General features: G+C 36.7%; 1 protein-coding gene across 3 annotated transcripts; it reads left to right on the forward strand.

The window, feature by feature from the left end:
* The first annotated feature begins 26,956 nt into the window (after positions 1–26,956).
* RAP1A (RAP1A, member of RAS oncogene family) lies at positions 26,957–59,417 on the forward strand. Of its 3 annotated transcripts, none has more exons than XM_072425595.1 (9): positions 26,957–27,099; positions 43,071–43,138; positions 47,743–47,833; positions 48,803–48,871; positions 54,448–54,504; positions 55,259–55,399; positions 56,969–57,112; positions 57,760–57,878; positions 58,678–59,417. In XM_072425595.1, exons 3-8 carry the CDS (start codon positions 47,777–47,779, stop codon positions 57,847–57,849), a joined length of 558 nt encoding a protein of 185 aa, XP_072281696.1. In that variant the 5' UTR covers positions 26,957–27,099; positions 43,071–43,138; positions 47,743–47,776; the 3' UTR covers positions 57,850–57,878; positions 58,678–59,417. The 3 variants fall into 3 exon arrangements, with proteins under 3 accessions (XP_072281696.1, XP_072281702.1, XP_072281687.1); XM_072425601.1 differs by having other exon boundaries at positions 26,980–27,085; XM_072425586.1 differs by lacking the exon at positions 26,957–27,099 and adding an exon at positions 30,003–30,161.
* The last annotated feature ends 12,672 nt before the right edge of the window (positions 59,418–72,089 follow it).

Genomic DNA, 72,089 nt, shown 5'->3' on the forward strand with positions numbered 1-72,089 from the left:
AAGGGAAACAGTAACTTCATTCCCTCCATTATTACTCTCTAGACCCCATCACTATTATATTGGAGAAGAACACATGCTTCCTCATACCTGTGAGCATTCTGTGTCAGTTGAGTTAAATAAAAAAGTGCCAGGACATCACTTTACAGGTGAATATGAGTGAGTTAGGAAGGCTTTTTCACAGACAGTTTGACTAATTTTATATATAAACTGCAGTGCTCTACAGACCATTACATAGAACATAGAATACAGAAGTACGTGGTATAGATGTGCACAGTGCAGGGGTCCAGAGTATGTAACCTACAATGCAGTATGCAGAGTACTGTGGTTTAAAATATGTAATGTACATCAAGGCATACGGGGATCTACAGTATGCAATGTTCACCATAACTGCAGACTGTTGTACTCTGTAAAATATATATAATACATTACAATATACCAAGTGACATCAATAGCATTGGAGAACTACCCTCTTATATTTCTGTTTGGTTGGAAAGTTTCCAGATACATTGATGATCAGTTCATTTTTAAAAAATATATACAGTTTATTTTTATAATTCCTCTCTTCCTTTGTTTGGTTGACATCTAGTTTTGGGTTTGAATTTCACCTAATTTAAAAAAACAGTGGGGCAATTATACTGGATTTTTTAAATAGTATTCACTAGAAACTTCAGGTTAGAATGTCTCCAAGAATTTGTCAGTTATGCAGCTTGCTGTTTCTCCTAAGTACATTCAAGACAGGAAATGATTATGATGTATTCAAGTAGATAGAGCAGTTGACACAATTGTAAACAGCCACATCCCTTAAACAGTCACACATTTTAAAAAACAAACTTACTTGAATTCTTTCTGACTATATAACCCTAAAACCATGTTTTTGCTGGCTATTTTATACTATTGTTGGCTGCCAAAAGTGTAGAGTATATTTACTGTGAATGATCAATCATGTAGGTTACCATTCTGGTCTTTTTTTCACACTTTTTGATGAGTCTATAAAGAAAAAAAAATGACTTCATAAATTAAAATATGTATGGTGCAAATAATATTATTATAAAAGTATTATAACCCAGAACAACTAATCAGAATTCACTTTACTATAATCAGACAGGACATGATTGGATTAGGATTGGCTCCTAGGAAAGCAATACTTTGCACTGAAAGTGGGCCTTGCACTAAAAAAGCAAGGTCCACCTATTAACAAAGAACTTCCCCAATCAGTGAAAACTGGTGTATGCAAATTTTTAAAAAAGTTTAAGTGGTATAAAGTTAGTCAATATGCAAGACTAACTTTGGTGTCTAAACAAAGATGAGCATTCCATCCATTCATTGAAATCTTGGAGAATGCTAAGTAGCCCAAGTATTGTGAGAAGATTTTCATTTGTGAGATTTGGGCTATTTAGCATACCCCTCTATTTTGCTGGAAGAATGACGACTTCTCTCACAGTACGTATGGTAAGCTAAATTTTCTAACTTTTTACTTTATATACTATTATTTTATTTAATTGCACCATTTTGCCATAGATGATGGTGGTGGGGTCTCAGTAAATAAACAAATTGTTGCATTTCTGTTGAATAGGAATGTTACTTTCTAATCTGGTTTCCTAAGAGGTTGACTGAAATGCAGTTAAAAAAATATATATGTACACAGACGGGCTAACAGGTATATATATATATATATATATATATATATATATATATATATGTACTGCTATAAAGATGTTATGCTATAAATATTTATATAAAGATGTTTTGCTATTAAATTACCTTGTAGAACTTAGATTTCTTTGCTCTTTTGTTGATTGCAAGCTTTCTTCAAGATTCTTAGACAGTAAATCTGCCCTATACTATTATATTCTAGTCACTGTACTTGTAACTCAGAATGGGGTTTTGATACTTTTTTTTTGTTTGTTTTCTCCAAACAGAAAACTGTGTCTATTTACAAAAAAAGTTTTTTGAAAAGTTTCCATTCCAACCTTTTCCATCATTTTTCCACAGACCACTGTGCTAGAAACATTCACGTGGTGTTCGGCAAGCATAAAGAATATGTAAAGCCAAAACTTTTTTGTTTGGTTTTACATAAAAATTTTAATGCCTTTTTTTTGGTCCAATTAGGTCATTTTCACCTCTTGTCTCACAGCCACTACAGGATATGGGTGATATATATATATATATATATATATGAGGCAAATTATTAATCATAATCTGATCACATTGATCACTTTGCATCTAAAAATTATGATTGGAAGGGCAGAACACAATATACATGAGTAGTATTTGCCACTTTTGACCATTGACCAAAAAATCCATTAGATGGGGTGATCAAGTGCAGGTTTCCTTGTATGTACTAAGTCTATGGCTACATACACTGCACCAGAGAGTGACAGATGAACAAACATAGCCTGTTCCGTTCTATAGAGAGAGGAGGTAGAGGGCCGAGCAAGCAGCACCCCGCTGAGCTCTCCCCCCGTGACTTGTATAGCAGTCATTCCCGATCTGTCAGGATGAATCTAAAAACGTCATTGGCCGGCCACTGTATACATGTCCGATTGTCACCCGAAACAAGCACAACCATTAGTATTGGGTGCTAATCATCTGACATTTGGGTTTGTAAGCTCTTCGGGGCAGGTTCTTCTCCTCCTCCTTTGTAGCTCTCTGTAATTGTCTGTCATTTGCAACCCCTATTTAATGTACAGCGCTGAGTAATATGCTAGGGTTAAAAAAATCCTGTTTATGAATAATAATAATAATAATATTAATGTGTATATAGCCTAATGTCTGTAAGATCTGCAGACCGTTTGTAGAATTGAAAGCTCACTTGAGAGCTGACACAAAAACACTGACAACTGTGACAGGTATCACCAGCATTCATTGTATGTCATCTTTTTGGTTCCACTTGCAGACAACCTCACATGAATTCTTCTAATATTTTTTTGCTTCCTTTTAGATAATAAATCTTCTATGCATATGATTCGAAGGGAGCAGTATCTAAAAGTCCCCCTATAACTAATATGTACTCTGGTAAAATGTTCGCAGTTCGAGTTTTCTTGTTAAGAGAGGGTGACTACAAATGTCTGACTATTTAGACAGCATCACATACCAACACTTAAATACCCTGTTTTGTCATTTTCTTAAGGTTTCTTTTTTACCAAGAACCATTATTGCTCATGATGATTGTATTACAAATAACTATATACCTGTATATTTACATACTTATCATCATACTTTATATACCTGTATATTTGAATAATTATCATCATATTGTATATATCTGTATATTTTATATCACCCTGTAATATTAAATATCAGAAACAAAAAGAAAGAAAGAATAATGCTGAGTAGGATACACATCATGTCAATGTGGTTTATTGGGTTAAAAGATTTTTGTAAACCTAATTCCTGTTTATTTTGAGTAATACAAATCTTTTAAAGTAAATTTTAATGTATGAAATCAGTGACAAGTAGTAGTATAAAAATAGTTAATAATATAATAAAATAATATATATTACCTAATGTAGTATCAATGATTTGCCCCTATATTGTTACATGTATAGTAAAAAACCTAAACTGGTTCTGAATGTTAAATAATGGACAGTTTATTGAACTATGTTCATAGGTATAACTTTCACATCTGGATATATGTAAAATCTTAATAAACTCATTTCCCAAGCTACATCATTCACCACTCCCACATGAGCCTTTCTCTGTGATACCACGTAGCGAATTTACATCCTTACTCAACACAAATGGATGACTCAGGACCAGTCGTCCGTTCACAACCCAAAACCACAGACCAATCTCTATCAAGCAATAGTTATGCTAGCACTTATAGAAGAACACAGAGCACAGCTGGGGCCACATCCCTTTTTTAGCTAGAGATGAAACACAGGAAGGATAGGTGGGGTGGCCAGCTCTGGAGCATTGCCATGGGGCCAGAGTCTTTCCTGGAAAAGCAGAGAATGAGCGTATGGAGACATGGAAAGTGTGCTGTTTAACCTTTTCTGTGCTTTTTCCCATGTACATATTATTTGACATTTTAGATAACTCACTGCTGCTGAAAGAAGAAATTATATGAAATATTTAGTACTGCAGCTAATAATCAGCCAGACAGAAGTGATTTTTTATAATGAATGTCTGCAGGACTTGGCCAGAGTGCATTTTTCTGGGATCATTACACTATAACTGGATTTTAAAAAACAACCACACAATACATAGAGAACAGAAAGTCAGATATGCACTTGGATAGGTTTACATGCAGTTCTAATTTTCCACTTTTAAAAAAGTAAAAAAAACATTGACAAATAACAATAAAAAAAAGATTTGAAGGGCCATATTTTTTTGCTGTAACTCTTCTATGTTTCATCCATTGAAGAATAATTTTATAGTGTCTGCAGTTAGAACTTCTGATAAAGATGTTGTCATGTTCTGATGAAAATCAAATGTGAATTATTCTATTAAGCCTTTAGGTGTCTTTATGGAAGCCAGTAGCCCTAATAAATTAATCAGCGAATAAGAAATTAAACTTAGCACTGGTTGATTTGGATGGATGATTGGTGAAAAAAAAATAAGAAAATAATGTATTTCCAGTTACATAATTACTTTTCTGTGCCCTTAGGTATGCCTGCTAACCATATCGCATATTTTTAGATTCCAGTACTTTCTAATGAAATGAGCACTACACAGCACTACTTATACTACAAGTAGTTATCAGTTTCTACCGACTTTAATGTCCCAAAGCGGTTAAAGAAAGGATTCTAATATACAGAGCTAAAAACTGTATGGGAGGTGTGAACACAGCAGGAAACACATTTATTTGGAATTATAAAATATTTGTACATACAGACTAATTAGAAATTAATTCCTGACTAACACAGAAAAAATGTAGTAAATAAAAGTGCAAAATTATTTTTGTTATGCCGTTTGAAGCATCCTTAATAACATCAGCCATTCTGGTTTTCTTTAGCAAGATGAATGTACGCACTTTACTTCCGGGTGCAGTGAAAACTGTTGACTGAACAGAGTGTATAAATTCTGCATTACACAATGTCCTGGTGTCATGAGATCCCTGATTACAATAGCTCATTCACTGTGCTTAGAGTATTTCAGTATTTATATTGGTTGTCAGTAAAGTGATATTCTGTGTCACAGGAAACAGGTGTTTCATTAATGTAAATACAGAATGTATTCATAAAATAGGAGGTGGTCTATACATTCATACTGGAAAAGAAAAATATGTAGGTGAGTTAGCAACGTCCTTCATCAGCAAAAAAAAAAAATGTTGGTAAGCTAGCAGTAGTCTTTATCAGCAGGATAAACAAATTAATTTAGAGAACCATTCCCTTTGCCTTTTTTTCCCAAGGCTCATTGGCCTCTCCAGTACTACAAAAATAAGATATACTCTTAGGTTGTACCAGGAGCCCTGTTATTCAGTTTACTTGAATATCAAAAGTATCACGGGGTCCGTTGGTTCCTATATTTTTACCAATACCTTGTATAGCTCCTAAATCTTTCTAAATTCTGCAGTTCAGAGTTCTGGGGGAAGGTAGGTAGAGAAAAAGGAATGGTTCTGGAGAGATAGGTTGGCCCCTCCTCTGCTGACCACGGGGATCAGCTTCCCCCTCAGGGACCAGTAGGATGAGTTTCAAACGGGACAGCAGTCTATACCTGGTATGTTTTCTCTGTTTGCCAGACAATGGGATTAGGTTTGACATACTGACCTGGTTATCGTTGGTACTATTAACACTTTCTTGCTGTTTTAATGTCAGCCCCTTCCACCTCCTATATATTTATACATTCATTGATTTGCTTGGTATAAATGTAAACCAAAAACCAATTGATCATACCAACCCACATAGTGATTGGTGCATTTTTAGTACAGATTCTTAGTAATCAAACAGAATGCAAATGTATCACTATATTATTACCCACTCAATTTTCTAATGAATGAAAGGACATGCTCCAAAATGTGATTGAACAGAAATAAATTGAAAAGTCTCAAAAACCCATAATTTTTTTCTGGCTTGTGTCATCATCCACAATTTTACTTCCACTGGGTAAGCATCTTTACTGACACAGGAAGTGTCATATCTTGGTTTTTAAAAGACAATAATAGGATTTACAGAGAGGAAATTGCATAACTTCTACCATGTAAAACTACATACACACGAGCAATTATTGTCATTGGAAAGGATCTTTCACGATCCTTTCCAACGACTAAGGACTGCACAATGCATGAACGAGTCCTGTACATACAGCACCGTACTGCTCTAGGATGGTTCATTGTCCATCGTCTGTGGTTCTGCCAGGACAGTCGCTCGGATGATGGATGAGGGGCGCTGTACACATGCCAGATTCTCGTACGATATCGGCCCTTAGCGGATTATTGGGCGAGAACCATTGGAAGTGTGTACCCAGCTTTAGCCATTAATCAGATTCAATTCATTGATAATGGCAGAAATAAAATATAAATAATTGTAACCCTAACCTACTCTTTAAGAACAGAGATGTCTAGGTTCATTTAGGGCCCATTCAAATGTACACATAAATTAACTATTGTTTTTGATTGTCCTTTACGTATATGCAGTGTAGCAACAGTTCCAAAAAAAACCACATGTCCACTTTTTCATCTGTCAATTCACCGTATAAAGGCTTTTGATAGGAATGGCAACACCATGGTAAATCATCATGAAACACACCTCAAAGATGCATTGTAAAACAAGTGTATAAGTGTAAATCTAGTCTATGTGTAAAACTGGTGTGGACTGTTATAAATGTTCTTTAGGTATATACACAAAACCACTTACATATACAGTTCTTTAAGATACAACATCTCTATGTCAACTGCTGCATCCATTGTGATTTACCCATTTTGGTGAATAAAGACCAGATTACTTATACACAAGATGTACTTGATACACAATTAGCACCATCACTATTTCTATATTATGTTCCAAATCACAATTCAGTATTTACACTTTTATTTGAAATCTGTTTATCATCTGGGTAAGTTTCCATGAAAATTGACTTGACTTGACTCTCCATTTATGAATGCAATTGTCTTTTGATAACTTACAACAGAGGCCTGTGTTTTTCAAGAATGATGAGATGCAGAGATGAGGATCAGCCAGTGACAAAGCGTTTTCTGTTATATTCTCCGCAATGGGTTTATTTTGTGCCGCTGACCTCACTACTTCCATGACTTGTCAGTCACAGCTGGCTCTAACCCTCAAAATCTATCCCTGTCGCCTTCCTCTTCTAAACTCTAAAAAGATCCTTTGCTTTTTACAACAGTGCAGCTCACCAATTTAGAGAATGTCAAAAGTCTGACCTTCTGAGCTCTTGCTCAGAATAACTACAAGACATATGGCCTTTTGCGTTTGTCCCTGCACCCACGGAGGGGATGTAAGTCCCTGAAAAATATTCCAATGGCAGCAATGCTACATGGAAAGAATTTTGGAGTGAAACCCCCATTAATGTAAATTTGCACATAGTCTGCTGAACCCCATGTGAACTCATTAATTAGTCACCAAACATTTTAGAATGACGTTTATGTATTGATGTATTATTTAGGAGAACTTTTTAAAAAATTTGTATTCAGTTCTTTACCATTTTTACATTTTATTGGTGTCTTCAGGTTGTGTGCTCCATGCCAACATCTATTAATACAATATAAATTTAAAAAATTATAAAAATATATAATTTATCAGGGATGTCTATCTACTTCTCTGATTTTAATATCAACATTTTTGTTAGGGTGTTACACTGAAGACTAACAAATCTACTACAGTGACAAAAATTAACCTTAAACATGTTTCACTGGGTCATGTATTAGGTAGTTTTATGCCAGTACAGGCACAGTAATGCAAATTTTAAAGTAGTAAATGTTATCTTAAATGAAAACTCCTACACTTTTGTGAAGAGCAGTAGACCATCTTGCTTGATGCCATACCCTCAATACTTTTCTTCTGCATATCCCTGCCTGCTTTCATACTCTCCACACTTTTCTTGAGCACATCCCTCCTTGCTGTCATGACCTCCACAATCTTCTTGTACACATCCCTGCCTCTTGCCATATCCTCCATACTGTTCTTTAGCACATCCCTACCTACTGCCATACCTCCACATTCTTCTTCTGCACATCCCTGCCTGATGTCTTACCATTTATACTCCTCTCCTGCATGCAGCCTGTAAAGCACCTCGTTTTTTCTAATAATGAAAATGCTAAAACAATCCAACATTCAGTTTTTTCTCAAGGCCACTGAATAACAATGAATGACAGTGGATCTTAAATAAACATGAATATATTGTGTAATATTTAATGTGTTACATCACACTAGTCCCCGTTGAAAGGAGTTGTTATTCTTTTCTCCTAACAGAATGTGTTCTGCTTGTTGGATGAAACATATCTGACACTCACTTCCTTTTATTTTTCCACTCAAAATGAACTTTTATGTTTCCCTTCCCCCGAAACTGACAAACAGATGAACTGTCATTGCTGAAATGTATGTAGGTATGTGGATGAGGTTACATTTACAAGCACCATATTTCTCCTAACAATGATTGGCATTTACAAACAGTAGAAAATATATAAAGCAATTCATGTTAAACTTTAAACTGTTATGTTCTAGGAATAATTGTCATGATACTGGCCTATTGAATATAATAAACAGCTAAGCATTACTTGTATGTGTAATTTAGGCAATGGACCAGATAATGCCACTGCATATCTTTTTTCCTTAATAGAAGAAATTAAAGTGACTTGCATGTTTCTAATCAACAGTGACACATGCAACACTTAAAAGCTGACAGAGGATCTGTCCTTTCTTAAGGGCCCAATTACACCACTATCATTTCTGCAACACACACATTTTCATGCATTAAGGCATATTACAGTAAGCTGCATTAGACAGCACATTCAATAATTGGGTGATGTAATTTAGCTGATCAGTAACAAAAATCAAGGACACTTTCCTAAATAAAGAATACAGGGACTGTCATATCATTCTGTAAACTAAAGTTTTGAAGGATTCAGAACTTGGGCTTCTGGAATTGTGTATGTCTATATCATTGTCATTTACGTTATGTGAGTGTTCAGTAAGGTACTCCTTTATTTAGGAGTATACTTACTGAACACTCACATAACGTAAATGACAATGATTTCCTTTATTTAGGAGTATACTTACTGAACACTCACATAACGTAAATGACAATGATATAGACATACACAATTCCAGAAGCCCAAGTTCTGAATCCTTCAAAACTTTAGTTTACAGAATGATATGACAGTCCCTGTATTCTTTATTTAGGAAAGTGTCCTTGATTTTTGTTACTGATCAGCTAAATTACATCACCCAATTATTGAATGTGCTGTCTAATGCTGAAATGGAGACTCCAACTTAAGTACAAATGCTGAAATGGAGACTCCAACTTAAGTACAAATGCTGAAATGGAGACTCCAACTTAAGTACAAGACAAAGCTGTTTTTTTTGGAGAGCATGTTCTTCAATTAATTTTAATGCTCCACACACTGAAAATAAAAAATGTCAGTATTGGTTTGGACATTTATTACTACTTACAGGATCACATGGTAGGTAGTTCACCCCTGCAAAATCAGTATGGTACATCAATCATTGTTACTTTGAGGCCCCTTCACAGCTTATCATTGTGATGCATTGTGTGAAAAAAATGTATTCTTTTTGCAGGTCTGGTAGACCCTACTTTATTTAGGAGTAAAGGTGCTATTCTGCACCACCTTTTGTATTACAACACTAATGTGACACAAACCTGTAGAAGAATCCAAGTAGTAATCCAAGCAATGCATTTACTCTTATAAGAGGAGAAATCCCTTATTTATGTAAAATTTACCTAAAAAGAGCATAGCCCAATGGCAGAAGGCATACATAAAGAATGTGAGGGGTTTGGGTACATTCCTTCTTAATCTTAACATTTTAATCACAGTATCAGTGGCCAAATAATTTCAAGGAAAGAAGAGAGAGAACTAAGTTTTTTAGTGGCCAAAAATAAAGAGTATAATAATAATGTGTGTGTTTTTTTTCATAGAGTAGAATCAAACCATATAACAATACAATACATACATTGAATGATATAATTGCCTCATCACATAACAGATGATGGGAGCTAGAGGTAATTTTCTAGATAGATGCTTCTCTGACTGATATAAATTGTAAGTATTCGCAATATATCATGCTGCACATATACAATTTGAAAACAAATTTTTCGAAGTAATCAAATGGTACCGTTAGGTAAACTGACACGTTTTGCCCCATGGTCTTCTTTAGGGTTGTTGAGATAACATAGAATAAAACTGATAAAAAATTATTTTAGCATAAGAGTTTTAGGTTTATCTAAATAGACTTGTACTGTACATGTTTGATGTATATAGTGTGGTATTCATACTATAGGGTCAAAACATGAGGGGTTATGTACATACTTTTGGTTATGGTTTTTATTCTTAATTTAGGTTAGTGCTAAATGATGAAAGAGTAGGATACGATAGTTCACACACTATGAGTTAGTAATCTGAGGAATAAATAGATAAATATATAGTGATATGAATTAGGGTATATTCTATACTATATCTACTACTGTTCTCGCTCTATATCTTTGTTATTGAGTGGCCAGATAAGCTTGTAGCTCATACACATGGAAGATCCGCCACCACAGAATGTGTGCTGGATGTCAGATTCACTGCTTTATAAATAGACCCATCATGTATGTCTTCATACTAGTCTCCTGCAAATCTATACATATCTGTATTCAGGCTGGGAGGGGGAAGGTCAGCACTTACCAACACCACAAAGCTTTTTGTTTGCAGTACAGAAAATATGATATTTAAAGCTTAGCTATTATATCTAAAAGAGGTTTTTGGATTACAACACGGCTTAACATAAAACTCACCTCTCATTGTTCCTTGGTTGACATCTGCACCGGGTCCTGCTCTGGGTTTAGGATCTTTACTTAGCAAGATTGTTCAGGCCAGTATGATATAATTCCCACACATAGAAGTTCATTCACTCCCAACAGCCAGGTACGCTGCAAACACACATGTACATTGTGCAGAAGAGACATCGCCTGTCTCTTTGGCTATAAAAGCCTTCCTACTCATATTTATTTAATTTTTAGATGTAGTTTTGCTTTAGCTGTGTACTTAGCTTTTCTATTATACCACACACAAGAAAACAAAATATCATGCAGGCCTATATTTAAGTGGTCAACATTCTGATCTTGAAGTTTTAAAATACTGGGCTTAGTTCTCTTCAAAATGTAGGGTTGGATTGTATGTTCTACTGGGCAGGGTGCTCCCCTCCTCCAGTGTCATTATTTGTGCTTGCAAATTTTGCAGATTTGGAACCCCTATTTAATTTACAGAGTTGTGTAATATGTTGGTGCTTTATAAATAAAGAATAGTAATAATATAGTTAGTACATTCTCCCCATGTTGATGTAGGTTTCACTCTTCATGTAAATACATCATGTTAAGTTAACCTGTTTCTACCCAAAATGGCCTTTTCGTGATTTTTTTTGGTTAAGGCAAAAACTGTAAGTGCATTCAGCAGCAAGGAATCATGTACAGATGTCATTAAGCACTTCTTGTACATTTGGAACAAAACAGTGTATGTTTTTGGAGTATATTAATAATAATCAGGGACTGTTTTTTTTTTTTATTTTACTAACATTTTTTACCATATGGCTACCATATGATTTGGCCTTTGTGCTTTTTGCATTACTTAAACATTCTTTTCACTCACATTTCCTGCCTGCAATGTAGTTGATGCAAATGGTTTAGTTCCTCATTATTTGACACCCTTTGAAACAATTGAATTCTAGAACATAATTATACAAATGTGTGGAATACTGAGGATTCTATAGCTAGTGTAGCACTTCAAGAGCTTCGCACAGGTTGTGGGACAAATCAGTGTTAACCATTTTCTTTGCAGAGTAAACTTTTTTAAAATATATAACAGAGCCATTTAAAGCCACACCTGAACTACAGTGATGTCCACTATACCATCCACATCCCACTACAGTGATTTCATGCATCTTAAGTATTACTTCATGAATGTGTTACAATTGTATCATTGGTTTTGATTTCTGTGTGTTAGGTGGTTACAGTAAACATAAGTGTCAGTAAATGTTTTTCTTTTTCAGGTGTGATATTGCATATTTTATTCCAGAAATCATTCTCTGTGTGAATGTTGAAATATGTACATGACTGGCAAAAATAACATCTATACAAATATATTATTCTGATTAAAGGGGTATTTTACATTATTTAAAGCAGACCTAAAACAAAATTTTTACATTACATAAAAAGGTAGATAACCCTTTTATATAAAGTAAAAATATTATTCTTTTTTTTAACTGGAAACAACCTTTTTTTTTTCAAAAAGAGGGTGAAGCCTTTCCCATTCTCTCTTGACTGGCAATGCGATTAAGAATGAATGGGAGCTCAGAGCTTCCCAGTATACCTACGTCACGCATCCCGGGAGACTCCAGGCTGCTCCTCCTGTGCATGCCTGATCCTGGGTATTTTTCAACACTGAGGGTAAAGAGATGCCAATCTCACGCATGCTTAGTGATCTTTTTTTACCCCTTTAGAGCAGGTTACGTCACCCGATCTCGACCCTGCACAGAGCGGGATTGGGTGACATAGCCAGAAGAAGAAAGAAGAAGGCTTAAGATGCAGAACCCGTTGGAGAACTTCTCCAGCGCAATCGAGGGATCTGCAGAATTAAAGGTAAGTGTGATTTTTTTCATTTTCAGTTTAGTTCCGCTGTTTATTTCTGTTTAGTATCGGTCTTTTGTGGGTGAATGTATCAAACTTTTCATAGGCAAACGTAACATTTTCAAATGTGAACTCAATTGTTCTTGATAGGTATTATCTAATATAAAGTTTGGTCTATCACTCTCATGGTAAAATATTTTTAGATAAGTCTGTGGATTTTACGAGAAGTGAGCAAATGTGCCCATGTTGATTTGTCAAGGGTTAGACAAACATTTTTTGAAGTAGCCTAGTGTTGTCTCTGGGACACTTATTATTCATTAAATATCTCTCAATGTATTAAATCTTAAATATGATATTGCTAAGATGAGGAAACAGTCTAAGAACATTTACTCACAAAAGAAAGTACCCTAAGAACATTCACTCTATTACGTGAAAAATAGGTCTCCTATAGATACAAGTGTGACTTGCTCGTGTTCACTCAAACTTTGTAAAATATTTACCCAATTTTAAAGGAAGTTTGCCAAACCTTTCACAAACTGGACCTAGGCATGTCCATCCATCTCTAATATCCACCTATTGCAAACTTTTTACTTTTGCTACACCTGCCCAACAGCATTGTTCACATTCCACTCAAGAACATTTGATCAACATCATTTATACAACTATGAATACTGTAAAAAGTGCTTGATCATTTGAAAGTTGTTTCATTCAGAAATAATATATCCTATAAAGTTATTCTTGCCAAAAAATGATTAAGCAATAAAACCAATGAACTTAAGCAACAATTTTCAAAGCTAAGGCCAACAGATGTACCCATTATTTTCTAAACAAGGCAACATTTCATTACATCTCTCAAGATCCTCTCAGAATCCTCTTTGCCATTTTCTATTATACCTATGCAAGTTAAAGATTGTGGTTGCCAAATTACAGATGACTAGGAAGTTTGTAACAATATTTTATAGTAATAGGTAAATCTATTACATAAGTCATCCCGTAAAAGCATTTTAAATGACTTATGTTGGGTAGAGAAGCATATTTTGTCAGTGATGAAAAGAAATGTACAGAAATATTCAATCATTACAAATTTAACAGACTAAGAACTATGTATTTCTTTTTATGTTTACGGCATACATGGAAAATTTAGTGGCAAGAGTTACAATAAATGGTTCTCAATATGATCTACAATAGTACTGACAATTTGTAGAGGAAAAAAAAAAAGAAAATGAAAGGAAAGGAAATATTTGTATACAAAAAAAGTTATTTTCGAAATCTACTTAGAGCTGTCTTGAAAGATTTTAGGATTGGTTCATCTGTGCTTCTGTAACCAGGATTCCATAAAGGCAAAGAAGAAAGATGACTTGCTTTTACTGGTAAACACATAAATATGGAGGTCCTAATTTATGTATACATTAACAACCTATGGACAATGATATTAAAGCCTAAGTCAGTATGCTACTTGGTTGGATCAGATGTAAAACGCAATTCAAAAGTAATATTAGTGGTAGGTTTGTAGGTATTACATGATTTTGATTATGGGTTAGCCTTGTAGAATTGGAGTACGAAAGGTCTTTAAAGTTATTTTTTAGCAGCTCAGTGGTTGCTAATGGAGTGAAGAGCTGCTATTTGCTGATTGCCATTAGGGTCAGAAACGCTTCCCCTGTGTAACCCATTGCCCCAAAATGGGTACACCCATATTCTAACTATCCCAACATATGCCACACCTGGGACTCCTCACTATTGAGGCACTACGGTAGAACAAAATAAGGGGGAGGATGCACAAATGACTGATTTTAACACATTAAGTAAGGAAAGTTGGTATAGTTCTGTGCACACATGGTAAATAATGTTCAAGTGTAACATTTGGTATTTATCACTGAAAATGATCATTTATAATAGTCCCCCTAACAATACTTTTATATGCTTTTCTGTTCAGAAGAGAGACATCTTTGTTCAGGCAAAATCTATAGCAAGTATCTGATTTTTAGACTAAGGTTCCAGGTCAAAGATGACACAAGCATGTAAATCATGGTTTGCCATAGATGCTGTAGCCTTTTACTTGAGTGGCCTGGTGATAATATTTTTCCCCTTCAGTGGACTTATTGGGTTTGATTTAATAAAGCTCTCCAAGGCTGGAGAGGATACACTTTCATCAGTGAAGCTCGGTCATCCAGCAAACCTGGAATGGATTTGGTCCTGAATTAAAACATTTGCTAACAAATAGAAAATGACTTTTAGGAAACCCATTGCATGTTTGCTGGATTAATCAGCTTCACTGATGAAAGTGTATCCTCCCCAGCCTTGGAGATCTTTAATAAATCAGCCCCATTATGTAATTCCAGCCTGGTTAAATTCACCAATTTTTAATTTTAAATGGTAGAGCCCATTTATTATCTTTAATAAATCCAACAACAGAAGAACAATTAATGCAACTATAATGGGGGAATAACAAATATAGTTTCCTTGTTTCCTTATAATAAATACAAAGGAGGCTATAAGAGTTTAAGTGCTTTAAATTCCTGCAGTTTGCAGCACTGTACTCTGTATACTGGTGGAAGATATGGCATCAATGGAGTGTTATAGTGTATTATACAGCCTGTAGTTTAATTCAGCTTTTTTGAAGCGACTGTAAGCATGGACAGCCCTACTAAAATTTATCAGTATCTCCCATTCAGTGTATTAACAGCAGCCCATTATGCTTCTCACGCACACTAGTTAGTGACCATGAGCAGGATGCATAGTTTCAAGAAATACACACAATGGGATTGATTTACCAAAGACCTATTTGCATTTCACTTTCTCAGGATTTTGCTGTCAGTTTACTGAATAAGGTGAAGCTCTGCTGACTTCAGCCATTCAATCATGTCCAGCAAAAACCCTGCTTTTTTCTAGCTTTTCTTGCACATGATTGGATATTCTTTGCAACCTGAATTTTCCCCACTTTCATTAGGCTAACCGAAATATCCTCAGCAATGGAACAATTTTCTTTGCTTCATGTAAACAGTCTATATCCCTTTAGTAAATCAACCTCAATGTAAAGAAAAGACTAAAATTAATTTTACTATTAATGTGCTTTTTGTACAAAAAGTGTATTTGCCTATTTCTAATAGGTAGGATTATATTAGGGTAATTTACTAAATGAAATTAGTCCTTTCATTTACCAAGGATAAAAACACTTAGCTTATTGAATACGGTGAAAATGTACTTTGTAACAAATATCCCATCATAGTTACATAGTAGGTTAGCTTGAAAAAAGACATACGTCCATCAAGTTCAACCACTAGGGAAACAAACATATGCCAGATATAAAACCCTATGAATATAGTTGGTCCAGACGGAGGCAAAAAAAAACTCTGGTAAAATTTGCTTCAACAGGGGAAAAAAATTTCTTCCTGATTCCATGAGGCAATCGGATGTTCCCTGGATTAACAGTCACTGTTATTTTTACCCAGTTATATTCTGTGCTTCTAGAAAAACATCCAGCTTTTTCTTAAAGCAATCTATAGTAGTTGCTGAAACTACTTCCTGAGGGAGCCGATTCCACATTTTCACTGACCTTACAGTGAAGAATCCCTTCCTTATCCGGAGATTAAACTTCTTTTCCTCCAGACACAAAGAGTGCCCTCTTCTTCTTTGTAATGATCTCAAAGTGAATAGTTGGGAAGAGAGTTCCCTATATGGACCATTTATATATTTATACAGGGTGATCATATCCCCCCTTAAACGTCTCGTCTCAAGGGAGAATAGATTCAGTTCAGCTAATCTCTCCCCATAGCTGAGCTCCTCCATTCCTTTTATTAATTTAGTTGCCCTTCTCTGCACTCTCTCCATTTCCACAATGTCCTTTTTGTGAACTGGTGCCCAAAACAGGACTGCATATGAAATAGAAAAAAACATGGTTAAAGTCAACAGCTTTTTCTTTCATATATTAGTTAAATTATTAATTTTCCTATGTAAACAGCCTATATTCCTTTAGTAAATTAGCCCAATTGTGACTTCATACAACTTTTAAGCTTCATTTAGGCTTTTTACACACTTCAGATGAATATTTCTCGAGATCAACGGTCGTGCTTGTCTCAGGCAAGAATCTGATTTGGGAACAGTGATTACACAACGCCGTTCGTTAATCCATCAGGACGGATCCACTAATGACCGATAGGGAACGACTACTATCTAAGTCAAAGGAGTAGGGACAGAGAGGTGCCACTTGCTCCTCCTCCCCCCTCCCTTTCCAATGATCATGAAAGTTTGTTTCCAATGACAAAAATGTTATTTGTGTACGTAACCTTACTGCTAATAAATCAGTATTGAAGTAAATTTATCAGAATACAATAGTAAGGGGGTCCCAAACGGACTTGTATAATTTGACCTATGGAGTTTCATATGTGCTTGTTCACATTGTGATTAGAGAGGTGTCTAGGTCCACCTGGTACTAGTAGAATGTGTGCCATGACATTGTGAAAGGTGATCTGATAGGTGAGAAGTTGTCTCTTTAATTCTTCATTAGAGATAATGCATGATAAGTTGTCATGTAGTTAATGTTTGACTTAAAGCAGGAGATTATAATGCCATTGGTTGTGCTCCCCCAAATAATAATAAAGTATCCAGATTGAAGTGAGGTTTTCTGTACCTCTATGCAGAATGAGTAAAAGGGCTGCTGTGGGTGCTACTGTTTATAGATCCAAACTGCTACTTGAGTTGTGAAGTTAAAAGTATCTGATTTTTGTATATTTGAAATAGAATGTCCAGTAGAGTTTTTATTATTCAGTTATGTAGAATTAAAATACTACTTTTGTATCATGATGATGTTTCTGAATGTAACATGGAAAGCTATAAGGGATGGTGCTATAAAAGGCTAACAGCCAATTAAATGAGCATTGTCCGTCCCCAGAGGGATCAGGGAGGGTTGTCATGTGTTATCTGACTCAGAGAGTCATTGGTAGAGTGGTGATAAGATCACACATTAGTGAGGCATTCTGGTTGGAGCACAATGAAGGATGAATGTGGTCATGGAAGGTGTGGTACTCATCTTCTGCTGTTGAGTAGTGCCAATGGAGAGCATGTTGCTTTGCTTATTTTACTGATGAAAGATCCTACTTTGTTGTAGCACTAAAAAAAAATCTCCCTAAACATAGAAATTGCCTTTGCAGGCTTTTTTTTTGAACGTTAGTGTTTTAGGTCTGTTACCCATTATCTATTGTTTTACTTCTTAAGGAGTCACTCATCTAAAATGAGCATGTGTATCAAAAAGACCCCTTGGGTTTACCATGCCATCCAAATACTTATCAGCTTAGCAATAGCAGACTTATTTAGGTAGCATAAAGACTGCTGTATATTATGGGGGAATAACTATTGAAACATTTTTTTTTTTTTTTCATACATGTTGAAACAAGCATTTCAACCTAAAAATGATTAAAACTCACTATTTTTCTGAAAGCAAAGAACCAGTAAAATTAAAATATGGCAGAGGGAAAAAGTTGTTATCTGATATTTGGACAACTGTGTTTTAAGCCTTTATGTCTAGTTAAAAAGTATACAAAAAGCCGTTTATATTTGTGTGTGTTCACAAAACTGCTTTATATTGCTTTAAAAACCACTGCAGCTTATCCTTTTAGAATTTAAACTAAATAAAATCCCCAGAAATGTTTTTTCCTATTCTAGAAAGTGCAATAAAACCAAATATGTGTTGCACAATCCTTGGTAAAATATTTTTTCTTTTATTAAATCACCAACATTTAGTACAGTGCAGTTTAGTACAAACATAGATACTGCAAACAACAAACCTAGGTACATAACAGATACAAATATTTGTGTAGTTTACACACCTCCATATATTTACCATAAAACAAAGAAGAAAATTAACAAAGATTGTTGATTTAAAATTCTACCCCATTAGAGCACCTTCAATGTAATCTAGCCATATCATGTTAACCTGGGGATTGTATTTAAGAGGGAATATATAGTAATATTTTATTTTAATTATTTTTGTTATATATTGTTAAACTTACTTTCTGCTTGCAGAGTATATATCTGATCAGTGACGACCAAATCCAGATTATCTCCAATGCAGCTCTGCAGGAGATGTGACGTCACATGCCTTCCAATGTAAACACAAATTAGGGGCAGCTAAGTCCGCATGCTTTTTTTAAACAGCAGCTGTCCCTGCGCCATTTTAAAACTGCGAACTGGAACTCAAGTGGTTAAATACATCTTTAGGACAATACCACCAAAGGAAAGCTTTCTTTGCCCCCCTCCAAAAAAAATAAAAATAAATTATGTGTGTGTATATCAGAAACATGATTTTAGTGTTTTTTTTTTTTTTTTTATTATGTGTAGATATGGTCCAAAATGTTTTTTTGTTTTACTAAACATTTGTAGTAGTATATGCAACATTAAACGCAATGCAGAGTAAATTATAACTGAAAAAGTAGCTCACCCATTATATTAGCTAAATGCAAAGCCTGTGAAAATGATATTATCATTAAAATTAATGCCTGGGTCAGAAGGACCTGTGGAAACAGCTCCCAAATCTTTTTTTAAAAAGCATGTGGTTTAGTATAAGAGAAAAGGCCACTTACATTGTGAAACACAAATCAATGAAAAAGAAAAATATTTGTTTAAATTCATTGTTTTCCTTAAAGCTGCAACTATCTCCTAAACCAATGTAATACAATATATTTTTTTGAATTTGGATTTGTTAGGGAAATGCAACATGCTAACTAATATTTAAACCTTGTTGTTTAATTAGTGAAAATTAGATCCCTATTTTACGCCCAGCTCGGTATAAAGATGTGCTTTACTGCTACTACTATAAAGAAAAGAAAATACTTTTTGTATTCTTGAATGTGTCCCTATTGGTTCCCCCCAGCCACTTACGCAACATATTTGGTGACAATAGTATGTTAAATTAAAAAAGTAGGTGGTTAGACCAAAAAAAAGAAAGTTGAAATCTTTAAAAAAGTCAACATCAAAAGTTGAAATTGACTTACCTGTTCACATTTTGCATCTCATCCTTTTTATTAGGGAAATATTGTTATATTCTTCATTTTGTACTGTAGCAAAGTTAGGTGCACAGAGCATGTTCGTGTTCAATCTAGCATGGTTCTTTTACAAAGTATTGGTCAGTAAGCAATGTTTACACTTTTAGTAGATCCCATGTTTTTACCACAGACATTGCTCAATAAGCCATAGCATGCAGTTTCCTTCTTTCTTCCTCTCTTTCTATTTTTTTCTCTCTCTCTCTCTGGCCCTGATTTATGAAAGCTCTCCAAGGCTGGAGAGAATACACTTTCAGAAGTGAAGCTGGGTGATCCACAAACATGGAATGGATTTTTAAAAATATTTGCTATTTCCTACAAATGTTTTGAATCCTGGACCCAATCCATTCCAGGTTTGCTGGATCACCCAGCTTCACTGATGAAAGTGTATCCTCTCCAGCCTTGGAGAGCTTTCATAAATCAGGGCCTCTATGTCTGATTTGTAGTATTGTGTGGATTTATTATGTGCTGTAGTACAGAATTGTGTGACTTCAGTAAGGTGAGGTAAGAGTACGAAACCAGGGAATCCTGGGTGATCACAAGGATCAACCTTCCTGGAAATGGCCCATTCGACGTTATGGGCTCTATTTTTAAAACAGGGAATTGGACATTCGCTCAAAAATTCCCTTCTGGGAATGTTCCAGGTTCATGTATTTCAATGGCAGTAACTGATTCCCACCAGGGAATGTGTGAAGGAATGTCAGATACCCTGATTTATTATTAAAGCCCTATGAGTACTGCTACATGTCCTATTTATATTATTACCCAGTGGTATAGTTGCACCTAGGAGATGCAGCAAGGTAGGCCTTAAAGCCATCATTGCCTACAATAAAACGTTTGGCAGTTTTCTTTTTCTGAAAAAAACACACAAGACTTTGAAGAGTTAGCTATCCAGACAGTAATGTTTAAAATTGCATTTACCAGGACTTTCTGCTTGACTTGTAGTGACAGTGTAACTAAGATTTTAGGTATGACTAAATATATGACTATGTGGTGCCAGACTACTACACATTTATTTTTAAAGAACAAAAGGAAAAATTAATAAAAAACAATTAATCAGCAATTTTAAAAAACATGAAATAGAAAAAAAGAAAAGAAATAAATTGCTATACATATTGCCTATACTTTTTTTTTTAGAAAAAACATCCTTGTTTATGTAATGTGGTCTGGTCTGCAGCATATTGCGACTATACTGAAAAATATAAAAATAATTGCAAGTATTGTGTGTCTTCTTCAGAAAGAATGGGGTTAAGAGATCCCTGATGAGTCAGGAAAGTGTCAGTGGTTTTGTGTAACTGCAACTGTAGGTCATGGTAAAATAGCAGCCGCGTCCTAGACATGCTGGAGGAAACTGATACCTTTATCTGGGTGGCAGATGAGGGTAACTAAATAGGGGCATACAAATACACACCCTGAAATAAATACCTAGCTACTTGATTTCTACTACTTTGTTGCTGTTTTAGTAATACACTTTGTGCACTCACCATTCAGACAGTCTAGTTGTTGTTGATACAAATAATATTGTGTGTGCACTAAATGATTTATGAAACAACGTTAAGTATAATCCATAAATAAATAGTAGGTAAATAGAAAGCTGTCAGAAGGGGTTTGCTGCTTGACATGTAATTCTTGTATATGTATTGCTGAGTGAAGAAGGATCAGATATTATCTCCATCATCCAAGTGAACTTAGTCATCACATTCACTGTTGAAACAGAAAACTCTTGCTGAAAAGAACATTTGCCTTTCACATTTCTTAATGACATATATTTCTGTTCTCCATCACATTGATTTTACTGAGTAGTGGCAATAAATTTACTTACATGAGTAGGAAGAGAACTATAAAAATACAACACCAGGTTATTATAAATATTATTATTATTATTATTATTATTAATAAACAGGATTTATATAGCGCCAACATATTACGCAGCGTTGTACAAATAAATAGGGGTTGCAAATGACAAACGAATACAGACAGTGATACTGGAGGGGAGGACCCAGCCCTGAAGAGCTTACAATCTAGTAGGTGGGGGAATTAACACACAATAGGAGGGGAGATAACGTCCCCCACCTACTAGATTGTAAGCTCTTTGGGGCAGGGTCCTCTCCTCCAGTGTCACTGTCTGTATTCGTTCATCAAAAAAAATGCAAATGAAGAATGAAATTATTTATTTAAATACATTTTTTAGGTAGGAGTCACAGCTTTATGTTCCTATCCATAGCATTTTTAATTTAAATAAAAGCCCATGGAAGCAATGTGCTATTCAAATTAGCATAGAAATTAGCAGAGAACGAGCTAAGAAAGGCATATATAAAGTTTGCTTTTATAAAAGGATTTTTTATTGCTGAATCCAAAGACGGGCTTCTTTTGTGGGTCACATTTAAATGTCTAGGGAGGCTTTCTAATAGTGTTGAGATTGGCAGTGTAAGGTGCTAGAACACATCACAGCCAATCTTCACACTGCCTTATAGATTTAAAAGTAACACTGCGATTGACAAGGTAGCTGCTTAAAGTGGAACTAAAATTTTAGGGTGCCCCTGACCATTTCGCATTTTGTAAATATGCATAACATGCATACTCCAGCAAAAGTTTGCGTTCTCTCCAAATATGGAACGCACCACTGCTATCTTTTTCTGGATTTCTTTCACATCCTGAGTTTTTTCTTCATCAAAAGCAAAAACATAAAGATGTTTCATGGCAAAGGAGACGTTTAGGGGCTCCATAAAGCAGTGAATTTTAATATTCCATAGTGGAGAATCAATAACTGCCATTGAAACACATGGACCTGCAAGATTCCCAACAGGGAATGTCAGATTACCTGCTTTATAAATAGACCCCTTAAAGTCTCTTCTACCAAAAAGATCTACCTACTTTCACAGTTTTATTTTTACATGTTTTATACTATTTGTTTAGTCTTATGATACCTTTATCATATTGATTGAATATTATTAAAGAGATCTATGTTTTGGTGCAAAGGTTGTGTCTATCAATCCCTGTAATACTTTAGTCTTTGGAAAAATGTTACAGATTGTATGTAAGAAGATCTCTTACCAGTCAGTGCCCTGTTCCTGCAACAAAAGCTCAAAAAGGTTCAGAAACAAAAAAGACAATGCAAATACATCACAATTACATCACATCCTAACCAACAATATACATTGAGATAGAAAAAAACTTTTGAAGTTGCTAAAGCGGCAGTAATATCCCAGCAAGCTGCTCCAGTTAGTTGACCTTTCATTCCATAGTAACCAATACTTATATGCTAGCTTCCCACACAACATGCAAATAAAGAGAGTGTATTTCATTAGAGTAAAAAATACTTACCTAAGACCCCACTTTTTATTATGTTTGCCAAGGAAACAGTGACATCTTCCTGCTCCCCCACAGCCTAATGGGATAAAATAAGTATCTGAGTTTTGCAGGAATTAGCTTTCACACAGAGCTCAGCATCACAGCCATAGTTTCTTTCCTCTGTCTCTGCAGTCTTTGGGTTTCTTTGCACTCAAGGCTTGCATAGCTTAGATAATGAAAGTACAGTTCTTATACAAGCTGGTATTACAGAAAGGATTGTTGACATTTCAGTAGGATCCTGGTTAGCCTAACAAGCACTTCGCTCTTCAAAAAATGTCAAACTATTCAACACCTTCTTAAAAATGTTTTTGTTCACTTTAGGCTCATCACTGCAAATGCAGGTACACCACTATAGAAGCAAACATAGTTTCCTCCCTCTCATTGGGCCTGATTTATTAAAGCTCTCCAAGGGAGGATACACTTTAATCAGTAAAGCTGGCTGATCCAGCTAACCTGGAAATGAGTTCCCAAAAGTAATTTGCTATGTGTTAGCACATATTTTTAACCAATGACCAAATCCATTCCAGCTCCTCTATTCACTGATGAAAGTGTATCCTCTCCAGCCTTGGAGAAATTTAATAAATCAGGATCATTGTATGAGAACACAACACACATTAAAACTTTCTTGAAACTATTCAGGAATCATTGATCATTGGGACCAAACAGTAAGTATTGCCATGAAACAGACCTGAGTGATTGAAATGTATATAAAGTACTAAGTCAGAATAGAGGGGTCCTATGTAACTAAAACTGTATTTCTCCCATGTTGTGAAGAGTTAAGCAATACATGAAGTTGACTCATGACTTAGATAACAACTCATACCTTAAGCATGGTACTTATCAGAATAAAGAGGAAGTTCAGTCAAACCATTTTTCTATGTTTTTAAAAGCTAGAGGAAAAATTTAGAAACTGTAAAAATTTGTGGTGCTGTCCATGTCTCTGCTGGAAGGATTTCTGTATTTCTTCCCCTTAGGTTACATAATAGTGTAACTGCATATCATTAATAAATTCCAGATAGAGAAAGGTATGGTAGGCCAGCAATGCAGTTAGGACAAACTGGTTAGAATTCTCTATTCATAATGAGTTTATAAATGTTATAAATGCTTGGTTCTTCCTGAGTGATTGAGCTATCCATCTGTATCTGAAACAGGTCAGTATATTGTCCCAACAAATGGGCTCTCATAGGAGAAAAAATGAGAATATTGCTGGATGTGACAAAGTTGGCCCAGAGTTGATCAGAACAAGTTAGGCAGAAAATGGCAGATAACTACCTCCCACTAATAAAATTAAACTAAATCAGAGATGGGCACAGAAGATTCATTTCTAGCTAATAAATATTTTACCAGGTCCTTGGCATCACCAAAATGCAATACATAATATTTAGTGATTCTGTAGGAAGTTGTAAGTTAACATAAATAGTCAGGGACTGCAGACATGCTACAGGATATGGTCAGAGAATATGATGGGGTTGTTAGAGACTGGGGCTATAGACTAGAGAAACAATATGCAAAAAGTACAAACTTAGATCATTTAAATAAAATAAACCAAACCTGTCTGTAAGGGGTACAGGGGCCAATACTAAAAATGTTAAAAGTCCTTATTGTGCCTTTCAGGTCAGTTTAACCGACACAAATGATCTTTTGGCTATCTGTATAAGTGACATTTTTTCCACTGGCTAACAATATCAGAGACATTCTCCCTACTGGCTACCACACTAATGTACTGTTTGCTGTGGATATAGTAATTAGAGCAGTAATTAGAGTTCTCTAAGGTCTGCAAATTATTTGGAAGGGATCTCCATGTTTAAAAGGTCAAGAAAGGCTTCACTAAATTGTCAAATATTGACTGCAGGCTTCTCTGATACTCTGCTGCCAGCCTGCCACCCTAGTGACTCCAAGCACCAGTACTATACTTGCCTGGGCAGTGCCTCCTCGTGTTCTGGTTGATTTGCAATTTAACGTGTTTAGTACCACTAACCCTATAATAAGTGGTGATTACAATCTTACACGTGCTCCTGGATAGTCTAAGTATCAAACACAATGCAGAACTATATCCTATAGCATTAAACTTTTGTATAAAATATGGTTTCCTTAACTATTCTTTCCAAAATATCATTTTACGTGGCACCCCAATACCCTAATACAATTCCCATTGCAGAATGCTTTGTGTATGGTATTGTGGTCCATTGCACAAGAAAAAATGGAATGTGTTCCTTTTGCTTAGGTCATTGTGAATTGGCAGAACATTCAGGTGAAAGGGTTTGTCCTAAAGTTCCACCTCCAGGCTAATATAAGAAACAGCAAAAAATTGTCCCTTTTGACAATATGAGAGCAGAAATAAACAACTGTGATGATATATAGGCAACAAACAAGTAAACTTGAAATATTTAGCAATGAAAGTAACAGTGACAGTAATTACAATAGGAATGAAAATAGTGTGAATGGAGTTTTAGTCCATATTAAAACAATATACATATTTTCTTTAAGCCACCTAGAAAAGAATATAAAGCAAGTAAAATGTTGAAGTAGAACTAAGTTAAGAATGAGTCAAGCTTGCACAGAAACTTTGCATGGGTTTTCGGACTGCTAGTCCGGAAAAAAACATTTTTACCATTATGTCAGCATTTTACTCAACTGTGGAAGTTGTTCAGAGCATCTAAAAAGTTTTTTTGTGTGACCTGAAGGTTAATAGCAAAAGATGTATATATCTTTAGAAATGTTTTGCACACTTTGTTAAGGAGGAACTCATCTAGCACCCTCATATACCTCCTGCTCATTGTTATCAGTAAGCAGTGGATCACAGTGATCTGTTGGTGCAGTGATGGGTAAGCAAAGATGAATTAGCTGCGTGCTGCTCATACATGGCTGCTACACACAGGAAATACTGATGATATTAGGGAATTCCCCTGTACACTGTGTGTTATGTGCTTGAAACCACTTTACTTAGAACCCTGCGTGGTATGTTCTGTACATTTATTTACTCTCCATGTTATGTGATACATATTGCACAACATAAAACCTGGCAACTCTCTGTTGAATATTCCATACTGCTCCACTGCCAATGCTAGACTCAATTTACTTCACACAAACAAAAACATAATAAAAGTATTCAATTTTCCTGATAACACCAAGTTGCAGATGGCATTTGGCAGGGACATGGTTTACCAGTGGGTCCTGTTCCAGTTCTGCATACAAAAACTTTGCTTTATGTTAATCACCATAGTCATTTTTAGCAATGTCAACTCTTCCTGAAATCCAGAGAGTCTTCTGTGCCTTTACCACTCTCATCCTGAATGATGAACAAACCTCACTGGATGGCTCAGTAGAGACCTGACTGTCCATCTTCCTTGCATAGTCAGGTGTAATATTATGTGTAAAATACAGTAAATGTTTTTTTCTGTTTCGATGAAGGTTTGACAACTTTTAAAATTGGGTTTGCCAAGTGTTTATTTGTGTGTCAAATATTCACTGCAGGCTTCTCTGATATATATATATATATATATATATATATATATATATTTATATTTATTTTTTTTACTGATTTGTTTTGTTTCATACAAATATTACACAATGTCACATTTTCACAAAGTCATGCCTGTTATTTAATTTCACTTCCTATCTCCCTTAAAACTATTCTCCCATCATTGGGTTTTATTTGTTGCCACTGCTGAAAGAAAGTAGTTAATATGGGAAATGATGAGCTTAACAGTTTAAATAATAATTAGACCTATTTTTGGAAGAACTTATTCCCTTCATGCTAAGGCACTGCCCTCTATTTCCTCCTTGGTCTTCTAGTACTAGTTTTCTTCCAGGCTCAACTCCCTTCCTGCCAGGCTGTCATTAATACACCCCCTGGGGTGGAAGAGACTTCATTATACAGTCTTAACTCGCTGTACAGTCATCATGAACCTATGTGATGTATGAATGGAGTGGACCCACAAACGATGACCCAGACTTTTTAGGTAACCCTATTAAGGTATGTTTACTTAAATATGTGTTGCGGGAGGGGGTGCTGGTGGAAGATTGGACTGGAGCTCCAACTTAAAATAGGATGTGCCTCATGTATGTTCCACAGGTCACATTCTTGTTTATTATGTTTTGTACTGCACCCCATCCTGTCTACACAATGTACCCCATACCCCCCAGCTTGCCACTCTATACACTGTAATGTGTGTTACTGCACAATTCTATACTCTGCTGTACAGCTGTACCTTCTCTTACTCCACTTTATGCACTTCATGTGTAATATATACCATGCTGGAGATAAAAAGTATTTGGAATCCAAAATTTGAATTATCATCAGAAATCTGTGGAGCATTCAAATCTTCCACTGTGGATACCTGTTCTAGTGACAACTGTCACATGTCGGATGATTGTCACCTTTCTGCTGTGCTTTCCTTCATAGACATGTACAGCAGTCCCCCAACATTTTATATCATTCTTTTTTGGAGGATTGACAGACAACCAATTGGAAATGACAATCCCTCTCCAAAAAAAAACAGAACACCACTGTGTGTACAGCACTTGTTTGTTCAACTTTCATTGGAAATAAAGGAATGTTTCCAGCGACAGTCATTGGATATCTACCTGACGTCTGTATAGGGCGTAAGAAGAGAGTTCATATCACTTCCTATTGCATCTCCAGGACAGGAAGTTTAGGGAAATCATTCCAAATTTGTATGATATAGGAAGCAGGCAGGACCTCATTAGAAGTTGGTATGTATAGTGTTTGACTGCCTGTATTCGTTGGGGACATTTGTTAGGTGGAGTTGTCCTTTTAAAGCTGAACTCCAAGTTCAGGCAAAACATTCGATAGAAGGGCACCTAGCCCAAGCATGAAGGGTTTAAATGTTTGTTCACATCCCGAGGTGATGTAAATGGTACTTTTATTTACCTTGTATTTTGCTCCCCTGGGGACTGGTGTTTGCCTTGTCTTCCTCCATAATCATAGCCCTCCACCTACAATTCCCCAGGTCCTGCAACCACAGCCCAAATCAGCTGCTTGGGACCAATTGTAGGAAGTGGAAACTTGTTGGAAAAGTTGGGATAAGGTAAGAAAACGTACTATTCACATCACCCCCAGACATAAAGGAGCATTTAACCCTTGCAGGGTGCAGCTAACAACGCTGTTACCTCCTTACATATTTAAATATGTAAAGTTAGAATAGAGGGTAAGCAACCCTGTACACTCTTCACAGAAGGCTTAGGCTATGTACACACCTGATATTTCTCGGACGAGAGTCTGACATGTGTACAGAGGTCATATGGCGTTGTTCATGGATCCGTCCACAAACGATGTAAGACGAAGGACCACAATGGAAGTAAAGGCAGGAGAGCGCTGCAGTGTGCCACTTGCTTGTTTTCCCCATTCCCTTTTTATAGGAAAGAACAACGCTGTATGTATAGCTCATTCATCTTTCAGTCTTTTATCCTAGGAAACTATCGTGAAAGATCGTTTTCAAAGACAAAAAACTAATAGTGTACAGTGCTCAACCCAGAATTTTTTTTAAGCCGGGTGGGAAGAAATCGTAGGTGGGTGGCAGCACCTGTATTGTGGGGAAATGCTTCAGTAACCACCCAAAAACAGCTGGGTGGGTGCTAAAAAGTGTCGGGTGGTGCGCCCAGCCAAAAGGGCCTTGGGAGAACCCTGGTGTATAGTGTACACATGCAATTTTCACCACTGGAAATGATCATGATCATTTCCAGCAACAGTGACACATGAATAAATAGTACTGTACACACAGCGTCATCCTGTTCTATAGAGAGAGGAGGCATCTTCCTTACATGTATAGTGGTCATTCTTTAGCATTTGTTCATCGATCTATCAGGGTGGATCCATGAATGACATTGGGTGAGCACTGTGCACATATCTCACCTGAGATAAACATGTTTTGCCTTTGATTTGGGGTGAGAATCATCTGATGTGTGTACATAGCTTTACTCCCTTAATTTATCCTGGTGACTACTGTCACTGGGATGTAAAACGTAAAATTCAGAGTTGTCACTAAAACAGGAACAGAAAGAAAATCTTGTAACCGGACCCATGTTGCAGTGAGCCATCTACAAGATGAGTTTACTTTGCTTTGTAAAACTTTCCACACATTTCCTGTTGTCTACAAGATAAACAGTGAAGGGAATCTCTTGAATGTGACACCTTTTTGTTTTAAAGCGTACCTAAACTCCTTTGGTAGAAACCCCTTTTATGTAGAGTAAAAGTTTTTTTGGTGTAACACCTAATTCTCGGCAGCCTAGGCGGTTGAGAATGAATGGGAGCCGCAAAGCCTTCCTGGATACCTACGTCACTCATCCCTGGAGGCTCTTTGGCGTTCCTTCTGCGCATGCCCCGGCATCTCAGGCATGAGCAGAAGGAGCCTTTTTGCTCCAAGAGATAAATTTGCCGATCTCATGTATGCGCAGTGAGATTGACAATTTTTTTTTGCCACCCTACGTCACCCGATCTCGCGCCCAGAGCGCCAGCTCTGTGGCGGATGCTGAGACGACGTGGGACCCGATGCTGGACACACCGATGCTGGATCGTTTTTTTTTTTTGAGTTTTGAGTATAGTTTCCCTTTAACATTAACAAAAAAAACTGTGGCAGAGTCTATAAATTATACTAGAGGAATTTCTCTGTCTCTGTCCCTTTAAAATGAATGACAGCCGGGAGCTAGGGCCCCCAGCTCATTGATCTGTGACTGGGGACAGACAAGGAAATGGCACATCAGCCATTCCTCTCCAAATGCCAGTGACGTCCATTGACTTCTAACGGTTTGCACAATGCCTTGCCTCTGATTGGCTGCCTTCCGGACTCGTGCAGGTCGCGCGCACGCCACACGGAAAGCCCCGCCTTCATTCGCCGTGAGTGGAAGACGGCGGCGCGCATTAGCTAGGCGGGTTCCCAGCGTGAGGTGATTGTAGCGGTAGTTGTCTACTGGAGTGACTGCCCGGCCAGGAGACCGTCCTGTGCCTTCCCAATAGAGTTTGGCTTTGCCGGGGGATCCGGCTGCAAGTGGTGGCGACTGGAAGATAAAAGGCTATTGGTGAGTGAGAAGGGTTTGCGGGTGTGGACGGTCGGCTGTACAGGCTGTGAAGTACGAGGCAGTAGGTGAGGTTTACGGACAGGAAAGGCCGGGGATGCGGCCTCATGAATGCTAGGCCCTGCTAGATAACCTCCCAGCTGAGCTTTGGGTGGGGAGGGCGGAAGGGACAAAGCTTGTCACAGTGACTTCCTCCAGGCGGGTGCAGTGTCCATGTCACACGGACTGTCCCCGGCTTCCTATTACATGGCTGCCGCTTCCTTGTCAGGTAAATAGTTCCCGGGGAGCTGAGTCCGGCAATAATGGCCTCACAGCAATAGTTAGCAGGGGGAGGGGCTGGGGATCTGACAAAAGTTCTGCTGTAGTTTCCATCAGGTGGAAGGACTTGGTCAGCAGTGTCCGGGGATCATCAAAACTTCTTTACGTAGCTACAAGTTAAAGGATGGAATCACAAATTCAGTAAAACTTTTCCTTAAAAAAAGCTCATTGTGTTATTGCTGATACACGGTGATGGCTACATTTGTGTTTTAAAGGTTAGTAAAATGAACTCTTTTGGAAGAGTCCCAATCATGTCCTCCTCTGACATCCTCCCTGTATTTCCCCCATGGTCAGGGCTGATCTGGGAGATTCCTGTACTTGTCATGCTGTAGGTGGGGCAGCTTGGATCGCCTGGAAGTTCCACTCTCCAGATGGTGTCATTTTTGTGTCATTTGGCTGTGCTGATATCTCGGGATTTAAGGTTCAAATTCCTGGAACAAGGATGACTGTTATAAGTGTTGAGCTGATAAGTAGAGGATGTGGTGACAGGGTCTCTTTAGGAATGACATTATTTGTCATCTTCGCCCTCCCACCCATATTTTCCATGACACCTCTTGGTGGAGTGTCAGCGGGGCAGAATTGTCACATTTGGCTGATCTGCTCGGTTTCTCTGGACCTTGCTGTCTATTTTAGTAACTTGTAAAAGTTTTTTTAAGAATACATCCATGGTTCGGGTTATGAGCTTGTGAATTTATTACATATATTTAGTTGTGCCTGTATGAGGTGACCTTTTAACACTTTTGTAATGAGGCTTTTAAGGTTTTATTAGCAATCTTATAACCTGGGTGTATAATTGGCAGATTATCCCATGCATAAAAGTTTGGGTTGTAATTGCTGGTGGTTGTTTACACATTGAATATCGGAGCTGTCACAGGAATCCAATGTGTGTGTATAGTGAACATCTATATTCATTTTTTGATAATGGTGAGAAAGGTTTAGTCTAAGACTAGCTATGATTTGGACAAAGGTGCGCTAACTGATCCAAGGCGCTCAGTCTTGACCGCCATATGCCTGTATTGACTTGTCGAAATGTTTTAGTTTGTGTTGCATTTGGGTTCTCTTGCTACATAAGGCAAAGCATTATTGGTCATCTACTGGCCTTCAGGACACTTTTAGCCACATTGTAAATGCTTAAAATGTGCTTCCAGTTAAGTCTATATAAGCGGTTCTGCGGCTGACCATCCTCTGACACCGCATATAGCTCCTCAAAGCTTCAGCACAACTACACCACAGTCTGATTTTTTTTTTTCAAACATGCGGTTTATTTGCAGTTTGAAAACTGTATACTGCACATCTGAACTTTAGGCTTAAACCTCAGCTATGTCTTTTGGAAGATTCACGCTTCCTGTCCTGGTTAAAGTTTGGGGACAGTACCAAGGAAAATCATGGCTAGGGAGTGATGGGAAATCTCCCAAACAAGGACCCAATAGGAAGCTTGGCTGAGGCTTCCTTCTCTATCAAAAACAGACTTTTTTTGTATAGAACTGCCCTTGAAGCAGAAATCTATCTTTAATACTTGGCAATATGATGTATGGTGTGAAGCTGCCAATTTATTTTTCTTTTGTGATCACTTTAGGGATCAGTCAGATTCTCGGGCAGGCCCTATGTATACATACATCATCATAAACTAAGGTCAGATCAAGCGATTCCATAAGGCTCCCAGCTGCTGGCAATGCAGCACTTTATGGAACCAGCAAGGTTGGTACTCCGGCCTTTGCAGTGCTGGGTCCCAAGTTCAAATCTCAGCAAGAACTCTATCTGCATGGAGTTTGCATGTTTCCCCCCTGTTTATGTGGGTTTCCTTCGAGTACACTGGTTTCATCTCACATTCCAAAAACATACAGCTAGGCAAATTGGCTTCCCCCCAAATTGACCTTAGACTGTTAAAAATGACTATGATAAGGACTTTAGATTGTAAACCCCCTTTGAGGGACAGCTAGTGACATGACGATGGACTTTGTACAGTGCTGTGTAGTATGTGAGCGCTATATTAATTCATGATAATGAAAATAATCTGTAGATTTGAGACCAGACTGCAGTGCACATCACTGAACAGCTCACTGCCACCCTTACACATTCTCTATTGGGCTGCTGCGGGGAGATGTACTTGTACTCCCCTGAGGCAGCTATTTGCTGACACAAACAACACCACAACCCCAATGCTAGGCTGAACATAGCCAAAAAGTTCACTTCTGAATTTTGCAAAAAATTGTAAATTGCATTTATAGGGTTTGTTTTTTAAATACATTTTAAACCCCCTTTATAAGTAAATGTCTCCCCTGGTTTGTGAAGTGTTACATGATTCCTTTGAACTCTTGTCATCCTGCTACTATTGTTCCCAGAGAACACTCCTGTGTCAAACTTTCCTCTTGAATAGGTCAAAAAGGGGGAGCCATGAAATCATGACAAGGTGGGAATTCCAAGGATTCCCCATCTTGAATTGTTTGTAAATGCATTTTTTTAAGGTTTTGAATAGAGTGGTAATAGGTTGGACTCCCTGATGAGTTATTGTGTTTTTTTTACTGCTAACCCCTACGTGACCACTGTCACTAATACAGAAATAAGATGAAATCTCACATTATGGAGCTGACATAAGAACAGACAAGGGAATGTCTTCCAACATGGACAAAAAGTTATTGGATCCATCTCTTCAAGATGAGTTCCCATCACTTCCTGTTACTCCTACTCCTCCAACACAGGTAGCAAAAAAATAACTGGATAGGAGTTTTAACCATTATTGTTTTGGCTGTCCTTTTAAAAGTTTGCTTTAGGGAAAATTTTGTTAGTGGAGACATTTTTTCAATTAAAAAAAGTTGTCGAAACTGTTGGATTTTTTTTATCAGGCAGTGAGGGGAAATCTCACCAGTGGGTAACAAATAAAACTTGATGCCATTTTATCCATTATCTACTTCAGGTCTCTCCAGGCCCAGAAGTTGGGGGATGGCAGACTACATGAAAATAGGGTGCAGTGGTATAAAAACAATGCTATTCCATACAGAATGGGGCCTCCTAGTACTATAAGTGGACAGTGTGCAAAGTGAAGTGCAGGGTACATGCTATGGTGTAAGCTAGTGAACTGGTATTTACTGTGAGCTCCCTTGTACTAGCAAGAGACCGCATAGCACAAATGGGTAAAGAAGCTACCTGGCTAGCTCTGTGTTCTTGTGCTTGGTTCTTTGTTGCATTGTTGGCTAGTTCCCCATTATCACCTAATTGTAATTACCATTTACTTCTTTTCCCTGGGTTAACTTGTTTGCCCATTGAGCTGCAGTAGGAAGCTCAGTCACGTATCACATACATTTCCAGCTGACCTTACTCTCACCCCATATCTGTACTACTGTCTTTAAAAGTAGGTAGGGAACAAATGTGCAAAAGCTACCAAGATAGACAGCAGAGGGCAAAATTTGAATACATTTCCCAGTGCCTCGCTGGCAGCAATAATAATAAGTTTGATAGGCACGTTTAAAGATCACTTTTGGAAAGTAATGATAGCGGGATGAAAGGGAATTCGCAATTGGGGTTGGTAAATTTACAAAGTGGGGTTGGAATTCACAAAGTGGGCTTCATGGTAACCTTTATTGTCTATAGAAGGTTTTTATTTGTTTACGGATTGGGGAAGCAGAATAATGATCAGCCACATTAGATACAGAATCTGTGACTCTCAAAGGGTAAATCTGTGGTAAACAAATTTTTATCACTTTAAATCCCAACTCCAGGTGTTATTTTCCTTGTGAAGCCTCCTACAAGTATGTTGTACTTGTATGGAACTAAATCTGCACGGCTCACCTGTCCTTGTTCCAGAGCAGGGTGTGCCATCTTCTTTCTCTTCAAGACAAACTCTGGCCATCTTGATTGGCTGTGCCAGGATGACTTCCTACTGTGTGTGAGTTCATCCCCGCATGTGCAGTTGATCTTTGATGCCAGAATCCCAGAGCAATTATCCGTTGTACCTACCTGATTTGAGAAGAGACATCACTTGTCCTTTTCTGCAATATTAACCTGCCTGATTATGCCGACTAAAGTTCTTTTCTATTGATGCCAGGGTTTTCCTTCCACTCTGCCAGTTCTCAGTGCAGGGCAACGCTCAGTAATGCTGAGAGTGGTCAGTGGCATCCTTGTATATCTGTACCATTGCAGTAAGTGTGGGGCCCAATTGCAAATTGAAAATGTGCATGTTTTGACATGGACAACTGATGACATTTTGTGGCAAAGATAATGTACTTATGGGGACAGCTTTGATTTTAGGGTGGTTAGAGAGTGCTGGTTTGAGAATATTTCTGAATAAAATGATGTTTAATGTTGGCTCCACTTTAACCCAGCAGTAACAGCAGACCTTAACTGGAAATTAGGAATAGGCGCCTATTCAAACATATGCATTTAAATATATTTGAACTTTTCTGATTTGTTTTTATATTTGCTATACTGTTAACACATGCATTGTGTGGTTTTTGTGTTTCCTGTTGTGGCTCTTCCGAATAATGAAGTTTTTGAAGAATGCGTGTACTTTTCTATTCGTATTGAAAGTCTTTGCTTTTTATTCACTGATGTTTAGAATGTTCACATGACTCAATGCGATATAGTGTATGGCGCTGGGAAGGCCAATTGAAAATATGGTGGTAGATTCATAGCCCCCATAGACCTTAGCCCACAAAAATGCACAAAGAAAATTTTCTAGATTACTAGATATATCTTCTTTAGTACATTTGTAGAAAACCATGAGCAAAACTTAAAGGCAATTGCAATAAAAATACATTGTTTTGGAAATATTTGAGTAAGGCTACGTACATGTGCAATAATTATCGAAAAAAACTTAAGGACAGATCACTGATAATTCACCATTATTTTGAATGTTCAAAGATAATCTACCAATAATCTACACACACTAGATACAATCGTTTGAACGATGCAGGAAGTAACGTGTACGGGAAAAAGTGTATCGTAGAACCATCCACAATCACTGAACGACCGTACACGCAATAGATAGCCAACAATGGATTTGCCAGGACGGTTGTTCCTTTCCAGCAACATTCCTCGTTCATCGGTGTTGTTGGCTTGACTGTTCACTTTTTTAGTTGATTATCGGATGACCGTTAGTTGTTCGTTTCCAGCGATAATTATTGCACGTGTGTACGTAGCCTAATGCCAGCAAACTTTAATAATTAAAAATATCATAAAATGACCTTCATGTGGTATTACAAGTACTGAAGTAGTCTCGAATAACTTTCGGTCTCGACGTGTTTCATGGATATTAATATCCTCTTCCTCAGGAGTTTCCAATTTGAGTCCTATAATTATAACAGTAATGGTCAAAAAATAACATTTCTTCAACTCTTTGTGTCCACAAATCCTGTGTTTTGCTGATGGCTTTCTACATATGTATTTTTTTGGAATGTTTTTTGCCATTATTTTTGTTTATATAGTAAAGTCGTAACCTACATAATTATTGCAATAAAAAAGGAATATACTTTTTTTTATTTTGATGAGAGTAATGTTTATATTTTAAAGAGGAACTAAACTTGAAACTTCAAAGAAAAAAAAACTTCAACCCTGCGGGGCAGTCCGATCTATTTGGGGTTGTCCTGCATGGGGTCCCCCGTTGTCCCGGACCAGGCGCCGCCATCTTCTCTTTCTTGTTATCCTTCCAACGTCACCCGACCCAGGCGCGTCCCAGGGTTGTCTACCCTTTTATGTAAAGTGAAAATCCCGAGTTTAGGTATGCTTTAAGATAGTGAGAAACTCTTTTCTCAGAATTTATTCTTGTTACTGTTTTTACTGGTGGATTTCCCCTGGCCTTCTTTATGATTACAGGACCAGGAAGTGAGCAGGGGGAAAGTTCCTGAGTGAGGATGTAGACAACAATTTTTAACAGAGGTTCTACCTCTTTTTCCACTCCATCTTTCATGTTTATTATTTTCAGTTTTAACTTGCAACCAGCTCTTTTTTTGTAGCAAATGAAACTGTGGCATATGTTTCAAATGTGGATTTTGTAGTGACTGTAATGGTTTTAAGTACTTTATACAAAACTCCCCAAATCATATTTTCTGAACTCTACAAAGTTTGAAGCTGAATTACAGCAATCCCTGGTTTTAACAGTCCTATTTTCGTTATATGCAAACTAAGGTTCCCTTCAAAACTGAGACTGATAGAGATAGAATAAGCAGAACTTAGAATTTCCAAATGTGGAGTTTTATAGCTGTACAACCCCACCACATTTTTCTATAACAATAAATGTAATATAATACTGTTGACTAGTCCTTATGTATTAGGAGATAAACAAAGGCTGATGGGCAAATATTTTGTTAGTCAATCCTAGATGGAAACCAAGACTCTCTAGGGACAAGAAATGTTATTTAGTGATAATTTGGAGCTTATATATGATTCAATTTAAAACTTTTGTGACCTTTAAATAATAAGTGTTTTACCAGTGCTTTTTTAAAACAACCCATTCTTACTTAATAGGCTACTACCCTAACTTGCTAAAAATACTCTAAGCCCCCTTTTTAAGGCGTCTTACTTGGGGCGCCACTTTATAATAAGTGACCTTGCATTACCAAAACTCTGAATCCAGCCTTTGTATTGCCTTAGGAAGATTTGCTAAGATCTGCTGTAACAAAAACTGCAAGAAATATAGCCAGCTATTCTTTGTAATGGTAATCTTTTTTTTTTTTCATGAAAGCGGGATTCAGGATTAGTTTAGTGGTTATAAGTGTGAAGGGGATTTCTACTTGAAAAACATATTTATACAGCAATATGCCTGTGTTTTACTACACGATAAGTGAATTGACCTTTTGGACTTGGCATCTGAAAATGTTGCCTCATAATACTAAAGTGCAATTTATTTATGAAAATCTAATATCTTGATTTATGTACCAAACTAAAGAATATGTTTAGCATTAATTAGATTAACAGGCATCAGCTTGGTATTCATTTTTATTCAGCCTTCACCCCCATCTCTGTATACATGCAGTAAATCTCCTGTTCTCAGCATTCCAGGTGCCAGCACTTTCAGATATCATGACTGCCTATCAATTCATCTCATCAGCAAACTGGGACTACAATTTTGCTTTGCTTCCGTGATCACTTTATACCCGTTTGTCATGAATAGGATTGGATGGATGGATGAGAACTGTGTATTATAAATCACTTCTTTCCCTAGTGCTTCTGATTCCTTCCAGCCTTCTTATATCTTGTATTTCCCTCCATGTACTCTTTCCAGGCCTCCTAATAATGGTGGATTGTGTTTGAGCAATGTTTGTCAGTATGACCACTTGCAGGCTCAATCAGGGAAGCATATGAGCAGTGGAAATCCTGCCTGTCCACATAAGCTTTTGGTGGGCTTTGCCAAGTTTCACTCTGAATACCTGCCAAAAGCTTGTGTAAAGTGACTGCCATTAAAGGATAGGTTCACTTATTCTTCTCAGGGTCTCCTCCCCCAGGATTTATGTACTAAAAAATGCAGATCCTTGGTGCATCTTTGTATGAAGTCCAACTAAATCCCAACATTCTCAAAGCAATGATGTTGATTAGTGGGAAAAATACATTTAGAAATACACTTTACAAATTTTAAACACCATTTATACACATTTTTCCTGTGCTTGCCTGTAGCTGTGCACTTCTTCACACAGCCTGACCTCTCGGGCCCTTTCGTTTCCTCTTAACAGACTTGTGTTTTACAATTACTCACCATCTACTTCCTGTGACTAGAAGTCCTGGCCCTCCACATGTAGACAAATGATTTCTACTATGGTGCAGGGATGGTAAAAGAAATGTATTCTTCCTACTTTGAGTGCCACATTGAATTTAAGAATGAGAGGAATTACAAAGTTCTTATTTAGTCCATATAAATGGGTATTATGTCTACTGCTTTTTCTTCTATGCCCTATCAACCTGATTGCTAGTAAAAATATCCTTGTTTAATTTTAGCATTTAAGCCCAGTGAAAGTCTTGTACCCTTGTAGTCTTGTATAATCTTCTATATGCAAATACATTTCACAAATGTTCCAAGAAGAACTGGAACTATTCAGTAGTGCTGCAATACTTGCGTTCCCTCTGCCTGCAACAAACCCCCCACCCTAACCACACTGACTCAATGGACCACTCCCAATTTGAAGGACACCTGCCATTGGCCAACCCATTTCTTTGGAGTCCAGGCTATCAAAGCTATCATCATCATCATGCCGTCCTGGCTTGCTCACTTCCACCATTCTAGGACAAGAGGGAGGACTCCTGATTTCCCTAAACAAATCAGAATGCTGGCATGGGTAAAATTGTTTGGCTTAGAGAAAGGGAAGTTTATATGTATATTATATGTACATTATTATAATATTTATAAAAGATTAGAAAGGGTGTCTTGGAAGACAAGGCTGCCAGCTCTAAAACATCAAATTTGCCAACAAATTTTGCCAGTTAGGAGGGCCATAATAGTGTAATAATTTGTGGTAATTGAAAGCACCAGAAGACCGCATGATTTAGAAAATGTTTAAAGGTAAATGGTGAGAGTAGAGCTTTATACTGGCATCCTTTCTCACAAATGTCCTTCCATGGGTAATATTACAGAGGTATAAAAGATTTGTGGATGCACAGTAATAGTTAAGCTCCCTGTACAACTGATTTAACAGGAAAGTGGCAGTGGTCTATAAAACAAGGTTATTCATGCAATGTCTATTTGACAACCAGGAAAGGCGAGCTATTACAGATGAATCCTAAACTTTAAAACCATGTTTATTTTTGAAAGCTACTAAGCTACACAATGCATCTAAATCGGTTGCATTAGCAAATTATTTTATTGTATGCACATATTCAACATATTTTCTGTTTAATATATATAGTTGTCAGATATTCCAAGCCTCCAAATTGTGTTTCTAAAAAACCCTGAAACTCCAAATTGTCAATAGGTAGTTCTTTCAAAACTTTTACAGCTTATCAACTTAACTAAAGCCTAAATAATGGCTCTTAAACCTTACATGACTGCTACATGTGGCAGGTGCAGTAATTCTGCAATAAACGTCTTTTTGTGTGTGTGCAGTTGACTGTTCTGTACACACATATTAAATATTTGTCTTTTTGCTTTATTATAAGTGAAGGGAGCTTACAAGTCTAATGTGTGATAGTAAATGGGGTCCTGACAGGCCTACTTTTATAAATTTTGCTGTATGATGCTACACTGTATACAAACACATCATGGGCTGGCTTTATCCATCCAGGTTGTGACTCCACCAAACTCTGAAATGATATGTTCAGAACTATTTCAGGTATTGCGGATGAGATCTCCTACCATTGTTGTTGTGAATTGTTTTAAAACAATTAGTGGACTAATTGGTTTGTTAGGTTACTGGTAGCCATATGAATGTCACCTGATTAATCTTCACTTTGTTGATATAGGGTAAACCTTTTAAAGTTCTCATGTAGAGTATGTGTGTTCTCAATGTTCTCATGTTGTGTATTTTAATTAGGAATACAGGGCACGGTAACTCCTGCTCAAATTTACATATATCTGAACGAGTAGTGACCTAACACTAACTGTTCTCTTTTTAAATCAGAACTAGGGGTTTCTGTTCTAAAGAAATTCTCTACATAGGTTAAAAAGGATGCACGTTTTTAGAGTTTAGCCACCAGGAAAATACACATACTAAATTTGTTTTAAAAGCTTCTGCCTCAGATATAAAATCATGTTTAATGTTTTATTCCAATATTGATTTTTTTTGTACGTGGGGAGTAAAATGGTATGACGGTCTAAAAACCTATGCTAAAGAAATAGTCATTTTAGTTATTTTTGCACTTGCAAAAAAAAAAAAAAAAAAATACCACAGAGAGAAGGGCAATAAAGCTGATTGATTTTGTAGAGATAAAATACAACAAAATAATGTTGAAGTTGAAACAGGATTCCAAAGCTGTAATATCCTAGCATCAGCTGACTCTTGCATTGCCTATTAAAACTTGCTGGACAACCTGAGCATTTTAGTATCAGATGAATCAAAACACAACCTTCCACACCTCTGTTTGGAACCTGAGTGACCTGCACCAGGTATATGTGGTTGTGTGTATGTGCTAACTTTTACAGGGTCAGTATTGGCAAAATGTTTTTTGGTGTCCCTTACCGAAGTGGGGAGCTGGCTTTTTAAATTTGGGAGTTTTCAGTTACATGTGACTTTTTAAACATGTCAAACATCACATTTGTTAGAACGCAATAATTCTAGGAACACGGTACTTTTACATGAGTTGGCAAATTATAATATACCCGCCAACCCTTAAAACACTGGGTTCACATTGTGGGGATAAGGTTCTCTCTCCCCACAATTTCCCTGGAGCAGGAGGAGGGCTTGATTTTGCCAAAAGGAAGGGGCTACATGCTTTTTGTCCCCTTCCTTTTTTTGGCATGCCAAATTCCAGAGGACTTGATGGGAGTGGGGTGGGACATAGACACTTGCTGCCTTAGAGTCTGGTTTTAATATTGAGGGAGGCTAGACAACGAAATGTGACTGATATGAACTGTTTCAAATGTTTTGGTCCCAGACACTAGAAGACACTTGTGTAAATGAAAGGTAGAGTCATACAGCAAAGGAAGAAGGTCCCTCTATTTTCAAAAATAACTTTTAACTTTAATAGCTTAATTCTTGGCAGCTGCAAGCAAGCCTTTATAACCATACACACTAATCAAGAAAATTCCTCCGCAGAGGACTGCAGATTGTGGTCTACATAGACACTTAGTAAGTAGATTTCCCCCTGAAAACATGACCAGAATCCAGTGTTCTCCCCTGCCCAGCTGTTTTTGGGTGATTACTGAAAGTTGGTCACACATGGGCGATAGAAAAATGGGACATCTAAGGGGATTGGTGTAAAAAGCTTACAGAATTATAGGGATTACCACCCCACCCACAGCTTTTTTTCACCCAGCTTCAACACCTTAGAATACCACATACTCATTAGAAACAGACTATTCTATTACTCTATGGGGGTCATTTAGAAATTACTCCTGTTAATTGGGCTGAAAGTTCACTGACATCCATTACAATCCCTCTACATTTCTCATTTCAATGCATAATAAAACAATGATTCACTCTGCCACCTAGTGGCCATTTCTTAAAAGTGCTCACCAGTCACTATAGTAAATGCTATATATTAAACCAAATTTATGGATACATCCAAGTTGAATTACAAGCTAGAGCATTTATAAATACTCTGCTATAATTCACATCTTCCTTATAAGATCAGAGTAAGGGGTTTACCTTAATTTCTGTAAAGAATTTCTTAAGAAGTAATTCTTGATCATCATTTGGTTCTCTGTCCATTTAATGAAAGTGTTTCGTATTCGAAATCCATATAGATCAATATTAACTCTAACATTTTTCTTGATACATATATTAAAAACTACCTTCTTGGGGTGTCTGCCTCTTCTTTACAACAGGCACAACTCCTTTAAAAATAGAGGTGAAATGTAATGCCAGTGTCATTGGATCTCACAGCTTCCATTGTCAAGGCCTCTTGCTCCTGGAGGTTGGCGTCTTACTAAAGTATCATAAGCAGTATTTGGAGGAGTTGTGGGTGTTTATAGCTGTAATGGAAATTATGCTGGTCTGAAGTTTTATTTTCTCCACTAGATAAGTCCACGTGTATCGGAGAATCACAGCAATTTGATTGTTTGCCCATAATATTTTAGGCATTCAGTTACCTGTATTACTTGTGTCTCTAAAAATGGGCATTGCATACAGAAAGCTTTAAGATTTAACCTGGCCTCCACTCTCTGTAAAGTCTATGCATTACTAATGAGCCCTGTCATCCTGGTAACCTATGTTAGGGTGACTTTTGATTTTCGCTGCTTTACCTGACCTATTGTGTATTTAGATTGTGTATAATACTTTTGCGACTTGGTGCTCAGATGTTAGGACCTCTTGCATTTTTGTTTTTCCTTATTACCCTATACCCGTCCCAAATACAGTGTTTCCAGCCCACACAATTAAGCACCCGGGTCCTGCATGTTCTGTCTAGCCCTGTTTTTGGAAGCAGAAGATTGTTTCTCCTTTATCTCTCTCATCTACTGAAGATTTGGGTGGACTGACCCATTAGCATTAAGTAAAACATCAGCTTTAATGTATGACTTATAGTATACTTTTGTCTCAGTAATTATGGGGAAGCAACTGGGTGTATAAAGCAGTGTCAGAAAAGTGAATCACAGAATAACCCTTCCTTTCATCTGTTTTTATGTCTATATTACTATTTTTTAGTGCTTAGTATGACTGTCCTAAAAAGGAAAAGTTTAACTATAAACATGCTATATGAAAATTCCTCCTACTTATTTGCAATGGATATTCTTGATCGCTACAGGTTACTGGAATCAAGGCTGAGCAGCGCATATGCAGCTTTGGTTGCCAGAGAATCCTGGCTTCCTTTGTGTGCCCGGGATGAATAAAGAAACCACAATGGCATGGTGCTGGCTGACCCCTGCAAAAGCCTAGCAGTGACAGCCTGTAGCCTTTCCTGGGCTGTGTGTCCTATACATCTCTATCTAGTATAACTTCTTTCACAATAAATTAACAAAAACTGTATTCTTATTTTCTAAGTAAACTAAATTGATTGTTTTTTTTAATTGTTTTCCAGGTCTGTTATAATCTTGTACATCGTGATTCATATATTGCAGAACACTGTTTACATGCTGAAGATAGCAGGTATGTGTTGTGTACAGAACTGTACAACTTATTTTAGTGTCTAGGAAAAATCTATGGTTTATATATATAAATATGTATACATATTTATATTTTAGTTTAACTGTATATTAGCTTAAGTATCTGTACTATAGGTCATGGCTGCAACCAATTAAAAATTAATTTTAACATTGAAAGTTACAATGTTCAGTATATAGTGTTTGTTGTGTTGCCATTATGACCAATATTACCATATTTCTGCAGGAATTTAGGTTGTCACATTAGGAAGGAAGTGTGTTACTGGCAACCTCATCGGGTGAAAATAAGAAATGTGTGTTTGTTAAAAAATTAGATTAATAACTATTATATTACCATTGTCATGGTCATTAACATTCACTATTTTTCGGTATGCTGGATGCTTTTTGGGTTCTGTTATTTATACTTATATTTGTTGTAACTTGCCTGTTGTAAGAGTTTGTGTCTTGTTAACACAAATCAATTTTTATCCAATAAGCACATTGTATTTGAGCATTAGAAATCCCTGTTCTGTCTTTGGTCAAGCACTTTGGGTATACTGCCACCCAGGATTGTACACTGTAGGAGTGCAGCCTAGCCCGTAGTTGCCATGACCCCTTCTCTAAATATCCTGCCCATTTTGCTTTCCTGTCCCTAAGAAGTATGGATGTTTTTCCTCAGCTGTTGATGACATTCTTCAGTTTAGGGCTACTGGTAGTTTCAGGTTGAATGATAAAACACTAAAAGCCTCTCCAGTCAGCCACGTCACACACAGAATTGGCCAATACATATATTAATGACCTCGCTGTTATAGCTGTGCAGTGGCCATATACCTTTTCACCATCACAGGATAGACTATCTTTTGCACAATCCTGTGCTTCCCCCCATTGCTGCCTTTGCAATTCACCTGCTAATGGATGACAAAATGGAAGGCGGCCGCCCAGCAGAGGAACACATACCTAGTGCACACCCCTAAGTTGCTTTGGCTGCAGTGTTATGCTTAACTTCAACATAAAGATGCTGTTAAGTGATCACTGCACACAGTATTAGCTGATTGTGCGCTGCAATTTGACACTTCTCATAAGCCGTTAATTTTACATAACCATGTGATTACAAGGGCCGCAGTTGACCTTCTAAGGCAAGTCTTAAATTGCTGGGTGATCTTTCTAAGCAAAAGAAAACAGTCTCCTTCCTTGAAGCAGTCCAGTGTGTACTGTTAAAATGTCTATACCCCAAAGGATTTTAAGGCAGCAGCCGACTAACTGGAATTGACAAACCTCAATTTTAAGTTCATTATTGTCATTTCATGCTTTCCTTAATGGGGCCTATAATTATTATTATTATTATTATTATTATTAAACAGGATTTATATAGCCCCAGCATATTACACAGCGCTGTACTTTAAATAGGGCTTGCAAATGACAGATACATACAGTGACACGAAAAGGGGAGAGGACCCTGTCTAGAAGAGCTTGCAATCTAGTCTAATCAGTAGAAAGAATGTCTTTGGCCATATTTATTCGGTTAAAACTTTTACTAATTGCAATAAAGGCTTTATTTTTTCATTAGTAAACAATTCTACGCTTTTTACTAATTTATTATTTTTGAGTTTCACAGTAAAATAGGAATAAATAGTTTGCAGAGCTTCTTGGGATGGAAAATTCAGTGTAGGAGTACAAAGGCGTGAAAAGTATGCTTTTCTAACAGTAGCCATTTGTTACTGTGAATTTGTTACATTACTTTTCTTCAGACATTTTATAGTTTTCTAAGAATTTGTTGTAGTCAATATGCGAGACAGCATATACGTAACATAAAGGAATGACCATGGAACATCAATGCAGTTGAAATGATAAAATGTAACCTACCTAAGCATTTGTAAATTTGTCATTTGTCTTGTAAGCCTCCATGGGCAATTTCAATAATTGATTTTTAGGAGACTGTATCTTTTGCAGACACATGAATAAGGTTAAAGCTACGCAGAAGAATTTTAGTAGATGAATTAACATAATTTTTAGGGCAGGCAAATGGTTCCCTGAACACTACTAAAGTAGCATGTAGTAGAATCTTGCAGCAATTAATAACATATTTTGTGATCATGTAAGTCTTTTACTACAATGTGCCTATTGTCTATATTTATCTCATTATTTGCTGTATTTTATTGTGATTGAATACGTGAATAATTAGGTAACAAGAGTAACCATGCAGTGTTAGTTTTTGGTCAATTACAGAAAATCGAAGTAAAAAGAGTGGTGATAGTAAGCTGTTTATTACCACCCACTGGGCACCCACTTTAAAATGTTGAATTGGATAAGAACCAGCACAGCCAATTGAACACACATCTGGACTTCGCTTTTTACATTTTGCATAAAGGTTTTTGGTGACTTGTTTATGTACCTGAAAACTTTTTCCTTTTAAATGGCGGTATTTTTCCCCATATTACTTGCTCAGACCCTTTTATTTATTGGGAGGCAGTGTTTATGTTTTACAGATTTAGGCGTAGTCGGCACTGAGCATGTCTTTTATGTAGAAAGTTTTATAACATACACTTGTTTGTATCAATGTACTTGACCCCTTATGAAATGCAGAACATGTCTAGAAACATGTCAAGTTGTTCGGAAAACACACCAAAACACATTACAGTGCATTACAAGTTGATTAAAATGCTAAAGATGTATGAGTTTAAATATTATGAGATGCAAAGTTTAATAAATACCATGTTAACAGATCATGTAAATGATTTGTCTAGAGTTCTATTCAGAAAAGCAATAGACATAGTATCTGCAAGGCAACTAATGAATACAGAAAGAAGAAAACGTAAGAATGAAGATGTTTATTGCTGGCTGCGTAATTCTCCTTATTTGTCAGTAACAAATGGGAGAGAGCATAAGTATCTGAAGTTACAGAGAGAGTTCAGACAGATTGCCATAAAAAGGCATAATTCTGCAGATCAGGGACATAGATTAATTACTTGGAACAGCGTTGCTACTTGGCACGGAAACCCACGTGTCCTCTGAGAAATCTTTGAAAGCTATGTGTATTAAATGTCTAAATAAAACAGTTTGCCACTTTTATTTTTACAAAGCACCTTGGAAATTTTTACTGTGCATTTTTATTTTCATTTGCTTTCCTTTTCTTTTTTAAATGTTGCTGTAGTAACTGTATATATACACTTTTAAATAGTTTATAGTTGTAAAAGGCTCATCTACTCCCTCATCTCTCCAGGGTAGTTTGTGCCTCTCTCTGAGCACATGGATATATGTATAGAGTTATCTGATGCCACCATCATGTCTTTATGCCAAGCTCCATCAAATTAGACTGCGTCTCCGCTCGCTCATTGAGGAAAATTATTTCCTGTGCACACTTATGAAAGTGTGTGCCTAGAATAGGATTGTAACTGGTGACATGGGACAAGTCTCACAACAGTTGAGAGATTTGTTTATTATCAGCCTCAGGACTTTAGATTTTGGCATAACAACATGTGCCAAGAACAAACTGAGAAATGTGAACATGCAGTTTGAGTTTAAAACTATATCTGCCAGATTACTGGGTGTTTTGTGTTTTTACTGAAAAGCTGCAGGTTTTTAAAGAACCATGTTTAAAAAGTAAAGTTTTATAGCCAAATATGAAATAAAATTCCACCTGAAGGTCTTTTAGGAAGTTCTCTTGCTTTTTGTGCTGTTCATAATAGTAAATATGGATTGGAAATATGGATGTATAGGAATAATATGAGTATTATAAATTTTGTTTCTGTTTATTGTGATATTTAAAAGCTAATGAAAAAATAGCTAAACCTAAAACCTTCATTTTTAAAGCTAGTGAATCCTTTTAAATGAAATCCCATTCACTCTTTCTCAACCCACTCTTGTGGCAACTCCTTTTAAGTGTAGTTAGTTGGTCAGATACGAAAAACAGGACAATAAAAACCTGACAAGTTTTATTTTTCCTACGCTAAACAAAAAATTTAGAGTACCAAAAAGTTAACCTAAGGGAGATTAGGATAATAGCAAGTTGTCTTAGAGTAAAGTTTATATACACTACATTTGTACGAAGAACAAGAATGCAGAATAGAGGATACGAATTATAGAGATTACACATATACAATGGTTGTGGAAATGCTAGAAAAAGTTGCTCTACGCTTTCAAGATGACATAATGAATGTGACAAAAGCATTACTCCATGTGAAAGGTTCAGAAACTTTTTTTATTTTGTTTACATGCAAAGCAATCCAGCATATTTTTGGGAAAATTGAACTCCAGCTTCTTCAGTGTTGTGAGATAAAAAGCTATGGCCCATTCTAAAACAGCGTAGAAAAGTGAGTCCATGTCCATGTTCCAGTTACATTAGAATACAAGAATACTCAGCTGTTAAAAGAATTTGTCTTATGTTTTGTATTTGTGACAACAAAGCAATTTCAGTTCTAGATGAAGCCTAAAGTCTCTCGTGTTTTCTTTTTGCCCCAGCACCCACTACATTTACGAACACTGGGACAAGAAGTGTGCAGAATCTCCCCAGTAGGGACATGATAAAAACCTTTAAAGTTATATCCCATTCCTGTATTCAAACAGTATTCCACTGTAAAAGTAATTGATCATTTTTTTTTATTTACTCTACAGTTTCTTTTAGTTTTTGAACAAACAGAATACCATCATGCGCGAGTACAAACTCGTGGTCCTTGGTTCTGGAGGTGTTGGAAAGTCTGCACTGGTAAGCTGTTATGACATTTTTTTTTCTTTACGATAAATGCTTGAAACTAAAAACTATTTTAGATCTCTTTATTACAATAATATTAGGAATAACACTTATTCTGAATTTGGTGCTTTGGTTGGAGGCTAACAGTCTGTGCACATTCTGTCCCCTGCTTTCCATTGACTTTGTGTAATTCTCTTTTAGATGGCTATTGGTCCAGCCAGCACTACTTCTAGGCAGAATATAACTGTGTTTACACATTTCATCATCCCACTTTGCAAGTTCATGCTTAGTTCTGTACCCTTTAAAACAATAACACAATTAAGAAAATTCAAATTAGAAGATTTTGGATAGATTTTGTAAGGGGTAAAAACTCTTGTCAGATTTGTATCGCTGTCCCCCCTGGGGGATCACCCCTGTGGGGATTCATCCCCAATATTGGTGATTATTGTCTTTGGTGCAAAAAGAGTGCTGGAAAATCCTAAACGAGTTTACTGGGGAAAATAGGAGTAACCTGTCCTAGTGACAGTATGTGGAAGATGAGAGAAATTCTTCAAACTTTCATTTTCTGCCATGGTGAGATGTTGTTTTAACAGAAAAAAAAGTGCAGGGATACATCCAGTGGTGCTTACTGCAATAAAATGTGACAGGAGTTTGAATTCTTCACCACACTATCCAAAAGGGAAAATGATGAGTGTATAAACTGTTTAAAAAAAAAAGTGTTAGTCTTTTTGTAAATGATGATTTTTTGGCTGTCTTGTTGGCCCCTTTGATTAGTAGTTTGCCACTAATCCAAAATTAATCTTCAAGTAATGGTTTCAGATTCTTCATTGACTTACTGATATTCACAATCCATCCTGACATTTTGAAAGTACTGTACAGCCAGTGAATCCTAATAAAACCCAAGCAACTGCATTTTCAAAAAGGGGGCTACATATAAGAGAATTTTTCTTGTATGTGTAAATATTTGCTGTTTGTGTCTTCTAGACAGTGCAGTTTGTTCAGGGAATATTTGTGGAAAAATATGATCCCACTATAGAAGATTCCTACAGAAAGGTAGGTTGAAGTGTGTATGTGCATTAATGTTTAGTACTTAAAGTACTTGTATATAATACTATTTCGTTTTAGTAGTTATTACATCTGAATCTTCAAAGACTTCTATTAAGGTATATTTTTTCAGTATATTATTAGCTTGTATGGAGGTGCTTGTTTTTTTTTAGATTGGATAAAAATGTGCTTTATAGGAGTGTAACTTTAATGTGTAGGAAGATGTCTAAATACACAGATTAAATCAAATTTGTAAAGTGTTGGTTGTCTCCTAGTATATTTGAGCGAATTTAAGAATTAATTTGGTTGTATGCAGTAGGCATTTTTGAGTGTGATGATAGTTCTGGCTGCAATTAATAGCTGTAATTGTAATAGAAAAATTCTTACATTGTGTGGTATAAAAAAAATAGCAGATAAAACAAATGTTAAATTGTAATACCAAAAAGTAAATATTTAAACCAGTAGTATTTCAAGCGGTCCTAAACTCAACATTTTCACTTTACATAACAGGATAGACAACCCTTATATGTAAAGGAAAAAGTGCACCACCCTTTAAAAAAAAAAAAAACCTCACCTCAGCACCTCCCCTTTCAGCGGTGATCAAGACTGAATAGGAGCGCAGAGCCTCCCGGCATACCTACGTCACGCATCTCAGAAGGCCTTTTTTCGGACTTGTGAAGGGGCATTTTTTTCTCGTAAGGGAAAGAGGTGCCGATCTTACGCAAGCACAGTGAGATTGGCTCTTTTTTCTCCCCCTTCGCAGCAGCTACTTCACCTGATCTTGCACCTGTGCAGTGCAAGATAGGGTGACGTGCCAAGAAGACGGAAGAGGAGACTGAAGATGGCGGCGCCTGGTGGACGAATAGGAATTCCAGGACATCGCGGGAAGGACCAGCCCCATCGAGGGGTCTGCAGGATTTAAAGTTGTCATTTTTTTTTCCAGTTTAGTTCCTCTAAGTACGTAATGTAGAGGAGACAAGTAAGTGACCTATTTTACATAGTTACATAGTAGGTAAGGTTTAAAAAAGACAAAAGTCCATCAAGTTCAACCACTAGGGAAATAAACATATCCCAGATATAAAACCCTGGTCCAGAGGAAGGCAAAAAAAAAAACCCTGGTACAATTTGCTTTAACGGGAAAAACATTCCTTTCTGATTCCATGAGGCAGTCGGATCTTCCCTGGATCAAGTCACTGTTTTTTTTTTGTTATTTTTTTTTTTTACTTTAAAGCCTTAATAAAGCAATCTATAGTAGTTGTGAAACTACTTCCTGAGGGAGCCGATTCCACATTTTCACAGACCTTACAGTGAAGAATCCCTTCCTTATCCAGAGCTTTAAACACAGACCTGTTTATATATTTATACAGGGTGATCATATCCCCCTTAAACGTCTCTTCTCAAGGGAGAATAGATTCAGGTCAGCTAATCTCTCCTCATAGCTGAGCTCCTTCATTCCTTTTATTAGTTTAGTTGCCTTTCTCTGCACTCTCTCCAATTCTACAATGTCCTTTTTGTGAACTGGTGCCCAAAACTGGACTGCATATTCCAGATGTGGTCTGACCAATGCTTTGTACAGGGGCAGGATTATGTCTCCATCTCTGCAGTCTACTCCTCTTTTAATACAAGAAAGTACTTTGCTAGCTTTAGATATTGCATCTTGGCATTGCATGCTGTTATTAAGTCTATGATCTACCAGAACCCCCAGAGCCTTTTCCATTTCTGACTCCCCCTAGACAGTATGAAGCATGCAGGTTGTTAGCGCCCAAGTGCATAACTTTACATTTATCTATATTAAATGTCATTTGCCACTTGGCTGCCCAATCAAACAGTACATCCAGGTCTGCTTGTAGATTATAGACATCCTGTATGGACTTAATTCCATAACATAGTTTGGTGTCATCTGCAAACACAGAAATGGCACTTTTAATCCCAAACTATATAATTTAAAAAGATGTTAAACAGTAACGGTCCCAACACTGAACCCTGGGATACACCACTAATAACCTTAGTATGAATCATTAATTACAACTCTCTGGATGCGATCTTTAAGCCAGTTCTGTATCCATTTACAGATTGACTTTTCTAAACCTATCGACCCTAACGTCCATATTACCCGTCTGTGGGGTACAGTGTCAAATGATTTAGCAAAATTCAAGTACACTATATCAACTGCTACTCCATTGTCTACCTGTTTACTTACTTCCTCATAAAAAGAGAGTAAATTTGTTTGACAACTTTGGTCTTTCTTAAAGCCATGCTGACTGTCACTTATAATATTATTTTCTAGCAGAAACTCCTCTATGTGGTTCTTTATCAAACACTCTAGGACCTTTCCAACTATGGACGTTAAACTAACGGGTCTGTAGTTACCTGGTAATTGCTCCCTTTTTTAAAGATAAGAACCACATTGGCTTTACGCCATTCCATCGGTACCATGCCAGTGACTAAATAGTCTCTAAAAATTAGAAATAATGGCTTTGAAATAACCCAGTCCAGCTGTTTGATGGATGTAATCCATCAGGTCCTGGTGCTTTGTTAACCTTAATTTTTCCCAGCTGTTTCTCAATCATATCAGTTTTGAGCCATTGTGACTGATTTAAGGCAGTGGCATTGCTATTATGAATTTGGACTTGAGCTCTGCCATTTTCCTTCCTGTGTACATGGAGCTAAAAAAAAGTGTTTAGTAAATCTGCCTTGTCTTTATCCCCAGTAACCAACCCAGCGACATCCTTTAAGGGGCCTACATGCTCAGATCAGATCTTTTTGCTATTAATATATTTCAAAATTTAAAATTTTAGGGGGGGTTTGCCTTACTTTCCTTTGCAATCTGTCTTTCATTTTGAAGTTTTGCACATTTGATCTCCTTTTTACATCTTTTGTTATATTCTTTATAGTTTTCAAATAAAGGTGATCCTTCATTTTTGTATTTTGGGAATGCCATTTTTTTGTTCCTTATGGCTTTTTTTAACATCAGCTGTGAGCCACAGCTGATGTTTAACCTCTTAAACTTATTACCCATTGGAATACATTTTTCAGTGTGCTTTTGTAGAACAGACTTGAAACATTCCCATTCCTGTTCTGTGTTCTTTGAGGAAAATATTGTCTCCCAGTCCAAGTCACAGAGAGCCGCCCTCAATAATGGAAAATTTGCTTTTAAAAAATAAATGTTTTTCTTTCCTGTTTACAGCTTACAATAAATGAAATCATATGGTCACTGCTACCCAGATTCACTTTTATATGCACATTTGTTATAAGCTCTGCATTATTGGAAAGAACCAGGTCCAGCAGAGTATCATTTCTAGTTGGGGCTTCTATAAACTGTACCTTTTGCTGTTCCTGTAGTGCCATTACTCCAGTCAATGTCAAGGTAGTTGAAATCTCCCATGATTAAAACACTTCCACTTTTTGCTGCTTTTTCTATCTGTGCTAGTAGTTTATTCTATATTTCTTCCTTAGCACTGGGGGCCTATAGCAGGCTCCAAAAAATATTTGTGTATTGTGCATCTCCACATTTAACTCCACCCATAATGCCTCAACCTCATTGCTTGTTCCCTCCGCAATTTATTATTTCATATTCACTTTCAGATCACTTCTCACATACAGACAGACACCACCACCCTTTTGTTTGACTCTGTCTTTACGAAAGAGAGTATACCCAGGAATATTGACAAGCCCAGTCATGCGAAGAACAAAAGCCATTGGATTCAGCAATGCCAACTAAGTAATTAAGGCTTCCAACTCCCCTATCTTGTTTGCTAGACTTCTAGCATTGGTAAACAGGATCTTTAAACCATTGCTGCTTTTACCATCATTGTTTGTCAAATTCTTTAGTTTTTCAGTACAACTAGTACTGCACAATCCAATGTTTGTTTGTAACATGGGAAGCTCAATTATCCATAATTATCCCCCCCAACTATCCCCAATCCACCCTCCAGTAGTGTCTGACCCCTGACTAATCTTTCTGACACCTTATTAAACTGTACCCCCCCCCCGTCCTAGTTTAAATATCCCCCCACTATTCCCCTAATCTTTCCCCTAGCACAGCAGACTTCTTTCATTTAGGTGCAAACCATTTCTGGCATACAGGTTGTACCCCAATAAAAAGTCAGCCCAGTGCTCTAAGAACCCAAACCCTTCCTTTCTACACCAGGACTTAAGCCATGCGTTTAGCTGTCTAAGCTCCCTCTGGCTTTCTTGTGTTGTGTCTTTCACAGTGCAATTTTAGTATGAATCGGTAACACCTCAACAAGCGTGACTAAACATGGGATTATTATTGTCAGTTTGTACTTTTGAACAATCTATAGATAATACAGTGAGAAGAAGAGATAGGGTGAGTTTGTTGCTTTGAATATCGGATCTTTATGCTGAAAACCAGGATAAAATAGGGTTTGGCATGTTCTTCTCGTTCAAAATACAATAACAGATAAAATATAAGTCATTTACTGATTAGATACTTTCTCCTGCAGTCCAGTGAAATACCCTGAACATCAACCTTCAACTAGTGATTGGTGTACTGGTTGAAAACACCTAAAGTTATCTTTTAAGGGTATTAAAAGAACTCCAACTCCTTGTTTGAAAAGAAAACTAGCAAAATGCACTCAAATCAAAGTAAGCAAGAAGTTTTCATAAACTGGTAAACATGACATTTACCAAGCATTCGGTGTAGGTGAATTAATCACGGTTACACACAAGTTACAAATTTACATCGCAAACATCAACATCTTCTTGGACCAGCAAACCTGTAAAAGACCTGGTCCAGGATAGAAAAGATTTGGTAAAAAATATCAAATTTCTTTTAGGAAATCCATTGCAGGTTTGCTAGATCACCTAGGTTCAGGGATGAAAGTGTATCCAGCCCTGGAGAACTTTAACCTCCCTGGCGATAATCCTGAGTGTGGCTCGGTGTTAATTTTTAGTACCAAAGCAGAAACTCTAAGCCACACTCGGAATTGTCAGGGAATTTTAAACGCTTACCTGGTAAGGGGTTTCCCCGGCGTACTCCAGCGATGCCGGGCATCTGTGTAACCTGGCGTGTGAATGGGCATCTGCGTGCATCTGGGAGGCAGGACCAGGTGGAAAATTCTAACAGTTATTGCCATCTAATGGTTGTGTTTCAAATTGCTGCTCCAGTTTTAAAGCATTGTGATTGGCTCTCAGCATCATTACAAAATATGCACACATTCTCTAATTTATTGCATCCATACACATCACTGATAACGCATAAGGTAGATGTGAAAGTGAAAACATCCAATTTAAATGAGCTATGCCTTGACCTGGATAAATGAAAACCTCCACAAACATACATTTGTTACTGATTTTTATTTTTTTTTATACTACTTTTTTTTTTTTGGATGTCTGTCTGAAACATCCTTTGCAGGTATTTACCAGCCACAAGGTTTCCCTTGTATAAATTATTGGAGTTAACGTTTCAGAAACTGTATCATAGGGCGTGTATGCACAACAAAGAAAGTTGGGAGTTATTACCTTGCTGATCCTTTTTAAGAACACATAAGCAAAGGTTGTTTAGAAAATGCAATTTTAAAAAGAAAAATACTTTTTAATTTATTTTGCCCTGTTTATTACAGCAAGTGGAAGTTGAAGGACAGCAGTGTATGCTTGAAATTCTTGATACTGCTGGAACAGTGAGTAAACCGCTTTTTCCTTTCTTTTGTTCATTATTTACACACTGAAAACATAAAGATTTTCTTGCTAAAAATGATTAACAAAATATTTTCTATATTCTGTATAGACATCAAAACATTGTCATTTCAGAATATTCTTTACGGTGGTAAAATATAAACCATGATTTTAATAAAGCAATGGTAAATGTTTATTTTTACCACAACGTAGCATGTGACAAGTATAGTTAATGCTTCCTACTGCTCTTTCAATTAATTTTTCACCTGGTAGCACCTGTAAACATTTATATTATACTCGTACTCCTGTTTTGTAATAAAAGAAATCTTAAGTTTATTTTCAGAGGTTGTTGCTGGAAGGTTAGTGTAAGCAGTGGGACCAGCTATTCCCCTACTTGAATTTCTGTTGCCTAACTTTCTATCTAGTCAAACTTGTAAACAAGGCAGGAAGAATAGTCCTCTAATGGTTCTAATTATTATTCTCTGCTGTTTTCAAAGTTAGGAAAAATCTTTGTTGGTTGATATAAAATTTAAAGAGCACAGTCATGATGATTTCACCAATAGAAGTGACAAGAAACGCTTGCAGCTTCTGTTCATTTTGGTTAGGTGTGAGGCTAATAAAAAAAGAAAACTAGTGATTGTAATTTTGCCACTTCTGTTGTACAATAAATTTTATTAAAATGATTTGCTTGATTCATTTTATTTTTGACGTCTGGTGTTATCTAACCATGTAAACATTTTTTTTGTTGTGATCTTCTAGGAGCAATTCACGGCAATGAGAGATTTGTATATGAAGAACGGTCAGGGATTTGCACTAGTATACTCTATCACAGCACAGTCTACATTTAATGACTTGCAGGACTTAAGGGAACAGATTCTACGAGTTAAAGACACAGAAGATGTAAGGAATTTTAACTTTCATTAAGCTTGGTTTTAATATGTTTTACAAACCTCTTTGTACATAAGTCTAGGGTTATCTTTTTAAACCTGGCCACTTTAGAAATTCCTTATTACCAAAGAAAGCTTCAATGTTGCAGTTGTCCCTACAGGCGTTAGAGTCGTCCTCTCAGAAGGACTGACAATGCAACCAAGCCCTCTTTCTTTCCTTTACTGAAGGAAACATTTCTGCTTTAGATCACCTACTGGCTTCCATTTTGTAACACCTGCAAACTGTTACCAGTAGGTGGTGATCTAAAGCAGAGCAGTCTTCCAAAAAAAAAAAACAAAAAAAAAACACTAAATGAAAAGAAAAAATGTAACATTGTATGCATGCCTATGCATTTGTTGAATGAGTTTTACAATCTTACATGTTTAATGTCTAGATATAACAGATTGCATTCTTATATTGTCTGTGTTTAGAAATTTGTTTTTTTTGGCTTATTCTCATTTACCTTTTACTTATTTTCTCGCCAACGTATAATCCAGCACAAGATAGTGTCCTAGACCAAATTCAGACTACCAGTTGAAAATTGCAGCATTTCCCCTGCTAGGTGTTCTGGAGCGGTAACCACTAGGCATTTGCAGTATCAATTAACACATTTTCCTTGTGAAATTAGTTAGGTTAACCATACATACCCTTGGATGTTTCATGTAGTTCCTAAAAACATTATAACAAGGCCGCTGCTTTAAAATTCCTGAAAAGTTAGGAAAAACAACTAAACAATATGTTGCAGCGTTAACCTTTTAGAGGTGGCTAAATGCAGTTAATCCATTTGCAGACATTTGCTATTCTGAACTTGGCCTTCATGAAAAGTGATGTTTGCTGTGAATTACATAGTCCTTGTTATGTCTACTAATGTTCTATTAACTGTTTTTTTATTAATATTATTATTTTCATTCATATATGTCCCCGTTTTCACATTGCCATTGCAGTGAAATTGTAGAGGTGGCAACACAAGGAATCCACTGCAGCAAAGACCTCACATTCCTGAAACTCAAGCAAGAAATATCTTTAATAATTTGTGAACTTCAGAAACACATGAATTTGCAAAAACACTGCAATGTTATTATCTATGTACATTACACAGCCTTTGTCATAGGTGATGTAATTCTGTAAATGATGCTTCAGATTGTTAGGGGTCCCTTGAACAGCTTGTAAATAATGCACCTACAGTATTCTGGTTTCTGGACATCTACAACCTTCGCTGATCTTGCCCTGATGGGCCAAATTGACAGTTCTACAAGGACTAGCCATTGTGCACTATAATATAGCACTGCTTATTGCAACACTATATTTTAAAACCTATTCAGTGCTCAAAAAATTAAAAAAAAAAAAAAAAGATGAGAATATGAAACTGAAGGCTGCTACTTCAATGTCTGATTGCATATCAGTTTATGACCTCAACAGGGCTTACATTTTCACATTGGCATTTTCTTCACTTGTAAAACTATATGAACTGTTTGAATTGTTTTATTTAACAATTATTTTAGCGTGTATATACACTAAATCTTATTTCTTTTCCTGTTAAAGGTTCCCATGATTTTAGTGGGCAATAAATGTGATTTGGAAGATGAGCGGGTAGTTGGCAAGGAACAGGGACAAAACCTAGCCAGACAGTGGAATAATTGTGCCTTTTTAGAATCCTCTGCTAAGTCTAAGATTAATGTAAATGAGGTAAGTGGTCTGTTTTAGTTTTTTGTTTTTTACAATGTCATGTAATTTTTCAGTCTCCTGTGAAGTGAGGCAGTTGTTTAAGTCTAATTCTACACAGATTTTTTTTTAATATTTTTTTTAATACTGTATAAATGACCATAGCACCATTAATTGCATTTATGATAAAATGTATTTAAAAAAAAAAATAAAAATAAAAAAATAAATATATATATATATATATATATATATATGGAATATAAAATGTATTTTAAAAGCCCCATAATGCTTTTATGGGAGTTTGTAGGCACTTCTAGGCATTTGAAAGGCAACTCCAATTTTTTTTCAATGGAAGCATTTATAAATGCTTGCAAACGCTTCCATTGATTTCAATGGAAGTGTGTATAAGAGGTTATATGTGTTTCTAAGTGTTTGCAGCCAGTTAAAAAAAATAAGATGCAGCAGGAAGCATTCTCCCTACTGTGCTGCCCACAAATGCCTTGGTGTGGACTGGTTATTGCAGTGCGTGGGAATTTCAAATTTGAGCACTTAAATGCTGGGGTAATGTCGAATTCTAAACATAGTTGCTATCTGTGTGGTTATAGGTTGATATTTCAGTAACCCTTTTATTGTAAAGTTCTGTACCAAAGTTATTAAACGTTTTTTTGTAGATCTTTTATGACTTGGTCAGACAGATAAATAGAAAAACACCAGTGGAAAAGAAAAAACCTAAAAAGAAATCTTCGTGTTTGCTGCTTTAGACCCTGTTGAAGCAGCAGATCTGAGCCAGGTGAGTGTTAATATTTATTTCCTCTTAGGATGCAGTAAATGTTTGTGTGGCTACATAATAAACAGTTGTATAATGGTTGTGGCTTTACACTTTGCTAAGTTTTTATCTTTGTATTGGGGTGCATACAGAAATAAAAAAATCCAGCATTTAACATGGCCTGTGTGGCCATTACTATCATTCTCCCCCCCTCCCAGACACCACAGGCACCTGAAGTCAGGGAAAATCTCTCCTTTGACATATAATTTAATATTTCCCTTTCATGGTTCCTTTTTTTATTTCCTCATCAGCTAGTAGAATGTAATTATTACTAGGTCTCTGTACTTTTCTGTGGGGGCTCATGGCTCGTGGGAAGGACCAGCTTTACATAGTTATCTAAAAATGGAAGATGGCGTAGCACTGCATGTGATCAGACCCTAGAACTGAAATGCAGTTAATGAGAGGGGTGGGCCAGAGGCCATCCATTCTTCCAGCTACTGTAATCTGCTGAAGAATCTCTAATTAAAACCCAGCTCTTCCAGGTATATGTCCCACAGGATATGATATGTTTAGGTATTTTTAGGATGTTTGCATTGGTGGGGGGGTGGTAAGAACAATTGTTCATAAATGTGTCCTAGAACATCCAAGACAACAGGAGAATTTGCAAATCACCAAAAAGGAATCGGACTGAAATCTTGCCATGACAGCTGAGAAGCTAAAATTTTAGCACAGAACCTCTATGCTTTTTCTTTCCATGTTTGTTTTATTTGTTTTTATCATAAAATGCCTTTGTAATACTAATTTTTGTTTATTTTTTTTGTAGAGTACAGGAATGAAGAACTGTTGCCTAGTTGGAAAGTGCCAGCATTCCAAGATGTAAAAAGATATCCAACCTTAATTTAACATATCTGAAGAGGCTCCTTTTTTTTGTTTTATATATTATATAAACGATTTAGATCTCCAATACTGTTTGCACAAGGTTCCCTGGAAATGAATTGGCTGTATTTCTCACTAAAAAAAACAAGACACCACCAACTTGTCAACGGTTTCAATAGTGTTGACAACAGATGTGAAAATAAAGATACTTGACTTCATTTTGAATGATTCTATGAGAGCATGAATGCATTTCAAATGTTACATATAGCTAGTTTAATTACATGATTTTCATATTGACTTCCAAATCCTATTTGTAGTGATGCCTGTGTCAAGCCCTAAAATGTAGCCATTTTATAGTTTTTCTTTATAAATATAGAGATATATATATATAAATATAAATATATTCCTTTAATGATCTCAATGGGATAATACCTTTGAGTCACATCAACTTCATTTTATATTGAAAACATACAAGTTTATCATTGCTATCATCTTGCCATTATAATTAAAAACATTTTGTGTACAATGGTTTTGGGGCGGGATGATGGGTTCTTTTATAGAAAAACTGATTTCTATGGATTTCAAAACTGAAATATATAATATACTAAACTCTAACATTGCTTCTTGTTTTACTGTCACAGATTAAATTTCAACTTTTATGAATGATTAAATTTTAGTACATTTTCATTTTTGTGATGGCGTATTTTTTTTTCTTTTTTCATTTTAAGCCACCCAATGATATTTTCAACAGTTATGTCTTCTTTTTATCTCAGTAGCTTATTTATGTGTGCCTTATTATTTTCCAGAATAAAATGTCAAAGTTACTGAATTGTACTTTTCATAGCATACCTAATATCTATTTTAAAAATACATTCCCCATCAAAATCCATTGGATCAAACTTATTTAGCTGGTCTGGTGTTTTATTTGCTCAGGTAACATTTCTCCATACCCGTTGATAATCTCCAGAATACGGATGTTTTATTTCTATACAACTAGATGTAGCGTTTGTACAAAAAGTTCAAATATGCACTAAATGGTATAAACCAAGTAAATTTTAACTTTCAGTGGGTACACTTACAGGCAAAAGTTCAGATGTGATCGACTTTACGTTAATGCAGCCATGTAATTATCAATGCATCAATAAATTTATTTTTTTAAATGCAAGCAGTGTAAGTAACTGAATTTTACCTGGAATCCGTATCTGTCAGTTTTTGTGAGAGAATGGTAGAGGCATCACAAAATAGACACTGACATATTGATAGAGAAAGTGATGTGCTCATCGCTGTACTGCTTCATCTTTTTTCACTGTGCCGTCACAGGTTTAGGCAGGTCCAGGGTGACCTGACCTCTTAAAAAAGGGGGTATCATAATGTACTGCAGGGAATATTACTTCATTGAAGGTGTGTATTGCACTTTAAAACTAACACAGGACAGTTTTCTGACATTTTGCAAATTAAAAAAGTTATTTTATTAAAACCAGGGAAAGATATTAAAAGGGTATCCAAACTTTCAGAATGGGGAAATATTAACCTTTTTTTATTTAAAGCAATAGGTGTATGAACTAAGACACACTATCACAGAATGATCAGTTTCCTTACCATAAAAAAAAACTAGCAAAAAAAAATCTAATGGCACTATTAAAAGTCCTTATTGAGGAAACCCTTTGTATAAATGCAAACTGAACGTATAGTGACCATATATATCTCTCCCCCCACCTCCTTTTAGCCAGACACCATCCAGCACTTTTCAGCACTTGACTGATTGACTCACATTAATGTGTGTGTGTACTGTTAGTTCTACTGCCTTTACTGACTAGTATGCAGGACAGAAGACTTTTTTGGACTTTGCATACTTTTTTTTTGGCCCGTGGCTCACTATGTTAAAAACAATTATCACAGTTGTGTTCCCACCAAATGTTGATAATCCACAAAAACACAGTTACTTATGTTCTAAGTTAGGATTGTCGCAGAATTGTAACTTTTTCCAAAGAAAGCAATCAAGACACTACATAAGTCTGAAGAAGCTGCAGGGATCCAGAACTGAGATGGGAACCCAGTTGTAACAACACTACATTATGCAAGAGTCTTCCAAAAGCCCAACACTGCTTTCCTCACTGCAGTTAAGTATAGATGTAAGAACACAGGCAAGTACTGGGAACCAGTCAAAAAACAAAAATGAGCAGTTCACTGTTTGGCCAAATTGCCAAAACTTTATTAAACTCCATATATAACAGGGCTTAGAAATTGCTCTACTCTAATGTTTCCCATCCAAACTAAACAGAAACTAATTTGGACAAAAATGACTGGGAGAAATTGTGAGATGTGCTTCTGCCAAATACCAACTCTAAATATTTATACAAAAAACTGTTGCACAGACTCTGCCAAGTTTTAGGACCTCGTCTCCTGCTTGGGCTGCCAACATGCTGGTGAGTACATAGCAGAAAAGAAAACACTCCAAATACTAATACAGTGACAAAAAAAAAGCTGTAGACCTTTAATATTGGTGTAAATGTAAAATGATGAGGTAATTCCTTGAAAAATATAAATAAATGCGGTTAATTTTTTTAATTACTTTACACGTGTAGTTTCCCAACTACATCATGAGAAAGAGAATGAGAGCTTGCTGATGTGTTAGCTGCCAACTAACACTTGTGGCATTTCTTAGCTCTTTATACGGGTCAGCAGGACTTCAACCTGATGCATTGGAGACTAAGACTGCATACACATGTTCAATATTTGTCTTCCATCGTTGCACCCTCTACCATCGCTGCACTCTCCTTGCACCCCCCTACCACCACTCCTCTCCCAATACACAGAATGCACCTTCACTCTTTGTAGGGTCTGTGTTGGGAATACAAAATTTGATGCAGGTGTCCAAAAAGGCATCTGCCAGCACCAAACATGCTTTCCATGGTCCCCAGCTCATTCCTTGGTTATTGGTGCACTAGGCATTATGAACATGACATGTTGAAACACAAATTTTGACACAACATTAGTAATGTTTGAGATCAGCCAACCTGAAATAAGCAATAGCTAAAATCATCAAATCCATAACCATTATTGTTAAACTGATATATATTGGGAAGGAGGCATAAATAAATGTCTTAATAAAGAGAATAGTGATATCACAACACAAAGGCTTTAAGATTAAAATAATTACTCTCACCAGACCTGTTTTCCATTTCTAACCTATAACTGAACATTAAACTGGCATTACCTCCTTTATTATTTGGAAACATCTGAAATATGACATTCTGTAAAGACTTACGGATATCAGAGATTTACATCAAAAAATTCTTGCTGGAAGTGATCTTTAATAGTTTCTACTATAAGTATCTTTCTACTAGTTTCTACTATTAATATAATGATGACAGAATAAATGAACAAGCAACACCATACTGTTGAGAGAGGGGAGGGTGGAGGACAAGCAAGCAGTGCTCTCCTATAGAAATGTACAGCAGGGCTTCCCAATTAAACTATGGGTGATGTTGGGGGACCAATGGACACATCAAATTTTCACCTGGGACAGAACACAGGTTTTGTTTGTTCCCTTACTACCTTGCTAGATCTGCCTGAATCACCATTGTTTGACCACTGCCTTGCCTAGCCACGTCACCTCTTCTCCAAGCCATTGGTGTCTGATTGAATTGTCCTGGCTTACCATTGTCTGCCCTTTGACCTGTCTAGCTGACTTTGCCTCTTATCTTACTCCTTGGCTCACAGTTGGATCTGCCCGACCTACCATTGCCAACTTGCCTTGTTTGGACATGTGTCCAAGTGGCTGCAACTTGGTGTCAACCCGCAGTGCAATATCCTCTAGGACACTGCAATCTGCTTACTATCATGATATCGGTGCTCTGGAATATCTGCTGTGTTCCCAGTTCCCTAAAACACCATGACATTTTTTTAAATTCTACATTTCTTCTCATTCACCTCTACAATCTTCACCTAAAGAGGCCAACTCTACAGATCCTCCACAAGTCACCACAGACATACTTACCACCAACTAAGTTTGTTGCAACCTCACTACAAAACCTAAAATAATAATTTACAAATTACTAAGAATACTGAAATCATTTTAGACATGCCTTATGAATTACAGTTATGGCGTATGCATTCAAATGTGTTTTTAATTTTTTTTTAATGTGTTAACAATAAAGATCAATTCAAATAAATAATGAATCGAAAGGCATTCATAGAAAAAGGATTTAAAAGCAACTTTACATACACCAAATGATGTTTTACTCTGCCCATGTTTTATATTCAATCACTAGATGGCGCTATACTCATTATATGTACATGCAATGCTGTAACATAGAGGCAAGTCTACAACTGGAAGAATATAAAGCAAAAATAAAGACCTAATTTTACTATATGCTTAGAAGAGGTTGGAAGTAGAAGTTGTGCTACAGGGATTCCAGTAAACTTAATGATAGGTCTTTTATTGTACTTCCTATGCCAGCTCACAAAGCAATAATAGACATGTCACTGTATGTTGGCTTAAAAGTGAATCTGTTCTTTGCCAATAGAAGAGGAAGCATCATATTCAATTTAATGCACAACTATAATGCACAACTACACAGATGTATATATCTCTTGTACTTTAACTGCCTGACTGTTCTCTTCTGCCACCAAAAGCCTTGTCTAAGATCTCTCTTCCATATTTGTCCCTCTTTTTGGGTGGCTAAATACCGTACAGCCATCATATCTAAGTTGCCACCTGAAAACGATCATGGACAATTATTTTGGATAATGGCTTTTGCAAAGTACATGTGCATAACTGTTTTTTGTTTTTTTTTCTACAATTGCAACAACCCATATGGACCATAAAGGTGAAGTTACGATGACTTACAAAGGGGCAATTTATTGAACTTAATAATTTTCCATCTTCTGTGCAACAGTGGTCATCCAGGTTTGCTGGAACACCCAGCTTCACTGATGAAAGTGTATCCTCTCCAGCCTTGGAGAGCTTTCATAAATCATACCCAGCATATCTAGGGAAAGTTAGTCACATTTAACTTGACCAGTTCTTGTACTGTTGAAAATATTTCCAAGCCTTTTATCAGCTCATAAATGAACATTTTCAACATTTTAAGAACAAGTCCAATTCAATGTAACTAGCTACTACTAGATATACAATGAGCTGGATAAAAAAAGAATCTTCACACACAAATGTCTGGGTCAATGGTTGCCTAACATAGGGTGCAGACATGATATATGTTGAATATTCTTGTAAATCAAATGGATTAAGTGACCTACAAAACCTGTAACGTGTACTTATACTTATCTTAAACCAGCTTTTGTTATTTACAGCTTCCACTCATCTTCCTGCACATTCTGCACCATACTATTGATTAGCAAGGCTGCCTAGCTTGTAGGTCATTTGTAAAACATTGGGTATACAGTCATATATACTGTATACTATACTATAATAAACTTTCAATTGGTCCCATTTTGATCTAATAAATATGTTATTGACAATGTTTTGGTACATCTGTTTAATAGATAAAAAATATACAGTATTGATCCTACCGTGTTTCCACGAAAATAAGACCTACCCCGAATGTAAGACCTAGCACTATTTTGTAAACCTGCCCTAATATAAGACCTAATGTCCCTGTGATCTTTTAAAAAGTGCTCTTGTTGCCCACAGCAGAGTATTATTATTTTACAATTGTCACTTTGCATTCCCGGTTTAAAAATCCAATTATAATAGGCCACAAAATCAAAAATGTTGTTCTCATTTATACCATGGATAGAGAAGTACTGAAGGGACACAGATTTTGTACCTACGTCTGTCTTTAAAATAATTTTGTCATAATGCATTTATCCCAGTCTACATTTAACACAATAATTGGCCAAAATGTAAAATAAAATCCTTATAAGATTACAAATGTCTGTATGTGCCTTTAGCTAGATGAATCCTTACAAGCCGGTCTAATCTCCCCACATTCTCTGATCTATGATGTCAGCAGCTGACTGGAATGAGCTTTGATTCAGAAGGGAACAATACATTATTCAGCAAGCTATGAAAACAGAACTAACTATGCTTTGTCATCTGTTAATTGCTGGCCTATTCCAGACATTCGCAATTATGGTTTTGGTAGAGGCCACACCAAGCCCATTGTTCATTTTTTTCTACAGATGTTCAGTGTAGAAAGCAATTGATTTGAGATGTAAAAGAGGAGGATTTAATGTGCTGCTTTTTATAAACAATAGAATATTGTTCCAACTGTTCAGGATGATAAACATAGGATATTGTACACATATCAAATATATGGAGTCATTTGCTTGAAGGCATGTCACACCCTTTACAGAAACTATAGTGGAATGCGTATCATTTTATATCTTTCAAGGAATCAGATTTCAACTTTGTTCAATGATATGCAAGAAGAAAAAACCTGCTAGGTAAATCAATTTCAAAGCAGACATAAATATTATTTATTTTCTTATTATCCCTACAATTGTATAGTTTTCACCTATGAACAAGGTGCATATGCATTACATATTGATGCATACACCAAGGTGCTGTTTATTGTAATGCTATGCATTTTGAATGGCACCACTATGCATTGGCAGCAGCAGTTATTAGGTGTGATCCCAGTTTATTTAAAATAAAGAAGGCCTTGATGTAATGGTTTGATCCCATTCCTAATTTAAAGGGGACCTAGTTCCCCTAATCTTTAAATGTACCCAGTGAGGACACCATGTGACCTCCCAAAAAAAAAAAACAATAGATGTCAACTTTTTTTTTTCATTACTACTGGATTTCAGTGGAAACTTTGGCCCTGATTTATGAAAGCTCTCCAAGGCTGGAGAGAATACACTTTGAAGCTGGGTGATGCAGAAGACATGGAATGGGTTTTTAAAAATCATTTGCTATTCGCTAGCAAATGTTTTGAATCCTGGACCAGATCCATTTCAGGTTTGCTGGATCACCCAGCTTCACTGATGAAAGTGTATTCTCTCCAGCCTTAGAGAGCTTTCATAAATCAGGGTCTATGTGTCTGCATGAGTAGGTTCAGGACTTATGGGCAGGTGCAATCATAGACATTGCCCCTGATTCATCAATCAGAATCAGATTATCGGTCGCGCAGTCGTATTCGCGATCCGAAATCGTACGCAATCGCACTATTCAGCAACTGAAAAAGATCGCGGCTGGAGCCGCGCATCTCCGGCAGCTTTACACTGGCGACAGTAACATGAGATGTGGGGCTAAACTTAAGAAGTGCACCCTAGAAATCTGTTACATTTTTTTCAGGACATATATACTATTTTTAAAATCCTCAAATAGTTAAACACATGCACACAAACGTAAATATATATATATATAAAATATATATATATATATATATATATACATATATTATATAATATTTATATTAATATAATATATTATTATTAGCCTGGAATTGGGGGTTTATAGCTGCATTTTACACATTATGTCTTTTGTTGGCCCCATTCAGCGGGAGTATATATTTACACTGAGAAAAATCCTTCTGGAAATATGGAGTCAAAAAAAGTTTAGAACTAAGGAAGTATTGAACTAATTGCATCAGTATGATAGGCATGTGGCTATTGTGGAAGAAGAGGTCAGCAATACCCGCCTGCATATTTCTCAGAGCAATGAGTGTAACTGGAGATCATATCAGAAACATATCATGCAGAAAGTTTAGGAAAGAAACATCTAATTATACTGGCCCACTTGGTTAATTTTAGAATGCTTAGCTTTCCAAACTGCTATCAATTCTTAATATAAAGCCAATTATCAAATGATGTGACCTCAATCTAAAAACATAAAGCACCTTACTCAGCTATGTAATTTTTTGCTTTTGTAGCCATGCGATAAAGGAAAAACAAAGAATCGCTAATTGAATGAAACGGTTGTAAGCATGTCAAATAGCTCATAATCAGTTTCTTATTTACACAGCACCACGTGGCTTTTTAATAGTTTATGGGCAATCAGACTTGCTGCACAGCTGAATTGCTGTTATTATGTTGTATTAGGCCCCAGCTGATTGCCTAAACCAGACTGGAGTGTGAAGGTTAGGCATTTGTAGGACAAACACAGCATAATTTACACTTCTTGTTGGGATCATCAAGTATTCATTAGAATTCACATCTGTACACATTAACTCATGCCTGAACACTTTTTTTAAGGCATTTCTTAAAGCTCTGAGGCTGCTGATAGTAATGACTGGTGTTTTGGGTATTTCCTTTGGAATTGTTTTAATAAATATATACATAAAATAATTCTGAATTGTTTAAGAGAACCAATAACTTCAAAATCTCTATGGTCATATTCTGTTATTGTCACAATATACTGTAACTCTTTAGCTCATCCTGGGATTTACATGATTATAATATCTAGAGGAATGTTTCTGATCCAGGAAGATGACGCTCATCCTGGATAATGTCTGAACATTAATGGCTAACATTGATAGAAACATTGTTAGGGGTATATTTATCTCTTTGCAAACTAATACCTACAGTGTTACACTAAAATGCACATTTTACACACATGCAAACACTCATTAAAGCTTAAAATGTTATTTATTTTAGTAGAGCAGAGAACCTGTAAAAGAAAACAGTTTTTAGAATGAACCATATTTGTAAAAGTATTTTATTGAACACAAACACAATATAATCCTTATTTTTTGGTGAAATATAAAACTTTAGGTTGTGTCCAGTAAATGTATTGCAAACATGTTTAGCTTTAAAATTGTGCATGTCTGAGAAGCGATGATTGTATCCAAAACTGTTCATATGTGATATTTTATTTTATGTTTAAAAGCTTTTACAGCTAATCTGTATTGAGAAAACTAATTACAAAAGATCTAAAATATTTTCCCCTCACTTAGGCATGTGCAGTGATATGTAGTATATGTTACATAATATTTGTTTAGATAATGTGTATAATGTCAATAGGGGGTTGGCAGGCAGCAGAGCTGGCAATAACTTTGTCAATGACAGCATCAGTCCCTCTCACTTACTGCCCCAATTCCCAGCATTGCTGTTGCCTGTGGTGGCCCGTGGTGTTGTTTTTGGCCTGTTTTCTTTTTTTCGTACAGGCATAAATAGGGTGGCCAGTAAGGGAGCCAACTTGTCATGGAGCCACACTCATCACCACTACCCACATGCCAGCATGCGCAAAGGTATTGAGAACTGATTGATGAGGATGAGGACTTCTAGCTCTTATTAACCCTTGCACTCAGTACATTATGTACACCTGACCCCTGCACTATGTATTTTATATACATGTGACCCCTGCACTCTATGAGTTATGCACTCCTTTCCTAGAGCAGATTTTCCTTTTTTAACATGGGGTAACCCTTAAAATAATTTTCAGGTCTTCAGGGAACCCCCCTGCTATAATTACTATATTCACAGCTCATAGCTCAAAGAACCCCTAGCAACCTCTGGAAGAAACCTGGTTGAGAAACAATGGCCTGGAGCAGGGATGTCAAACTCTGGATTCCTAAGTGTGAACTGCAGATGGCCTGCCACTGCATTGAAATAGCGCCGCTAATACAATTCCCGGCATCACTCCCATCTATAGACCAGCGCCCTCTCTGCCTATGCGTGGCTGTTTTATAGACGCAAATAATGCAAATTTTTGTAGCAGCGCTCGTTCAATGAAGAGAGAGTTTTAGTGGCGGGCCACTCATTAGGATATAGCTCCGCATTGGCTGGGTCTGGCATTTCTAGCACTCCCCCTCAGCTGTACTTTTCCTTGCTACTCCAAGGCATGAACTTGAATTGGTTGGATTTTCATAGAAGACTGCTGTTATTATTAATGTTAGCCTGTGCAAAAAGGTTACCTTGAAATTTAACTCAGAAGGCTACAAATAGAAAAAGAGGCATAAGATTTTTTTCTTAAATAAAATTAAAAAAAAAAAAATTATGCCTATTTCTCTATTATACGCTTGTTTCAGATTGAATGTGAAACAAAACCCCTTTGTTTCTATATGAAAAGAATTTATATCTAATGAGAAAGAAAAATGTCCTAAATTTTTTAAATAAATTTCAAGGTTAATTTTGGCCCTCTGTGTATTTGAGTTTGAAACCCCTGGTCTAGAGTAAACAAGACTTATTTAATTATGCCTCCCCCCACCAACATGACTGTACTTTCCATTTACCACAATCCTATTATCATGTCTTTTTTTATTTGTTTTATAATACTTTAGGTCTTTTATATTTACAAGTCACCTAGGTAAGGGTGACTAGTTTATAATTTCAACAGTATATAATTTCAACCCTGCATACTTCTAAAGCAGAGTTGAAGATGTGCTTCACACTTGATTTACTGTTTTTGATACATTACAGAGGTAAGAAAAAGGAGCATTTACCATTTCTGGAAGTTCAGAGTTCCCATGCAAAAATAGTGTACGCCTGTTTTTGTTATCTTGTAATTTTTACTGGCATCAGACCTGTTTGCCATTTACACCAGTGGTCGCCAACCTTTTCTGTCCCATGGACCACTAAAATTACCAGCTCCTGACTGCGCATGTGCGGGGAGCCGGGTGTTAAACAGGTGGAGAAACTTCCCAATAGTGACGTTATAATGACATAACCCTGCCCACTCTCCCATCACAGATCTAAGCCTACGCTGGGAGAGTGTGTGAGTTGTGTCCAGGGCCACAGCCTGCCCACTTCCCTGAGCCTGGTATTTGTACAGGCGACATGGTCCACGGCTCTGGTCGGAGCATCCCGCTAGCGGGGCCCCTCTCCTGAGGTAATCAGGGGTGCACTGGCCAGAGCTGCGGACCACTGGTTGGCGAACTCTAATCTAGACAAACCCTTGACTGATCTTTGACCCTAAACACTATACCTTACCTGGCTGACTGTCTCTTGTGTATGACCTCAGTAAAGTCTCATTCTTCAGATCTGCTCCTGCTCTGTGATTTTCTGTGATGTCATTATTTATTCTACTCCTGAGATCAGGCAAGTCATAGTGGATCTCTGGTTCTGAATAAATCCTTTACCCTCAAGATGCAATTGTTTGCTTACTTGTCTTGGGGGCAGTTGGGTTTTTGGACTGGACCACTAGTATCTGAAGGTTAAGCAGAGGCTTGTCTGTAGGTGAGGAGTATGGTATAAGATTGAGAAGTTGACATCTGGGTTAACATTGAAACTAGGCCAGGGTCTTAACTGTACACTAAAAGGGTTAAAGGTTAGATATGTTTGGCCCAGAGCAATAGGTTTGCTTTAATTTTTTCTTATGCAGTTGAACACATGCTCAATTATTGTAGTTGGAAATGATCTTTCATGATCCTTTCCAGAGACAAAGGACTGAAAGATGAATGAACAAGCGCTTTAAAGAGAGGAGGGGGGAGAACGAGTGAGTGGCACCCCACTGTTCTCCTCCCTTCGGTTCTATTGTAATTGTTCATTATCTGGTCTTCATGGATCCGTCAGGACGTTAAAATACCTCTAGACACTTGTCAGGGTACCGTCCGAGATGAACACGACAGCTTGTATCATGCAAGAATCATCTAAAGTGCATGTATAGTACATAGCCTTAACTTTCAGTAGCCCACCATTGTTTAGCTTCTAGTAATGAAGATATTTATTCCAGGTAACAAAGCTGGTGATAAGTACAGAGCTGTCCCATGGGAAAATAAGAGTTTATATTTCTCTTTTGTTTCATTGCCATATTATATATTTTACCACAAGTTATGTAAAACATGTAATTAAGATTTTTATTATAGTATACTCTTTGCAGATGAAGATTCTGAAGTCTGAACAAGTCAGTTGTATGTGGAGTATAAACAGCCCAACCCTGCAATGATTCCACAGCCTAATGGGATGATCATATGAGGATCAGTTCAAACTTGGCTTCCCTTGAATCCTACTGGGGCTCAAAAACCCTTGCCATTAACGCGCTTTTAGAAATGCTCATGTTCATATCATGGCAGGTCCTGACTGGTTCCAGGACAGCCAAAAGCCAGCCATTCTCAATGAGACATCTGCCCGACTTTTAATCCACCGACAGAGTCTGCTCTATTAGAACTTTCATTGTTCTCTTAAACAAATTTCTTAATCACTTAATAGTGTGTAAATAAAACTGTGATGAAACCGTGGCAGTGCAAGCTTTAACGTGGTTCAACCAAAGTATTAGACATTCCAATTCATATTTAAGGTCTTAACAGAGGAATTCGGAGCATATATTTCCCATAAAAAACTGTACAATTTAGGTATTTTGCCATAACAATTAAAATAACGGGCAGGCAACTTATTATGTACAAAGGTGTGTTTCAGTAAGGATGTGATAGGTAAGAGTTTTATTTCTTTGTGATTGGTGGGCTTTGGGTAGCTTTTCTACAGGTGATTTTTGACCAGGGGAATTCCTTAGACTTGGGTATGGCCGTATGTTAGGTACTGATGTGAGCAGGTTGCCCATAAAATGTTTGTACTTCAATGATACTTTGGAGTCAGGTTTAAGTAAGGCACACACTCACAAAAAGTTAGGCAAGCACTTGGCTATTGGTGTATGTGGTCTATTACTCTTCATGCTAACTGGTGATATATAGTAAACATAAGTGAGCTTGAGGCTCAGTCTTATCTTAAGAAGATGGATATTGGATAAAGATATTTTGTTATCTAAGTACGCCCTAGTGGAGGAAGGTTTCATATAGTCAAAGGGACTGTTAATAAGTTATATAGAAGCACAAGTAAAATAATGTTTTTGCTCCAGATTACCATTTGGAAATTACTTGACTGCTTGCATTCTCATAAACATGGTGTGAAGTTAGGGGGATTAGCACTTCACACAACACTGTAGGATGTTCGCAAAGTCCTTTTTATTGAGGCACAAGCAAAACTACAACACAGCTTCACTTTAGTATATAACACAAAAATGGCTTAGTCCAGCGAAACAAAAATAGCTTACATCAGCAATAAGTCCCAAATGGTCTGCAAATAAGGTCTGGTCGCCCAGGTGGCTACACCAGAATTAGACCTTTTACTCACAGGTAACAAGTATTGCAGCTTGAAAGTCTTTGTGCCAAACATGTAGGGCTGCTCAGTCCTGTTCCCTTCTGCTTTTCTCTTTCCTCCCAGACTGACACACATACATTATGACAGCCCACAGACTTACCTGTCAGGTCAGTCCAAAATCCTTGGCTATACTGCAATGAGATAAGAAGGGCCACCCAGATCCGGGTTCTGTAATAATTGAACAAACAATGGCCTCTGCAGGTCACCAATCCAAACTTTTGCAGAGACCGTTTTGCAGTACATGACCTTGTTTCAGAGGGGCCACAACCTGAAGGAGGGAGGAATGTATCTACACCCCTGGTGTCCTGTACAATGGATTTTACATGATTGTACTTTGGGACTTTTCAAGGGAATGCAATT

Source organism: Pyxicephalus adspersus, chromosome 1 (assembly GCF_032062135.1).
Source record: "Pyxicephalus adspersus chromosome 1, UCB_Pads_2.0, whole genome shotgun sequence".
Classification (NCBI taxonomy): Eukaryota; Metazoa; Chordata; class Amphibia; order Anura; family Pyxicephalidae; genus Pyxicephalus; species Pyxicephalus adspersus.

Bases quoted from the DNA above. Each gene is read 5' to 3' on its own strand.
- RAP1A (XM_072425595.1), top strand. From the start codon at position 47,777: ATGCGCGAGTACAAACTCGTGGTCCTTGGTTCTGGAGGTGTTGGAAAG. The intron at 54,505-55,258 runs GTGAGTAAACCG...GTGATCTTCTAG, and splicing joins TTCTTGATACTGCTGGAACA to GAGCAATTCACGGCAATGAG. The intron at 57,113-57,759 runs GTAAGTGGTCTG...GTTTTTTTGTAG, and splicing joins CTAAGATTAATGTAAATGAG to ATCTTTTATGACTTGGTCAG.